This window comes from Manduca sexta, chromosome 23 (assembly GCF_014839805.1).
Source record: "Manduca sexta isolate Smith_Timp_Sample1 chromosome 23, JHU_Msex_v1.0, whole genome shotgun sequence".
Classification (NCBI taxonomy): Eukaryota; Metazoa; Arthropoda; class Insecta; order Lepidoptera; family Sphingidae; genus Manduca; species Manduca sexta.
Genome location: NC_051137.1, coordinates 15,003,642 through 15,075,730, shown reverse-complemented (window position 1 = coordinate 15,075,730; position 72,089 = coordinate 15,003,642). Strand labels below are relative to the sequence as shown.

Here is a 72,089-nt window from a genome sequence, read left to right as displayed (position 1 = left end):
ATTTCAATAAAAATTCGTATTCAATGATGAAATTCAAAAATCTTAAGTACAAGCGTAATGTTAGGCTCAAAACTTCATACACTACAATGCATCATCAAAATACTTGGCACAGAATATTTGATTATTTCCTTACTTAATGTAACGCCTAATGCCGAACATTGAATCTCTTAAAATAATTCGCAATGCGATTTACCCCTAGAAAATAACTTTCCCAAGCAAGCAGTCAGTCTATGCTTTGCAAAGACTAATTATTTACAACAAATTCCATTAAATATATACATCTTTAGGACGTAAATTAATCACAAGGAGAAATTACAGTCTCAGTGTAAATTATTTTATCTAAATCGATATCTACTAAATAGATCGATTATGAATTGACAGCGCGTGGATATCATGACATAACATTATGACACTCGCGGCCATCTTGGATTCGGAAAAATACCTCTAAAAAAAGATCTGGATATTTTGAAAATTAGCTGAATATCTTTTTTATCTTTATATATTAGTAACACATATTCGTAAGGTCTTTTTATTTTATGTGTATTTGTTTACGCTATCTACCACAGTACAATAATTTTCGTTGTTATGTTGCTATTTGTACCAGAAAATAATTGCTTTAGGTACTTATTTCGCTGAATATTCCTCTTACAATTCAATACATCATTTTGATTCCATTAGAAGCGATCGATCTATAAAGACGAAGCGACGCGAAAAAATATTGCATGATTAAACTTATGACAGATAAATATTTGACATCAAAATTGGCGCCAACGTTTGACGTTAGCAACAAAATGGCGGCCTAACCTCAATTGAAATACAAATGCAATAACGCTACTAGGAGGCATTGCAGCACGAGGACGACAGCCGTTGGGATGAAATTACCTATTTTATTCCCGTAATTTAATTCACATTTTTGTCAATCCGGAATTTTTATTTCGGCCCATATGGGGCAGAAGGGGGAGGCCGGACCGCCCCAGGACCAGCCCCGGGGTATAGCTAGGTGGCTAAGCCCGGTCTTGATTGCGCCGGCGCGGCCGTTGAGTAGGCTTTTGTCGATATCCCCCGGACAAAGTATACTGCTGAGCCCCGATGCGGTGGCGTCCACTGTCGTGTTCAATTCTTCGTCCAGCAGCGATTCGTATGTTGTTAATGCTGTGGAGATATACATGTAATAAGTTTTTTTTATAATTATAATAATTAGATTCCAAGGTATTTTTCAGTGTAAAATATATAGATTTTCGCCAAAATAAATTCTATCCAAACACACATCACGCTCTAATGTATGAAGGAGTGGGCAGTTAGCCACCAGAGCACCCACTTTTCGCCACGTTTATCATGACCTATTATGTGATAGGGGGAGAGCCTATCACCATATCCAAGCTCCCAGGTAGAAAAACCCAATATAGTGGATAATAGGCAGTGGCCCAACCCGAGATTCGAACCCGGCACCTCAGAGCGGTAGTCTCCGCACACGCAATACAACTATCACCGAGCCAGTTCTGTCTGACACTTTTTTTTATGTCATAAAGCAATCGTGTGGCGAAACGTCACTGTGACAATGACAACACCGTTTGTACACGCGGCGCGCGATATCATACCTAATTGCATATCTATTTAATCCCATTCAGCTGGATATTGCAGCGATACTAAAGGCTGTTGCTATGGCGCGATAAAAGTAATATAAAAATAATACTCTATCGGACACAGTACACAGATTCAATATAATTTTCGTCTGTTTTTGTGTTTTGTTTCTGCAAAATATTACTTAGTTTTTTTTTTTTTATCAAATATTAAAAATCACTGGGATATTACTTATTTGAGCTGAGATAAAAATGCTATACTTAGATTACGTAATAAAAAATTATAAATAATAATATTGAAACGCAATAATTCGTTGTTGGCACAATAGTTACATTAAATTTTGAGCTCAAATAAAGATAGCATAAAGTTGGTACTCACATTGCACATTGTCCCTATGGAACATCTCGCCCACGAGCGCCACTTGCATGCCGACAGATTCTGCCAGCTCGGAGACGACCCTGAACCCCACCAGGTCCTCGTCAGCAAGTCGCTCGCGGCACATCGCGTTCACCACTATTATAGGCCGACCGCATAGCAGGAACGCTGCAACAATATATACATACATAATTAAATGAAGAATGGAAAAAACGGAGGTGTAGAAATGAAATAATTTATTTGAATCCGTAAACTGTTTAATAAATAAAAAATGTATAATTGTAAAATGTAGGTAGATATTATCGCTTTGACTTTTCGGACAACCAAGGGAGGGAGAAGGGAGAAAATTATAATATTAATTAAAAACCGCGGTAAAATCCGGAAAGTAGTTTTATAAACATTCGCGTAAACATAAGAAATCATTATGTTAGACATTATTTAGATTCAATCAAATTTGTACTCTATCACTTTGGAATACATTCCACCAGAGAACGACCAGGAAACTAGAGTTGGTTTTTTAAACCAGTTCGAAGGTACTAACTTTATAAGTAAAAAAAAATACATATAGTATTATATTTCTTTACTTGCAAAATAGAAAAAAGGAACCACAGTACCAACGAAAAATAAGTGATATTGAATCATGTAGGCTTGTCTTACTAAATTTACAGGGGGGGGGGGGGGGGGGAACGCAAAATTGGAATCGGGCATTAGTAAGGTATAAAGCAGATTCGGCAAGTGGCTCGACATGTTTGAGTTTAGTTAATGATTCAACATACAATATATCTATATAATATGTATCTTTGTTTGTGCAAAACAAAATACCTCGTAGAATCTAAATAATAGAGAATGCACTCTGAATACAATCACAATTAACGCGCGCCGCGGTCGAATGCCGACGAAGTATGCCACTTCCACAAACCACTTGGATTATCGAAATATTTCACGCCCATACATTGCGAATGTCTTTATTTACAACTAGCCAATGCTCGCGACGCACAGTGGTAAAAACGCGGAAAAAATACCATTTTTTTCAGATCAGATATTGCCATAGTTTATATCGTAAACCTAAAGTAGACAAGTTGGATAACTTAAGCCTAGAAGGATATTTAATTTAGTGTATTCTTTATAGGAAAATTAAGGGCCCAAACTTGCAAGACTGGATGCGACGTAATATTGAGTTAAAAAAGACGTTTGTTTGAAGTGTCACACTGCTTATACAAGTTATACTTTAGTTTTATTTTTTATTTTATTTAAGGAAGCATATATTAAGGTATTTAAAAACGATAAAATAATTATTATTTGTACATTAATTTATGTATGGCTTGTATTCAAACAACATAACCTTTATTTCGCCATTTTTTGTTGTTTCATTGGCTGTAACTTTTTTGCGTCAACGAGCGTTAAAATAAAACATATCACAAATAATACCCTAATGATGTAGGTTAACTATCAGATAGGTTTCAGCTGCAATAATTTGCAAACTTTTGAAAAATGACCATTTGACTTGGGAGTTTCTTTGTTCTCGGAAAAACAAAAAACAAGGACAAACACTTTAATTACGGTAATTAACACGAAAATAACAGATTTTGACTATAAAATTCATAAATTATCATTTTCCTCTTTATTTACTAATACCCATTTGACAAAGTAATACAGTATTCGATAGTTATGGCAAGTTTTAGCAAATGTTTAAGTTGAGTTACTTAACATTGTATTGTCTAGTAACCGGGAAGTGCATAAGTGTATTAAAAGTAACTATCCAAATCTTTCAGAAAATATACTAAACTATAGCTAAATATACTATACTATATACTATAATATACTATAGCAAATACATAACAAATCAAGTAAAATATTTTTGCCTAATTTCACGAAAAGGTGGCATGCCGCATCAAGAATAAAGCAATATTTTTATTTGGCAAAAACAAAGAGTGGCTAAATAATACATTTTAAATTAATGTGATTCCTCCAGAACCCAATGCTATAGAAAGTGGCACAGGACCTTCAAAACGATATGGAGGTGATCATGTAGAAAAACCCAACTTTCTAAACTATACGTGAGTTTGTACATTTGGTATTATATGCCCGATACGGTTCACAAAGTTCTTGTTCATGGTAGTAAAATAACTTTCGCGGCTGGTCTATCTATAGTTATTTTAATAGAAGAAGCTCAAAGAGCATGCAACAAGGATTATCGACGTTATAGGTTATAGCTTCAAAATTGTGACCACATAAAAAAATGTCCTTAAATGATGAAGTTAAAGCGTTAGTTACTGAAAATAATTATTAAAAAGTAGTTGTGAATAATAGTAAGATATAATTAATAATTATAAAAATTGTCTAATTTCTATCATACAGAGTTGTAAGTAATAAGCCAAGTAATATTTGTTTCCTTTTTTATTTCATTATTTTTATGCTTTTTATATAAAGTTAATAACAACATTTTATTGTAAAAAGTGGCAAATTATTATGTATCTATATTTATTATAAATGCCCGTTGCATATGCATAGTTCCAGCATAAAATTTTTGAAATTTTTATTCATTTTTAACACTTTTATAAATTATACACTTATATTTCTTAATGTATGTTATATAATAATAAATATAATAAGTAAATCTAACCATAAAATACCGATTTCAATTCATATCTTCCTCAAAAATAGTTTTTTCCGCGGTCCCATACAAACTTTACCACTGTGCGACGTCGTGCGATATCGTCTTTTTCGAAATTTTAACTCTATAACATATACTATTTATATCTATTATCTATACAAGACTCTTGTATCCGTAAAGGACAAACCGATAAACCTTCTTTGGTACTACGTATATCAGGTTTATTAGATAGGTTCGTCCCTATCACGTCACAGGAAGGAACACATTGAAGAAAAGTGGGTACCCTAGTTGCACCTCTGCTATCCATTCTGCTAAAGGCGTGATATATGTTTAGTTAGGATAACACGAATATGCTTAAACCTACACCTATTTACGTAATTCTTAAGACGGAGCCGGATATCCGTTAAGTACCTTTTATTAATAGCCTCAAGGCTAATTAATGTCTAATACATTCGACATCCTATCATTAATTCAGCTCTTAACGTCCTTGTGCCCATAATCCAGGTCATTGAGCAGTATCTTTTTATGACAAACTGCAGTTTTGGGATTTTAAACAAGGAGTAGCTTGGGATTTCTTATATCAAACACTAGATGTCGCTCGTGTTACGCCTGCGTTAAGGGCCCTTCCTGCTTCCAAGGTACCTTAATTCCTGTGGCAATCCATAGCTCTATCTGTATGAAGACAGAATCATCTATTCAAAAAAAATACTTATATTCTACAGAAGCAAGTAAGGGTAAAAAGCCTATGTGTTAACCCAGGATATGAACCAAATCCTTTCAACTTTTTCTTAGCTTACTTCTAACAAACATCTAAACATAATTACATCCAAATATTTTCACACATCTTCACATTTATAATATTATTAAGATACAGTGGCGAAAGCTGACAATTAGCCAAATGGAACGCAACACAACATATAGGTACTGATATGTATAAATGCGGTCTGCATATAGTTTTGATGATAATTAGTTTCTACAGAAATTCTATATAAAGGAAAGCCGGCTGGGTTATATTGACCCTCCGCCACTGGTAAGATAAGAAATACAAAATTATGTGAATATTTATTACAAAACTAGCTGGCCCGACAGACGTTGTCCTGTCTTAACTATGAATTTGCAGCGCGCATTCTGTCAATCGCTGCAATTAACTTTTCTTAAATTTTCTAACGTTCCGCTCAACTTCCTTAATTTTTTCTTTCATAAGATCCTTCTCCTGACGATAACAAACACAACACAAAAAAAATTTGTGAAATCGGTCCAGCCGTTCACGCGTGATGGCGTGACCAAGGGAAGTAGGGATTCATTTTTATTTATTACAAAATTGTGATATGACGTAATTTGCTGGTATTTATTCTTTAAAAAACTACAAATTGTCATGGAGAATACAGATAAAAGACTTGCACGTGAGTATCTCGCGCACACTCATTCGAAAATCTTATTTACGAGGTCACATTCCGCGACTCTGGTTTCCACTTGTTCACACTCCACGCTGATTAACACACTCGAACAGTTAAAAACGAGCGTTTTCAATATCAGCCTATTTTTATTTTATTATTCAACTCGTCTTGAAAAAACGCGTAATAGCAGTAACTAAGCTTATAATATATCTATTTCAATAGACCTTGCATAATAAACAAATTTTCTTGTTAGAATATATAAAACGGATTAAAGCCGCTTTAGATTGTTGTTTGTTACGTATGCAGCAAAATTTTTGTGTAGTTTAAATAGGGTATTTTCCTATATTTTATTGTTTACATTAAGAATAATGTTTAGACAAACTATAGGTTACTATTTGCTGCTACATATAGAAATATGTATGTTACAGTAAATAGTACGAAAAAGGATTCCTGCTATGAAAATTTCATTAAAATCGGTTAAGAAATTTGCCAGTAATTCTTATTTCAAAAACTGCAATGCATGCAAGTAATGCAATGACCAAGGGAAATAGAAATTAATGCATCTATACATAAATATTTAAATCACGTAAATATCAAAAACACCTTATACCCTATTGGAATAAAACACCTCTACTTTACTCAGTCACTACCCAATATGTACTAGTAAACGTCAAAAAGTCGTAACAGGCCACAAACCCACTAACTCATGCGCGGACATAATTTGCGTTTATTATGCACAGCGTTTACCGATGCACGGTTTTGGTATCCCGACCAAAAGGTACAGAACGGTCTGCCCGTATTTAGTTACTACCGCTATTGTATACATCTATATATATACCTATACATCTTTACTAGAACGGTATTATTACGTGTTTTTATACTGACTTAGAGAGCAAAATGACGATATCAGTTAAGTTGTAAATGCAAATAAGTATAATCCCGGCATGGCTTAATACCAACGATCATTTTAAGCTACTCAAGTAATAACACAACAGATTGCTGGTAAATAAGTAAGTACTTAACACATAACGCTTATAGTCTGAAGGGGTTGGCATTGGTGCCACCAGAGCACTCACTATTCGCCATGTGCGTTGCGTGCCTCCCAAATGGCGAATCTATCACATTTGGTACAAATTTAAAACTCTTGGGCTGATACTGAGCAGAAAAACCCAATAACACTTTTCGATTCGGGATTCTAACCCGGGACCTCAGAGCAGTCACACCGCACACACAATACAACAACGCCACCGAGACAGTCCATACAGAGATTTTTATGGTAGCATGAAATCGAAATTCGACTATTGCCATACTATGCAGTTCTTTGTAATTTCAATTCAATAATCTAGGTGATGTTGCTAATATTTAAATGGCATTTATTAGCAGGTAGGAAAACTGCTCGTTAAATTCTATAAAAATACTAGCTTTTGCCCGCGGCTCCGCCCGCGTTATAAAGTTTTTCAGGCTAAAGATTTCCGTTATAAAAGTAGTAGTTTCCTGGGAGCCTATGTTCTTCCCAGGGTCTCAAACTGTCTCCATACCAAATTTCATCTTAATACGTTGGGTAGTTTTTTTACGGGGGACTTTGTTTTATAATATATTTTTTAGAACTTTTTAAGAGGAACAATCCCGTCATACATCATTGTTGCAAAACTTCAACCGTTTACGCAGCGCACGCAACGGACACTCTCAAAATTAATAAATTGTCCCCGTTTTTGCAACATGTTTCATTACTGCTCCGCTCCTATTGGTCATAGCGTGATGATATATAACTAAAAGCACTCCACAAACAAAGGGCTATCCAACGCAAAAATATTTTTTCAATTTGGACCGGTAGTTCCTGAGATTAGCTTTTACTGCTCCGCTCCTATTGGGTATAGCGTGATGATATATAGCCTATAGCACTTCACGAACAAAGGGCTATCCAATACAAAATGATTTTTTTAGTTCGAACCGGTAGTTCCTGAGATTAGCCATTACTGCTCTGCTCCTATTGGGTATAGCGTGATGATATATAGCCTGTAGCACTCCACGAACAAAAGGCTATCCAACGCAAAAAGAATTTTTCATTTTGGACCGGTAGTTCCTGAGATTAGCCATTACTGCTCCGCTCCTATTGGGTATAGCGTGATGATATATAGCCTATAGCACTCCACGAACAAAGGGCTATCCAACGCAAAAGAATTTTTCAGTTCGGACCGATAGTTCCTGAGATTAGGCATTACTGCTCCGCTCCTATTGGGTATAGCGTGATGATATATAGCCTATAGCACTCCACGAACATAGGGCTATCCAACGCAAAAAAAAATTTTCAGTTTGGACCAGTAGTTCCTGAGATTAGCGCGTTCAAACAAACAAACAAACTCTTCAGCTTTATATAATAGTATAGATTATGTAGTCGCTTTTTAGCTTCATATAACTTACGGCCTGTAGAGGCGAAATTCACCAACAGTTTACCCACAAATTAAATATTGAAACTGGCGGATCGATTGATTGACGATGAATTTTTTAGAACAGAACCAACGTGAAACGGAATAATTGAAACGCATTACGTGGAAGGGTAATGCGTTGCAGAACTAGTTTTTTATTCCGATATACTGAAATATTTTACACTGCAGCCGACACCGTATGGTAAGGATGGTGCTTCTTAATATAAAATCCACACTGGCTGAGGCAATTCTTAGTATTATTTGGGGAGTTTGCAAAGCCATTAGGAAGCATATAGTATATATTATAGGCAATTCGTCTCTGTTGCTATCTCGTCAAATTCAACATATAAAACCGGTAACGTATCAGTTTTATAATGATATTCCCATTACGCTGATGCGGTAAACGATTTAATTTGTTTCAACTGTCAGCAATTAATTAACCGTAGAAACCCTACAGCGACGCGGTGTGCACACTCGTGTGGTTTCAACGTCTCGCCTCTCCGTGATGCATGCGACGAGTTCGGATCGTTGGATCGCGACATGGTATTCAAATTCATTGTAGTTTTGGCGCATACGTTAAACATGAAAGTGAGCAGTCATGTGCTTATGTATAATAAACATAATTGTGAGAAAATTCGAATATTCTATAACAAAGACTAAAATATAAATCATGTTATCCAGCCATAATCCATTTAAATTAGCAACATTATTCAGATAATACAAATAGAGTCACGTGCCCATTAGGCGTTAGTTGAGGCGCAACACGTGAGGCTTAACGTATTTAAAATCTGTTTTAGTGCATGAAATTTTCATATATTACAGCTAGTATGGACGGGCCACTATACGAGACTACCCCGCCTTCTCACTCACGCATTTACTAAATGTAATATTAAATCATTAGTGGCATATTTAAGATTGAACAGTTTACAGATCACAAAGCAGCAGCATAATTCAAATCCAGGAGTCTGTGGGAATAAAGGTACATAAAAACACAAGCTGTATTTAACTTGTAATAAAATTAATCAAATCATCAATTTTTTCTACGAGTTTTGGAGGTCTATGAACCTGCACTAGTCTAGCGTGGTGGACTAAGACCTAACCATCTCAGTAGTAGAGGAGACGTATCACATTGAGATATACGGGGGTAATACTATTATATAAACAATTTGAAAGTGTGTCATATAACGCGTAATAGCAACCCAGTGGATGTACAAACACATTATGCAAAACTAATATCCATCACTCAACGATTCGACACGGAATTTTACCTGGCGAGTTGAAATCTACGTGACGGTCGTACAATGCCAAGCGGTTTTTGGCTACTTTCGTCAATTCCAAAACGGCACGTGGCAAACGTTGGCCACACAACTTGGCTATTACTCTCTTCAACATCGCCTTGAAAACAAATGTGATATGATAAAAATCTTTATAAAATGTATCAGATACGGTTTTTATTGTAGAGGTGTGGTCTGTGATAAAGGTCACACGTAAACGAAAAAAAATATTTTGTATTTAAACGTAAAGAAATTTGATAATAAAATGAATAATTTTTAAACGAAAAGCAATTAGAAACCAAGAGATCCTTCATAGTCAGCTTAATTTGCATACCAGAAGAACAACTGTAGAATTTTTTATTAAAAATAAATATTTTTTGGATTTAGAACAACTATTTTCTCTCAGTCTTATAACTAACATACAACATCCATATTAAATGACAATCCACATGAACTCTTTAAATAGTGTAAAGCAGGAAATAGGAAGAAAATTATCGCTCCAGAGGCCAAGATTGAAAGGTCGCTGAGTCATGGTAGACAGCAAAATAAAATTTAAATATCACACGTAGAGTTACAGATCTGCCAATTTTGTTTACAGCATGCATGAGTTCTCTGATCCGGAATTGTAATATGACTTTCATTGTAAGCGGCGATAGCGTAGCTGGCTGTGGAACGGACTGCCGAGACGAATGTCCGCGAGTTCAAAAACGCACACATCTCGGACTTTTGTTAAATTATGTGTGCATTCTTTGTGAATTATCGCTTGCTTTAATGTTGAAGGAAAACAGCTTGGAGAAACCTGCGTACTTGAAATTCTCTACAGGACTTTTGAGGGTGTGTGAAGTATACCAATACGCACTAGGCCAGCGTGGTGGACTAAGGCCCAATAATCAGTAGTAGAGGTGGCCCGTGCCCAGCAGTGGAACAGTATATAATACAGGGCTGATAATCTAGAATGTGGCACAGCAAACACGACACCAACATCCATGTCGTCAGATTACGCTCATTATGATTAGTCGAGAGTCCACCGCGTGATTCACATGATAGTCTCTCGACCAATCACGATCGAACAACACGGACGATCGTGTCATATTTTATGTCATTCTAAGGAGGCTGAAAAATTTTAATGTTATATTTTGTTCGGTCAACGATAGATTTTTAGGATGATGATGTTAATCGACATTCCGGCATAATTTCTGCAATCATCAAAAGGTAAGGACTTTCCTTGGTTCCATGGTCGACATTTTAGTCAATTGAGTCGAAAAGTGAAATCCTTGAAGGGCTCTCCTTAGTCGACATTTTAGTAAAATGGGTGAAAAAGTAGTTCTGACCCTTATTTCAACCATTCCTTTCCTTAACTCAATAGTATATGTATTCTTTCATAATTATCAGTTTTCATAACAACAGACACATTGGTTTTGTCGATCTAAAATTCCCCTCAAACGTGGTACAATAGCTATTAATAAAATTAACGCAACAACAGCGAAATCAAAGGCGAACGGGTGAAGTAATCAATTCACACAATGATACACGAATTGAGCCAATTATGCTAATTCGCGCCGATGTGGAATCGTTCATTGTTCATTCCACCGCCGCCGGTCAACGGGGGTTAGTTGGTTGAAAATTGTATGTCAACTTATTGGCACGGGTGACTGGAATATTTGGATGGACTGCTGCTAACGTCGATTTATGAAAAATAAAACAGGCAGGTCGCTTAATAAAGGATAGTGTGTCACGGAGGTGTACAGATATGACCATTTTTTATTACAAAAGACCTATGTAGTATTTCCAGGATTTATAGTATTTCCTTTATACCATTTTGAGGGTTTCCAAGAAAGCCTCTTCACTTAATGAGTATATTGAAAGTTAATATCGCATAAACAATTGCTCTTATATTGTTGACGTCATTGCGCTTTAATTATTTTTTATAAAATTAAACTCGAAAAGAAACCAGAGCATTCAATTTAATTCCGGTTTTGCAATTTTCACAATTTCACTCAAGTTAATGGCGTATTCCATTGCCTTCATTAGTTGAAAATGTTTGCAAAAAGGACGCCCGGGGGCTATCCATTAATTACGCCAAGCGTGGTTTATTTCGAAGACGTTGCTGTGTCACTTGACAGATGATACGTATAAATTGCTGCACCCTTATGTACATTTAATTAATCTAGCTAATTAAAATGAATATTGAATAGGCAATGATACTCTGAAACATTTGAAGTATTTTATGTGCCATGAATATGATTCTTTAAGGTATTTTGATCACTCGTTTTGAATCTCAGGGCCGTATCAATAAATCAATCTCTACTTTGAGTATCATCTCAAGTAGACAATTAATGTAGTTAAGCTTGTTCTCAGCTGACTCAACGCTGTTTTATAAATAAAACTCAGCTGTCAAAATCCGTCACATACTGTGACATAAGATACCATTTGAGCTGATGTTAATATGGTTTATTATATCGCGACTATCTTAAGATTCTAACCTTAATTTGACAATATCCCAGCTTATATCGTACAACAGGGGCCGTGACCAAGGTGCCTTTCTAGTATTGTACCTTTGGCCTCTGTATTTGAGCTATCGGTGTGTCAAAATTCACCAAAATCAATTAAGCAGTTTCTGCGTTAACTTTCGCATTAATAAAAGTTGGAGATCGGATTGACTAAACTATTACTGATTACATTAATACACATTTGACACTAACTTCGCACTATGGTGCTATTTTTGGACTTTAATCTCGATTCTCGGAGTTTCCAAGATATTTTTGCATCTCCGTTTGTTTTGTTTACACTATCTCTTGATTCAGATAAAAAAGACAAGCGTACCTCAAAATGTGATAGCATTCTAACTCAGATAAACTAATCTATAATTATATGATTATTGTATACGATGCTACCTGTAAAGTAGCTTTCTATGAAAACATATAATTAAATGATGTCTAACCGTCGTTTTCAATAAACGATTCCAATTCTCAATCCATCATGAAAATTAACCAATCAGAACAAAGTGTTTTTGACATGCTTATTAATGACTTATTTTGACTGGTTGAAAGCCGGGTTCGGATCGAAGATTAAGATTGAGATCGTTCATTAAATACAGCCGTGAGTGCGAGTCGGACTGGTGCACCGAATACTTCTCAACTCAAGGATTTTTTTTATGACTCGTTGATAAATTATCTATAGGTAATAAAATACATTGTTAGGCGAAGGTATGAATAAAAGAGTTATCTGTCTTATCTTTTTTATATCCTACAATTTTACTTCTTAAATGTAGAATAATAAAGCGATATTTTTGAGAATATTTGGATGTCTCTCAGAAGTAAATGCAAATACTGTTTAAATCCAAATAGATTTTTACATTTGGTATGCAAATAGAATTTCTTTTAATGGAAATTTTATTACAAGACAAATTGCTGGCCGACTAGTACCTGTGTTGATTTGTATTTGTTGAAAAATTAGATTAAAATTTTCATGTTAAAAGATTCATGGTTTCTTCAACTTTTTTTTTATTACCTTAGCGGGCAAACGGTACGATGGTAAGCCGCATCCGCCGCCCATGGATTAAAGCAACGTCAGAGGCACAGCCAAGCCGTTGCCTAGGGGGAGGTGAGTATTCTTTTCAAGTTTCGTTTAAAGAAGGTCAAGTCATAGCTCGGGGAACACCGATGCAAACAGTTCATTCCAAAATTCAAAATTTCAGGACTATTGTAATATTTTACTGAAAAAACCATAGAATTATTTGATATATATAATTCAATGGTGCAAAAAATATAACATAGAACTTTGTAATAGTGAGCCAGCGAAACGTATCACGCGGGAGTAAGCAAATAATGTATAGTATTTATAACGTACTAAATAGCGAGCCGCATCGGCGTCACACATACATTAGTTATTACTTATAATTACCTTTGAACTTTGTTCGCGTAATAATTATCAACGTGTGGTTATAATCACGACAGTCTTGCACAAAGAGCATGCGGAGACACACCTTGTTAGGGTTATAGTCATCGTGAAAATTGAGAATTATACGACTTCGGCGTCAGTGTGTAGAGTATATAGGTAATTAAATCACTTATCTAATTAACATGTCACTGAGGAGGTGAATACGCATTTTTATTATAACAATGTATGAAATAAATTAAATATTATAGATTCGCATATATAATGGCAATTTATAATTATGAAAAAAGGTTTTGTTGGAGTGTGTGCGGAGTGGACCCCATATTTTAAGGTTAAATGTGAATACAATTTTAAAGCCGGTGCCTACAGGGTCTTGTAGGTCAGTTCACTTGCTGGCGCCGACTTCGAAAAATTCATGCTCTAACCGGACGGAGTGCCACGTTTCTAGAGTAACAGTCAGTTACTGTCAATTATGTAAAAAATATGTTTGCGCAGCCCTTGCGGCTTTACTATGGCACGTTTGGCGTCGTGGCAAAACATGGCTTTGACTTTCATTTATTTCCATTTCATGTAGATTATGCAAAAAATGGACTATAACCCATTAAAGGTAAACACGCGTAGTTTGACACGCATAACCGCGTCACGTGCGTTGAACTCACGTGCCGAACTGTAATCAACGTTACAATGCTGCTATATCGCTTTATTAGGTCTCTGGACAACGTGAATGGCTGTTGCAAAAAATAAACATTGTATGTTGCAGAATTGGATAGGTTTGTGTTGTGAATTTTGCTGTAGAACTGAGTAAGTCGTGGCTGATAATAGGAAACAGTTATGTATACATTAATTTAGTATTTATAAAAATGATTACATATGGATTTATTAATGCATTCTTATGTTTACGCGAATGGAAGAGATTGAAATTGATTTGATGTCATCGCGGTTTTTTATATTATAACTTTGCAGCCTTCACGAGGGAAACTGTTCATGAGCAATTATCGTGGATATCATCAAGCAAGCAGTTCGCTCGTATTTTCATTCAATTGTAAAAAGATTAGATATAAATGTCTGATTTTTACACGTTAATCATTTTTCAGCCAAGAAAATAATACGAAGCGGCCGACGGACGTCAATTCGCGTCCTATTATTGTCAATCAAAAGGAATGCGACAGAATTCATGGCGCCAGCTATTTTTATTGATCGCAACTGGTGCATACACTGTTAGGTCTTAAGTCGCACAACTCTGTCTTGCAAAACTGAACATAACACAATTACATTAGTGTTTAGTTGCTTAATTACCATTTATTTGGAAGCACAGACAACGTGACTTTTAAAATTGGTGTTATTTTTGACATTTACAAGTAGTGGAACAGTCGCTACGGCTTCACTTAACGTTTTGTAAAGCCTATGTCTAACTACGAACCCCGATATTCCAAATCATGGATTATGTGTATCATTAACATTGTTTTCGATCGGGCCATCAAAACGAGTAGTTATGAGGGGCAAATTATGCGTATTGGGTGCCAGCCAGAGTCGAGTAAGCCTCGATGCACGCCAACAACACTTAGATGTTAACGATATTTCGCATCCAAATTGTCTATTTTCGAGATAAACACTGGTTACATTAAAAATACTATAAAGTACGTTTGTTACGAGGACATGCGGTTATTTATTGCCTTACTAGGTGTCACTCGCCGACTCGTCCGCGGTAGAGATCTTTTTATGAAAGTCTTATTATGTATTTTTCCGGGATATAAAAAAGTGTATATAGTCTCGATGTTTATCTAAAACAAGGATGGTGAATCAATGTCTCGCGTGCAAGTAGCATCCGAGGAGATAATTGAAGAACGCTAGTAACAATTGAGAATAAATGCAAAAATAACCAGAGAAAATGCGTTATTAAGCTCCCCTAAATAGCTAAGACCGGCCCTAGGTGGCACTTTACAGGCAAATTGTGATGATTTTTTCATAAATAATGGCACATTAAAAGATTCGCCATTTTTTATCTAGGACACCAGTGGCGAATCTAGGAATTCGTTTGGTTCATTAACTAATTATTACCTTGCATATAGGCATGTAAGGATAAGACAGGAAGGCTACAAAACGATTAACATCTAATTATAACAATTCCATATATTCCTGTGAGCAGCGGTACCTATCCCTTCGGCCGGTGTCCCACATGCCCAAACAAATGGCTTATTAATGCGCGCTACGTAGCTTCACGTAACGCAATTACCGCTGCGCTATCATATTTCCGTTTGTGTTACTGATGGCTCGGATTCATAACTAATCAACGTTCGATTCTGGGTAAGGAAGTTACTTGTTAGAAACGGGTTCGAGCAACTTTTTTAGTGCAACTAACCCTGTCCCATATGATCCTAAGACATTGAAGCATATTCTAAGACACAAACGTCCATATAAACTATTTGTTCAAAATCTGGAGTTACAACTAAAGTTCGCTGCAGCGCTAAAACGTCCAACATTGGTTAAGTAATTTTTTAAAACATACACCGCTAAAGCGTTTTAAATAGCTGTCAATTTTGACACCATACTAAAGTCAGTTTGAATGGATTGCAGTTAAATTCAGTTGAACACAGTGAGTCTTCGGAAGGCCACATCTAGTACGTAGTACATATATATCATGTCCTAAGAAGGCTACCGCGGGTTTTGGTTGGTATGTCGATGTATGGGGTTAGGGACTCGATCCAATGCTCGCTCATATGATGCTATAATCAAGAGTGTCGACATTGAACCGTGAGAATGTAACCAACATAACCGATACACTCACCCCCGGAGTGATGGTAGTGATGACTCGTATTTGCCTCGCGAAAAATCAAAAGAGAAGTTACGTATAACTATACGTAGAAAAAATTCACCCGTTGTTATAGTTTTTTCTGACTACGGTTATGGACCGATGCAGTATCATTTTCTCAGAAGTTAAAGTAGTTATACATTGGTGTTAAGTATGGAACGTTCAGGCGGTCAAAAATTGTAAAATATAGTTAGATATTATAACAGATTTTTCGGACTACCAACACCACAGCACCCCTCTCCCTCCTTTAAGGCTACAGTCTTCGAAACGTCAGAAGAAAATAATAATATAAAATACCGCGATAAAATCCGGAAAATAGTTTTTATTTCAACAAAAATACATTTGTATATCCGGAAATATCACTAGTTTAAACGGTTCGTACCGGTCGGCCAGACCTTGACCGTCCGACCTACAGTTTTTTTTACATTGAGAGCGCACAATCCACTTTGGAAGCGAGGGCGAGTGATTGAAAGCCAATCGTTCGCACTCATGCTTCCCTAGTAGGTTTATAAATGTATGAGTAGCATGCTTATAAGTGTGCTCGAGTTTCGAGAGTAACTAAATAACTAAAAAGCGCTTATTGACGATATTGTGCGATATTCGTAAGCCCAAATACTAATGTTTTTTCGTAATTCTTAATCCATTGATTTAAGGCCTATATTGCAAGTATGGAATTATAGAACTTAGATTAAAAAAGTATTGCGTGGCACTCCACTGCCCTTATCACACACATAAGATGTTAAGACTCATAATGCCCAAGCCTAATTACGTTAGCTTTAATATATCACTCACCGTCACGATTTTGCCGGCCGGACACTTGTTCATTCATCTACCTATAAACTAGTCAGCAGCGAAGTTCTTTACCGCGAATGTTTACAATTCACTCGCCAAAACAATCGATCGCGAATCCCACATGTTTCCTCCGCGCATCCACTACAAAGTCCGACCTCATTTTGTATAATTATGTTAAAGTTACGACATCGGATGTTGAGATATCGTGCCAAAAATAATGTTAGTTATGTAATTGTGCGATGGTCGACAGTTTTTTGGAACTGAATGACAAGATAAGACGTCCTTACCGCTATTCTGAAGGCGAAAAAAAATTTGAACTGTAAATCAATAGCTTTTGCGGCTGCGCCCGCGCGGCTCTCGGTTATTGACAAATATAAAAAAAAATGTCTATTATATCTTCCTGTTCAAGCTTCCTTTGCACCAAATAGCGCAATCAGTGAAGTGGTTCAGAAGTGAAGCCGTTGCCTATACTAAGTTATAAGCGATTATGACATTACGCGGCTGCGCGCGTGCAACAGTTTCCCGGAATAAAGTACCATTATATTTTCCTGGAATAAAAAGTAACGTATATCCATCCCAGGTTGTCAAGCTATCTACATATCAAATTTCATCGAAATCGGTTCAGCGGTTTAAGCATGAAAATTTAACAGACAGAGTTACTCACACATTTATAGAAAGTATGAATTGATTAAAGGATTTCCTATCACATTATCCATTGCACGTTCCACACACAACTATCACACCAACGTACCTTGCGGCGCGGCGATGTACCGCTCGCTCTTGAGCGCCGCCAGCTCGGAGATCAGCCGCCGCGCGTCGCTTGCTTCCGTCAGCATGCACACCTGGTCCAGGTCTATGTCTTCCACCGTGATGCCTTTGAACGTCGAGTCGTAGATGAAGCCTAGGTGTTGGCTATAACAACATATTGGATATTGTAGATAATGTTACTAGGTAAGACTTAAGATGTTATGATTTGGAGACGAGTGTCATATAAATATATGGATGGTGTTGCTATTATATTTAATGCACGGCAGTTTTCAACCAAGCACAATGTTATTCGATTCCGACGATAAACCAATAAAAACCAATCATTTGTAATTGTGTCAAAAAAAATGCTCTGATTGGTAAATTTTTGCGATGAACTTAATAAAGCGATCGGTATCGTTTATTCAAAACGACGGTTCGTCTTAGTTCGTACATCATAGCTGTTGGTAATACAAATGAACACTCAAGGAGATTGCTGGGGGTTTATGCTACTTATCATCTCATTAATTAACCCAAAAACCATGTCAATATACTACAAATTTGCAAATTGCTACCTTAAATGCTATAACATTAAGTTTGTTTATTGTAAACCTTTAGGAATTGAGTGCTACAACACCGCAAGTGATATCGATTCTAATCATAAAGTGCTCAGAAATATGCGGAATCCGATGTTACTTTGAGTAAGTACACAACGCAGTATTTCGCGTTAATTGAAGTGTAATACAATCGCGGTAGAAAACCACTTTAGATACATAATATAATTCTTTTACTACCCAAGGAACAGCGAAAAGCAACCTTAATATCCACCTTTACTGCCTAAATCCATCTAACACTAAAACAAAAACTATATTTGTCGAATAACGTAAACCCAAAACCGATAACCCGACAGACGCGGTATCAAAGGTTTTCTTTGTGCGAAGTTATTCCAAGTCGATTACTAAGCGTATGACTAAACAAAACTGCATATGGACAGATAGCGGTTGGCGGGTGCTCATTAGTCGCATTATCAAATCCACAGTTGGACTTGGCCGTAATCATGAGGAGCAAAGTACGGATTAACACGTCGCGAGCATCGGGCCGGTTTGGATTTAGTTTAGGGTTCCGTTGCAAAAAATATTTCTAAATTTATAAGGTTTATTTCTCTGTAGAGGAAGAAAGAGGCGAAGATTTTTCTCTGGAGGTTGCCGAAGGTCGAAAGGAGACAGAAATATACGAGTTTATTTTCAAAACCTTATAAGGAGGTTTCATATTATTTCTTGCGGATTCAACCGTATGGCATTTAGGTAGTTTAAAATAAATCTATGCCCTTTCTTAGGGTCTAAGTTCATTGTAAATTTCATAAAAATAGATTCTGTTGTTTAGCCATGAAGAAGTACTTAACAGACAGACTTTATCATTTATAATATTAACAATAATTTCGTCCCTAAAACTGTGCCGTGGCTTATACCAACGTTAAGGCTGACCGCACGCTTGTAAGTGGTAACTATCACATATCTGACTGGTTATTGAATTTCACTTCCATATCTCATGACGATATCGGTCTAAAGATTCGTACTGTCATGCGGCATCTGTACGAAACAATCGTGATGTGTGATACCAGTATTACTTGTTATTTTTTTTTTACTTTCAATAAAAATTTCCCAATAATATCCAAAGATAAATAAAGAGGTAACTACACATAGTTTTAAATTTTTTATAGTCAAGGGGCCCGTCAAGGTATTCCGTCTACGGGGGCTTGTCCGTCTTTTTGCAATTACGGGCGTTCTAATCGAAGGACAATTTTGATGAACATATAGGTAGAAGAGTCAAAAAATCCCCTACTTACCTATAGGGCTATCAAACCTGTTCTTCTATTAAAATGCTCGTAATTCCAAAAAGACGGATTAGCCTCCGTAGACGGCACCTATGCCGTCTACGGAGGCCCTAGCCCTAGCCCTCTGATATACCAAGAAAATTTTCAATCTAATTTCCAAGTATAAATTACATAAGACTTCGTATTAGTGAGCCATCGATATTTACATCAAATATACTGCGATAGCATCACAATATACATTGTAAGGTAGATAACAAAAATATCCATTTCAAGATGTTAATTACATTTCAATTTCGTGATAGGAGAAAGTGTTATCAACTCGGATACGCACGGTAAAATAACACTTATCAACACATTATGATGACTGATAACCACATGGAATGTTAGATCCATTTCAATAAAGCTCTAAAGGTAAATTTGAATGAATCCCTCCTAGCCGAATTTCGGCCACGGCGGCCAATCTCAACGGAGATCAGCCAGGTACGCAGGAGATATTATAGTGCACAAGTGTGTGCGCAATACACAGGTGCACTCTCTGTTCCTTCACTCTCATAGTTCGGTGAGACGGCAATCCGACATGACCGGAGAGAGATCAGGCGCAGGACCAACGGTTTTACCTGCTTTCCGAGGGGGTATCACACCGCCAACTTCCTGACTCCGAGCTGCGACTGAGTAATTTTTAAGATGGAAAAACCCAGTCACAATTATTTTGGCCCGACCCGGGATTCGAACCCAGGACCTCAGCGCGGCAGTCGTACTTGTACCGTGTACACTTACAACTACGCCACCGAGGCAGTTAAAGGTAAATTTATGCAAGTTTTAAGATAATAAACATAGTGTCACACCGTATATCCGGTATCAAACAGGCCGGCATAATTGTCTCAACTGGTGAGGGATAATCATCGCTCGTCAGTCCCCACTCCACTTACCATTAGGTGTAGTCATGTCTGTCGTGCCCTATATAAATATAGATAACCTTTGGAAGACTCAATAGATATTTCCTACAGAACGCTCAGCAAAATCCGAATCACAACTTGACATTTATAAACTAATATCAGCTTGCGTCGAATATTAAAAAAAACTGTTTCTCAAGTGCGCACTGGATATTGAAGTCATGATTTTTATTTTTTCGAATTATTGGAGTGTGAAATGTAATTCTTGATAACTGGTGAAACGTGTAACACCACTTATTATCGGGCGTTTTTAAACGGTTAAATCAATGGACGGTTTTAGACCTTAAGTGATAGTATTTAGGTTTAAGATCTTTTAGTTTTAAATTAGGTGCAAGAGTGCCGAGGTCAGGTTGAGGTACCGAAGACTGAAATAACCGCCCTTGAGGTTGAACTGTAATAATATGACACTTTCTCCACGAAAACAAAAAAGGCATATTTTTTTCAGACTTTTAATTTTGTGTTTCGTATACAAAGTTACCTATAGAATTATATCATTTAGCGTATATGACTATCTTTTGAAATCCGAAAGAATAGTTTTATTTAAATTTTTAACAAACATCAAACCATTCGCTTTTAATGATCAATAAAAAGTTAAAAGTATGAAGTAATTAAGGTAGCGTTATGCGATAAATTATGATAACGTATCATAGAAAACAAAATGACAAAGTTGGGCCTACGACACTCATGTCACTCGTCTGGCTCAGACATTACAGCTTATTTCATCCTAACTCGGCAGAATGTCTAAAGACCTTTTTTTTAACGCTAATGTTAGACATTGAAATAAAACTATTTTACAGATTTTGTTCCGTTTTTTTTATATTATAATATTCTCCCGACGTTTCGAAGACTTGAAGCCTTCGTCACGATAAAATCCGTAATATTATAATATCAGCTCTGTATTATATACTGTCCCACTGTTGGGCACGGGCCTCCTCTACTACTGAGAGGGATTAGGCCTTATTCCACCACGTCGGCCTAGTGCGGATTGGTAAGACTTCACACACCCCCGAAATTTCTATAGAGAACTCCTCAGGCATGCAGGTTTCCTCACGATCTTTTCCTTCACCGTTAAAGCAAGCGATATTTCACAAAGAAAACACACATAATTTTAGAAAAGGCAGAGGTATGTGCCCTTGGTATTTGAACCCGCGGACATTCGTCTCGGCAGTCCGTTCCACAACCAACTAGGCTATCGCCGCTTTTAAATCCGTAATATACTTTCAAAATGTCTACAATGCACCCGTGGAGCTGTCGCGTCGCTCTTGCTTACACTTAGCCAACAACAAAACAAAGTAAATATTAACAAACTTGTTCACTACTATAAATAGTGCAGAATACACCGACACAGGAAAATTGTGACAGATACATCTCATTTATAAACTGTGAGTCATCACAGTTATATTAGTATGTTTAGAAATAATAATAATAATAATAATATCAGCCCTGTATTATATACTTGCCCACTGCTGAGCACGGGCCTCCTTTACTACTGTTTAAAAATAATCAATCTCAATAATAGGTTATTTTATTTTACTCGTATTTTTTAAATTAATTTTACTGAACATTTTCGCTATATCATATAACTGAGTGTCTCAGTGGCGTAGTTGTTTTACGGTACGACTGCAGTACTCAGGTCTTGGGTTCGAATCCCGGATCCGACAGTAATACCGGAACCGGACACACATAAGCTGATCTCGGAACGCGACAGACTCACGCGGTCCACTATGGCGGGTTTTAATACCTTGTGTACGGTGATCGCTATACGGGCGGATATAAAATATATCCTACCACCAACAAAATTACTTATCTTATTACCTACCTAGCCACCTACTACTTACTCATTAAGTTTAGGGAATCTAATCTAAGTCATCACACTTTTTGCAACAACTACCCCAAAGGTCAATACCACTCTATGATATATTCGCTTGAAGTATGTCTTAAATCACAAGAAAGTAGGAGAAACCTTACATAAAACACAGTTTACATGACTGCACTTTCTAATTATACATGACATACCCGAGCAGTCTTGGCCGAATGAAAAAAAATGTCGACCACTTTTTTCCCATCGATCAGTTGCTATACTATTAGAGAAAGGATTATTTTTTGAATGGTAGTTTTTGTATCCTACCACAAATGTCAAAAAAAAATTGTCTTAAATTTTAAGAATCAAATATCGACTTCGACAACGTAACATCGACTACTAATGAAGATAATTTATAATTTCCTCAACTCCAACAAACATAAGGGTCCGTATTATCTATGACAGTGTAAACGCGTAACACGGCAGTCTTAATATCTTCTTGAAATTATCATGGAATGCTATTCAGTATGCCAATTTCTATTCTCTTAAACGTGACGCAGTGCGTTACATCCTTGCTACGTACTCTCAAAATAACATATGGCATAAGAATAAAGTCCTGGTAAAACTAAGTAAACCGTAAAATCCGAACATCAAACAATATTCAAACGTAAGCAAAATGTCTAGACCGAAACAAAAGAACAGGTAAAAGCGGCTGGAACGTTTCTAAAGCAGTTTCAGCTAGCATCGACGTGAATAGCTGTACGTACATTTCATGACCCAGTTAGTTTAGTGTTAAATAGATGCATTGGGCATGCGGAGTGATTGAACAGGATTTGAAGAAATATCAGTGTTTATGTGCCAAATATGAAGAGCTGAATTGCTGGTTTGTTAACATCCCTTCCATTCGATGAAAAAAAGTAAAAATGTAGCGAGAAAAAACTAAACTAAAACTAAAAATGCTAGATTTTGAGAATGACGAGACGAGCTTGCCTTTCGCCTGATGGTAAGCGATACGAGCGCCCATAAACATTAGAAACACCATTCAACACCTTGAATTACAAAGTATTGTTTGGTATTCCACTGCGCTCGCCATCCTGAGACATGAGATGTTAAGTCTTATTATGTTTAATAGTTACACTGGCTACGATGTCCTTCAAACTGGAGCACAACAGTGATGCTTGGCGGCAGAGATAGACATTGCGGTGATACCTACGCAGAAGGCCTTGCACATATGTGAGACCTACCACCAGTAAAATTTCGCAAATAAGAATAATCTGACACCAAAGAAGCCAATAATTCCTATACTACGATAGAGGTTTATGGCCGAACATATTTATTATTTCGTCATCATCATCAGCCCTGTATTATATACTCTCCCACTGTTGGGCACGGGCCTCCTTTACTACTGAGAGGGATTAGGCCTTAGTCCATCACGCTGGCCTAGTGCGGATTGGTAGACTTCACACACCATCGAAATTCCTATAGAGAACTTCTCAGGTATGCAGGTTTCCTCACGATGTTTTAATTCACCGTAATTTAACCTTCTTGTCTCATAACATTAGTGCCAACATGCATGACTGCATAAAATGCAAATGTGCTCAGTTATGACAAAGTATTCACAAGTAAAAAATCACAACAGTTTATGTATGCGAAGATAAAGATCTATTTACTGTCTACAAGTCTTAAATAAGTTTTACGATGGAAATATACCAAACGTCACTTTGTAGTTATGAAAAATGTTAAGACTTGTTTACCAAATATCAATTGTAAATGATCAAAAACCCGTCACAGTATAGTTTTCAAAACTTATTGTCTGACAATTCGTTTCGCTTTTTTGTTATTAAAGTGCATGTATAAGGCTTTTATACTTCCCCTTGACCTAGAATCATGAAATGGCAGAAAGCAATGTCTATCACCACACTTTAAGGAAAAAATTTAAAACTTTATATTTGCTGGTGGTAGGATATATTTTATATTCGCCCGGATAGAGACCCCCGTACACAAGATGTTAAAACCCGCCATATTGGTCCACGTAAGTGTGTCGCGTTCCGGGATCAGCTTGAGTATATCCGGTTCCAACAGGCCGGCATAATTGTGTCGACTGCCGATGAGTAATCATCTCTCGTCAGTCACTGTGGTGCAAGTATACAAAAAAAAACATAAATAAAAGGGGGAATTATTGTCTTTTAAAATTTTTAACAACACGATAATTTTTAATCTCCTTTTGGAACAGAAGTAAAAATTACCAAAAGACCTTATGAGCGAGCCAACGAAATACAAAAACACACATAACATCGCAAAATCACAGACAAAGAACTAAATATCTGCAATCCATTCCCGTTTTGCACATCGAAAAAATCATCATCCATTCAAAGGCGACACAAATCGACAAGTCCGAACAACAATAGCATACAATAACTCAGTCTAGACGAGCAATGACCATTATCAATTGATAGCGGTGGAAAATATTTTCATTATTACGTAACAAATCCAAAAAACCACGTGCAAATATCAGTGATAACATTGTTGCGATAAGGTAGTTAGGAAATTCCGTTTATGACATTTGCATAGTGTATTTTGTATTATCAGATTTCAACTTCGAATTAGTGACAGAAATTTGTAACCTTCTATTTAAATGTACTCGACACGTGTATAACTGTGTATTATATTAATGTATCATTGTATATTCATAATTATGGTTATTTGCTTTAAGAAATGTTGGGTAAAAATCTATACTAATATTATTAAGAAATTTGTGAGTTTGTATGCTAAACTCTGGAACTTCAGAACCGATTTTGAATATTCTTTCGCTAGTAGGAAGCTACATTACTCCTGAGTGCTAGTGCTTTTATCTCGGAAGACTTTTTCTACACGAGCGGAGCTAGGACAAAAACCAAGTGTATAATAATTTAACAATAATCAAACAAAAGTTCGAAAAAAATCACCGGATCTACTTAGCTTTTATTGCCACATTAAGGTCAATTTAAACTTTTCAATCGATGATTTATCGAATCCGAGTATAGAGTGACTCCCAAATTACTTTACATAGAGTAATATAGATACAATATTAAAGTTTTGGTCACTTTATTTCAAAGGGTTGCGAGCGCCTGGATATCCTACTAATGTTATAAATGCGAAAGTTTGTGAGGATGGATGTATGTATATTTGTTCCTCTTTCACGACAAAACTACTGAACGTATTTGTATGACACTTTACAGTAATATTAGTTACAAATCAGAATAACACACATGCTATAACTTATAATGATTTTGTGTAATTTGGTCATAATATCACGATACATATCAAGTAAGTCGGAAACAAAAATTATCCCGGAAAATCCTTCATGCGGGCGAAGCCGCGAGCAAAAGCTAGTTTATATAAGTCGACCTTTATCAGGCTAACAAACGTATGACACGTAATATTGAAGTGTCTATGTAAAGCAGTCCAATAGGTATTTAACCATAACCTTGTTAGCGTTAGACCACTTGTAACAAGCGCTGTTAGAGCTCTTATCTTATATTATCGATCAATTGAATCGAAACACACCTGGAATTACGATACAAAGTTCATATTACGAATTATACCGTAAAATATATTTTACCTGCAACATGTATTGTATAATGTAATTTACTGCATTGCAAATTGTTTACTAGAAGAGTTCGTCATATAATATTATTACAGAAGCATTTATTTTTTTATTAAAACATTTGGAAGTGAAGACGTAGGATTCTGTCTATCATTTCGTATACTTTAAGCTTAGTCTTAAATAACCAGATTTTTTTTCTGATTAGCCAGATAAATTTTTACAAATATAAACTTCTGGAATGCATCAACCCACAATTCAAAAGTACCCAGGATTTCTCTCTCATCCTTTCAAACTAATGATAATGATAAGACCGCCTATGTACAATTTTTGTATATGTAGTGCAAATAAATAAATAATTAAATAATGATTATTAGATCACTCTAATGTCAATACTTTAATTTATACCATTACTATATCATAAGTTCCAGTGTGAGTAGATCTAGCAAATCAAACTCAGTCGCCATTCTGGTTCATTTACTAAGAAAACCAAACACGAATATTTTCAAAGTATCAACATCATCAGCCACATAAAGTCCACAGCTAAACATAGGCCGCTCCTAAAGATTTCCAGACGGACCTGTCGAAAGCGGCCTGCATCCAGCGTGATTCTACAGTTTAATCGTATCATCATATCGAAGTATTACGAGTTTAAAAATGAAGATCCCGGCTGTCGCCACTTACGTTCCCCTCGGAGTGTGAAGCTATTAGCATACCAAGACACCCCACCGCTGCCTTGGCTAGATCATCTCTTGTATACACAGATAGCTTTAATAGTCCCGTGATGACCAAATTGGTCATTGAAACCGGTGGATTTGTTCCTAAGGTAGAAGAAACGTATATTTTCGATTTAGAAGTACTTTCGAATAATAATTTGAAATTTATCATGTGCTGTAAGTAAAAAAGAGACAGTAAACAACATATCAGTGGCGAGGGATGAAATTTTCCGAAAAGGAACCCTACACAATGTAATATAGAAACTAATAAGCATTAATGCGGTCTGCAAATTGTTTTAATGTTAATTAGATTTGCATAAATTACGAAAGGGAGGCCGGCAGGAATCGGGTTATATGGACCTTTCACAACTGCAACAAATATCGGAAGAATGGATTCTTTACCGGCTTGTAAGGAAGGGATGGATTCTAAGTTCTCCCCGTAACCCGATGTGGCGGATCGAGGATCGAAGCACGCAATACAATAACACCACCTTTAAGCGAAGCGTGAATAAGCAACGGGACGAATAAGCAGCCGACCGTCAAAGGATACTTTTGTCTCTTGCTAGTTTACATATTCCTTGGGTTTTAAATTCAATTTGCCGAGCCCCAAATAAAGTAAAAACCTATAAATACCACCCATCATTTGTACGTGCAGAAACATATGTCATAAATGCAAATCGTGGCAGCCCTAAGGATTTAAAGGTACGGTTCCGAAGTCGACCGCAGACAAACTACTGACAAACCGCAAGAGAAACTACTGTTCTACAGTGATGCAATAATGAGGTATACATAAACCATAAAATGCGGGGATAAATATTGAAATACGAAGTGATTAAACAATACAATGACACCGTCATCTATTGTTTCAGTATCCTTTCAAATAAATAATTTAACTCAATAAGTAATGCAAATTACAGAGTCACGCTGTAGTTAGTTTTGTCTTTATCGGATACAATGACATCATTATCTATTTTTGCATTTTCCGTTGAGCTGTGATTTAGGTCACAACAATATTTAATGCAAATTGCCATGCTTGGGTTAGTTTTGGAACACGAATATAGGGGTGTTACCTACCACATTGAAATATAAAACAGGCAAGAATTGGTAGCTCAGTTGTTCGCATTACGTATACTAATAAGTCCTATCTCTGCAATCTATGATGCTTTTAAAAATCGACAACGCATGAACGACTCCTTAATGATCGTCACGTATAATCACGTGTTACACTGGTTCATTTGCTTTTTTTATAAAATCATATCGTCGGCCTAATGTCATAATTAGATAATTTAATATTAAATTATTATTAATTATCAATGTTGTTTATAATTTTCATCGTAACTCTAATCTCGCGAAACAAAAAAGTCACCGAAATTGTAAGGATCTCGTAAAGATATGATTTCAAAAATGCAAAGTATGATAAAGTATATTGTAGTATACAACTTACCCGTCAATTCTTTCCCCTAGGCAGTACTCCCACCGGTTGCTGTTATTCCTCCACTCGCGCACGCGCCGTAACGTCGGCGTGTTCAACTCGTCACAGATCACCTTCAGCGCCGCCTCACTTAGCACCTCTTGTACGGCTATTATTGATAATCTGGTGGATAATTTCTTTCATGTAACATTTCCATTAACAGATTACTGGGCCTTATGACACGTAGCGTCATTTTTTTTTTTCAAATTAATAAAATGTGCCAGTTCTCTTCAAATACCCATTAAGGTGTTTTAATTTCTAAAAGTATAACAACATAGCAATCTGAGCATAAGTAAAACGATCGAGATATTAACAAATTTAAGTACATATTGTGCTTCGTAAAGATATATTTTCCTTATAAACATTCCCTTGAATTTATTCTTGCTAACAATTAAAACGCTGATCATTTTATCAAATTAGATTATAAATAAAGAAATGGATAAAGATTTTAAAATCTTTAGCTACAATTTAAAATACTTGTAAAGATGTTGTTTATGGAACAAACGTTGTGCTGTGAACCAGTGCCAAAAGGTGAAATTTCTCCAAAGGGAACCCGACACAACATATAGGTACTAATATGCATGAATGCGGTCTGCAAATCATTGAAATGAAATGATTTATTTGAACCTGTAAAATGTTATACATTATTTAGATTCCGTCAATATTAACTCTACCACCAGTTCGGAAAGCAGTTTTCACCAGAGAAGAACGGGCAAGAAACTCTGGTGTTGCTCTTTTCAATCAGTTTAGGGTAAAGACTACAGTACATGATAAAGTTAGAAGAGAAAAAATAAAAAAGTTTTTTTAAAGTTTGGAGCAGTTCATTTCATCCTTATCATGAGTTTATCTCAGTTCATTCTTATGATACTTAGATTCTAAATAAAGGGAAGTCGACAGGAATTGGGTTATATGGACCTTTCGCCACTGCTGTGAACGTCCGACCTTTACATGTAGAACCAAACGGCAAAGATACGTCACATCATCATCATCAGCCGCAGGGTATCCACTGCTGAACATGGGCCTCCCTCAAAGATTTCCAGATCGACCTATTGGAAGCGCTTCCAGCGACCTCTTGCGACTTATGAGGTCATCTGACGTCACATAATATTAATATCCTGATAATTATAGGAGATAAGCAGGATTGTAATTTCACGTATCAAATCTGTGATACACGAATCAATTGCATCATAATTGTTTTAGAATGATAAACTTATCAAACAGTAGCTTGACAACAAAAATTTAATCCGTTCTAATATTGTTCAAAATCGGTTTTTGATTGTCATCAACATATATCACGCGTGCTCTCTGAAGGAGTAGGCAGTGGTGTTAGCAGGGCACTAATTTTTTGTCGTGTGTGATTGATCCCATGAGTCAGTATTCGTACCCGGGAACTTAGCGTGGTGAACGTTCTGCGCATGCAACACACCAAGCCTAAGAAACATTTAGTTTGATTACTTTTATTTTATTCTCAAATTGCAACTCTACTAACAGTACAGAACATTCCTCATTCAATAATAAGGTTTCGACCCCATCGTGAGCGGTCACGATGTTTTTTTAACGGCGGGGTTTTCCCGATGTCGAACAAGGCCATATTTTATTAATACTTTTAAATACAGGAAAGACTATTACATGGGCAGTGTTGCGAACCATATCTTACGTAGGTTTCTAGATTCTAGATGAAATAAAACTATCGCATATTGTGACAGCCTTTATAATTATTGTTTGAGATCATATTTTAAATTCAGTGTGGAATCAAAATGTTATATAATTAATTCAGAGTTCGATAGGAAAAAAGCTTTTCTTATATTAAATGGAGTTCTTTAGGTATATTTTTACCACCTCACGTTAAAAATAATTACACTGAAAGAAAAACTGAGGCCCTACATTCGGAAATCTAGTCGCTCGCCGTGGGACAGAGGTTTTACTTATTTGCTTAATGAAAAACCCATATGCAAACGATCCCCAAGTGGTTTTATTTGAATTTTATGGTCGACCTTCCGATTCCGTATTTGCGGTTGTATCAGGTATATCTATATATCTATATCTCTATATCTCCATATATCTGGTTGCAACGAATTATTTACAATCCTTAAACAATTTATTATTACTTTTAGAACCATGTTTGAACATTGTTTTTATTGATTTTAATTATTTCATAAAATATGGTCTAGACACGATAAAACATTTCTAGATCCGGGTGAATTCCAAATGTCAAGTCATTTAATAGGCTTTTTATTTAGATTGTAATGAAAAAATACTTAAAGTTGCAAGTCCAAGCCACAATATAGACGATTGGTCTATAGCATAAAAAATGACCATTGCCTCATGAAGGAATTAATTACAAGAGAGCAACTTGTCCGCGGATTAAAAGTTTCCCTTTTCCTAGCTCCTGTTTACTCCTCTTAAAGTCATCAACATAAAAAGAGTGGTGAACGGAAGGCCATTAGTTCTTTTGACTTCTCATTGATCTATAATAATAATAAAATATACAACTTACTTGTTTTCTAAAATAGTCCTGCATATCACTTCTCTGACACCTGGATTCGTTATCTTGTCCATGCTGAGCTGATGGAGGTTCCACGAGGCAAGTCGACAGCACCGAACTCCGTCCCGCTCGTACGTGAACACCTCCTCGACCACGGGCCGGTGGGAGTACGCCGACAGCAAGTCCAGAATATCATTCACAGGCGCCGTCGCGAAACCATTCGGCAACGTCATCGGGAATTTTGTCGGCATGGACAAGCTCTTCCGATGCGGCGTTTTAGGAGACACGCCATTTGGCACCGTCACCTCGCTCCACCCGTTCACGTGTCCATTGGTCAAGTGTTGCACGCTCTCCGCCTTCCTCGGCTCCAGGCTCAAGTGCTGCTTCACAGTGCTCAGCCTGACGATATCCATGCCGCGCACTTTGATCAAATCATCCAGCGATTTGAACGGACCTTTCTTGTTCCTGTAGTCTACGATATTGGCAGCTATCTCCTGGTTCAGCCCGGGCACACATTGCAACTGGAACACACTCGAAGAGTTCACCGAACACAGCCTAGTCTCTGACGGTATACGGACACTTTCTAACGAGTGAGTGCAGGAGCTCGCCCTTGACAGTTGTTTTCTTGTGTGCGTACATATTTCTGGCCTTAGTAACTCTAGTTTTTCAGCACCGATTCCTAAAAAACAATTGCGTTTTTAATGTTGCGTGGGTGTGGATCGGTGCGGGTTAAGTGGCGTTGATAATGAATTCCAATTGCACATTGATAAACACTGAAGGTGTGATCATAGATGTGAATAAAACGGACTATAAATGAAAATATATATGTTTGTAATTAGCATTGTATTCCATTGTCATAGCTCTGAAAGGCCACGTATCGTTATTTTTAAGAAGTGAATTGAATTGAAACGCGAATTGATAAACTGTATTATACATTATGTAGTTTCGGAATTTCGATGGAGAAATCTTCGCGATATTATTTTTCATTGATAAATGAGTGACAATTATTATTAAAAATAAATACAAAATAATGTAACTTTAAAAATCAGAGCGGTGTGTGCCTAGAGTCTAGAATCGCAGTCAGACGCCTATATAATACAATAAGTATACATAGATAGAAATATAGATAATACTTTGTTAATGTGACATTTTCAAATGTGCCACGAATAGAATATGATTATAAAGTACGTTTAGTTCCGTCATATAATTGAACGAAAACAGTATACTTAGGTCATAAAAAGACTTACAAACATAAAAAACAAGCGAATATCATTAGAATAATTCCACTTTCTTCCATAAAGTTTACATCAAGTTAAAAAATATGTTGCTATTTTAATCATGTAGCTGCAAATAGTAAAACAATAGATATTCGCTTACTCACAACATTGTAACAAGCAATGGAAGTTATAACACATAATATTTTCTTTAAACTTTGTATAATAAAAACGATAGATAACGTAGCATAAAAATAAGGGTGGGTCTCACGCTGGGTGACGTCGCGGACGATCGCCGGCTGAACTAACATAAAACAGCACGCGGAAATTCATCCTACGCGATTGTGCAATTTAATTCAGGTGCCAGTTCGTACCACCTTTGAACTTATTGGCCTATCAAAGGGGGACAGATACATTGTTACGTATTTACGCTACAACCTACGCCTTCGTGTGATCTGTGATGAGTACGAGACGGGATTGTATGCATTTGCATATTTGCACATGTATTTGCATATTTAAGCCATTGTCATCGTTAATAGCATATTTTCTCTAAAATACATTTATGATGCATATTATCGATACATTTTCCATATTTTTGCCAGAAACTATAACTGCCAACATAGCACTGAAGTTCAAATTCTGCCCAGTTACCTCAGTGAATGTAGAGCGATCGATATCCGCTTATTAAAAAAAAATTGAATTATGGAAGACACAATCTTACCACAGAAAATTTGGACCAATACTTAATTGTTTATTTTTACAAAAATATCAAAAAATGTTACTGTACCTATTATCATATCAATGGATACTTTACTAATTAATTATAGAATGCTGATTTTGAAATAAAAAATTAAAACATAGTTTTCTTTTTTTTGTGTACCTAAAACTTAACATTTCATGTTGTATATTCTGCCAGTTTTCGTGCATATGTCATGCATTTTTATGCATATTTCAATGCATATGTCAAGCTTTTCACGTTAGCATTATTACGCAGCATGGAAGCCTACCTTAACATGCAATTATGTTTTAAGATTCTCTTTAGTGACTTTTACAAGGCTTATTCACTTCTATAAAATAATGATTATCTTCATGTTAAAAAATAAAATGGTTTGCATACACATGGAAAGTAACTGAGACAGACGGAAAACAAGTCAAACATTACTTCATACAAGATCATGTTCTGACAATGTAATCTTGTGTACATGATAATTAAAGTCTGCTACTTATGTTGGATCATGTGAATGTCTATTTTTGTGTGAAAAGTTATGTCATAGTTGATCCTTTGTGTTGTAATTTTATGTAATATAATTCAATTGCAACGACATAATACATATCTTGATCAAGATTTTGCAATTTTAATTTCAATTACAAAATCTTGATAAATATTTTTTTAAGTTGGTTGGGATATCCTAATATTGAAAGTAATAATGATAAGTGAAAATGGCTGGCTAGAAGTTGGATTAGATAAATGAAAGATTAGGCCCAATGATTTCATATTGCGGTTCAATTTTATGAAATTAGTATAGATATAACATAATTAAATAATGAAGAAAAGCAGCAAAAATTTATAACCATCAGCTCTGTATTATATACTCTTGCACTGCTAAGCACAGGCCTCCCCTACAATTGAGGGGGGTTAGGCCTTAGTCCACCACACCATCCTAGTGTGAATTGGCAGACTCCAAACACCCCCAAAATTCTTATAGAGCACATCACACATATGCAGATTTCCTTACAATGTTGTTCTTCATTGTTAAAATAAACTAGTATGTTGATGCTGCTGAAATATTTGTATTCAGCATGAATCAGCCAGTTTAAACAGGGTACTACTAGTGTATTAGATAAAATCATGCTTGTTTGCTTGCACATAATTTCTTAGTACTTATCTTACTTATATTTTAAATGTGAATATTTGGAGGGCATGGATTATGTACAACTTGCAAAATTAATAAATAATTTGAATGGAAATTTTATATAATCATAAAAAAATTACTGTCCTTTCATACTGTAGTTGATTCAAGTGAAATATTTACAAGTAATTTCCACCACATGGGTCCCCTAGAATGAAGATAATAAAAAATACACAACACACATATATGTTTAGTGGTAGTTAAAGTAGAGATAAAAATGAAACTAAAGGATATAACTGAATTGATAAAATCTATTTTTAATTTATTCACTCAATGTATAGATGGTATACAAATTTTGTAATATTTTCTTCAATATTATTATTAAACTAGGTGCTGCCTGTGGCGTTGCCCGTAAAAAGTCTTTCCTGCTACTAAGAAAAGACCCTGAAAGATAGTATGATGGCAGAGCAATTTATTCAAAAATTCAGAGTAACTAATTCCATTACTTTCGCCAAAGGAGTAAATTACCCGGATTAAAGTTCCGTATGTGTTAATCCAGGACAAGATCTACCCATGTGCCAAATTTTATCCAAATCAGTGTTGTTTCTGTGTTTACTACTAACAAACATACAAAAACGCAAAAAATTTTCAGAAACTCACATTTATTTAATAAGAAGTAAGATGTGAACTTCATGATTTTAATGTAATTGACTACCTGTTTCCCAATTCAGAGAAAACAAAACTTGATTTTGTGAATTAATTGAAATTTTAATTGTTTTGAGGTAAACTGAGCATTATTATGTGCTAAGCCCGTATGTACAATTATAGTTCTGAATTTTTTTATCGTAGGATAATGCTGCCATGATTTCAGATAATTATAAACCTTTGATACCAATTTATGACCCATAAAAAAATTCTCTCTGAACTGAAACTGGCAAACCTATCCTAGTAGTTATTGTGCTGGACTTGATGGTAACAAAGTGATGCAAATACAATGTCTGCCAATAAAAATGTCTCTAAATACTGTAACTTTATGCCAACTTGGCATTGTTTTTAAGTTGGCATATAATATAGATACATATCATATACATTTTACAATTATTTCAAATTGGATATTTATTCACATACCAACATGACAATGGCAATTAAGGTCATTATAATAGTTTTTAATCAAATAAAGTGCTACCGGATTTCTTTGTCAAGTTCCTGTGAAAGGCATAAAAAATGATAATTACTAACAACTATTTATAAAAACAAACCTGAAATAATTATCCAAGTTTAATTTTATAGTCACAAAAATTGTACATTTACATTTTATGTTTAATGTTGTGGAAATAGAGACCTAATTACATTGATCATGCATGTGTGGTACATACAGCCTATACTAGCCGTAGTCTGACTCACACATGCAGAAAAAGGCTGACAAAGCGTGTAATAATCGCGAAGGCTGGTGGGTACGTACCGGAGACGAGCGCGAGGTCGTCCACGCGCTTAAAGCGGCCTATCATCTGTCGGTGGCGCACGATCTCGCGGGCCAGCTGCCGGTTCACGCCGGGCAAAGTCATCAGTTGCTCCTCAGTCGCCGTGTTCACATTCATCAGCTCCGGATACTCCTCCGATGGCGGCAAATTGAACGTGTGACTTAAACTAGACTTGTTCAACTTGCTCCGACGCACGAAACTCCTGAATGATCGTTGCCGACCGCTCTTGCTCCTTACGGAGCTCGGACTTTGCCCCATGTTGGAAGCCACTTCAAAATTTAATATCGATCATAACACCACAATTTTCACTGTGCACATTTGATGTGGAAAAAACTATTAATAGATTGTAACACGGCTAACACAACTATTCGCGGGCACTTGACGAATGAAATCACTATTGCACTTATCACGTGAACAATTCCGGCGCACGTAATGAGCGAGGATTAAAATAATTACGTTGATCAAGTAAAACAGAAGGGACGGTAAAATGTACTCCTATCGTTAGCTATATCGCAACAATGAACTGAGTTGTAGTGCATGACAATGACAAAATATATGACAGTTCACCGAAATCGATCAATCGATTGCCAACGTAGCGATTATATCTTCGTACATCAATGTTTTAATTTTTGCACTTTTTCAGTACATAATTGGTGTGTTTCATTCTATTCTTGAAAACCGCTATACTAATTATATATATTTTTTGTAGGGTTCTAATATCGAATGGATATCGCTTTTATGTAGTATGTAGAAAAATTAAATTAATAGTAATGGTTACAATTTATGACTCAATATCTTATTGCGAAACAAATTATTGTTATTTATCAGCCACTAAAATATTATGTATTTAATAAATCGATTTTGTTAGTATTAATGGCACACCTATCGATATATATTATGTACCGGCACGACTCTAATGATAATGGAATGAAATGACGTATTTTGACGTTTCACATGGCTTATGGCACATAATAAAACGCAATCAGCGTTTTATTTTTGCATCCAATAATAATTGTAAATAAATCTGAATTGGATAAATTCCTAATTATTTTACTCAATTGTAATTTTACAGGGAATAATCTATTTTCTAAATATTAAAAAGTAGTGGGTTGTTATAGTAAATAAATTTGAGAAATAAAACCTTACATACAAATACTTCAGGCTTGAGAATGAAATAAATAAAGAATTTTCAATTTCCACTTCGAAGGAAAATGCAGCAGCTCTACATTTTAATTTGATAAATAATATTATCAGCTTCCTATTTACCATAATAATGTCGAACGAAAATGACTTCTTAAATAAGTCATGAAATTCTATTATATATGAACAACAAAAAAGCGTATCAGTTTTACTTTTTTAGAGTTTTATAGCAGTAGGTAAGTAAGTACATGAATAGTTGCTAACCTAACCGTTCAAAATAAATATCTAGCTTCGATAGTAATTTTGAGAATGTTACATATCACTGTACTTTGGATACCTAAAATAGTGATATTTAGTTATAAGCCTTATAAGAGCGGTGTGCAAATATTCTTATAGACCTATTTTATGAACAATATAATCTAGAAATTATTTCTGCTTAAAAGTAGACTCGAAATCTACTAATTGGTCGAGTAGCGTAGTACTGTATCATGTAAAATTTCCTAATTAAAGTTCTGGCTGGTATAGCTATTATTTATTTGTACAGAATGTGCAACATTTATCACCAGTCTAGACACATTACATCATTTATATGCCAAAGATAATAAGTCTCGCTAGGTCGGCGCCGGCGACTTCTTTCACGAAAAAATAAAAAACAAAATTGATCAGAACAGTTCCCGTGCTAGTTTATTTAAATTATTCTCTGTACAATATCGCCGTTAAACTTACTATCAAAATATTATAATCATTGGCTACAACAAACATAAATGTGCATATCACTTCATACGTTCTGTAAAACTGTTTACAGAGATGAGTGTGCGGCGATAGAACAAGGCGGCGGCCACGAATTACGTGACTACTGTCGGAAGCGTCTAGTCGGGGCCGACTAGGAGCGTCATGCACTAGTCACGAGACAGCGGCCGCTCACCAGAAGACATCCATACAGTTAGAATGGAAACATAACAAAAATGTGTCCCGTACATCATGGATGCTCACTGTCTGCTTTTTGATTATTTATTATTATTTTTTTATATTCAATATTAAATATTTTATTACACTCAATACAACTAAATCTTGCAACTTTAGTCTTTCGACAATAGCTTACAGATAAATTTTAGTATTATTAAATAACATAAGTATTATATTTAAACAACTAAAACGATCACTATTTAAATATTGGAATCTAACCTATTGCGAAGCGTAACGAAACTATCGTTTGAGAATCTAATATTATAATCACTAAGCCTTTACCAGCTTATATTATGTATTATTACAACCAAAATGGCATACTAGCAATTATATTATTAAACAAGTCAACCCTAGGTTTACATCACAAATAAATAATTTACTTGAAAAACACAATACCTGCGAGAAATATATATTTTCGTTAAAATTTTAGTCACGAATAAAAACCGTCTTTAATATTGAGCATAACAAAGGGTGTGACGTGTTCTATAACGCTTTATGCTTTGAGGATGTTATGTGGCTAATACATGAAGGTTACAACAAAGAAATACATTTTGTTCTACATAAAAAAAAATCATATCACAGAAAAAAGATAATTGTAGGTAATTAAAACATAAATTAATATGAATGTTTTGACTAGTTACGTAAACCTTTAAATATAGAAAATAAAATTTAACTGAGCAATATATTTAATCAGTGATCGATAGGTTTCCCCCTAATTTAGAAAGCGCCAAATTTCACAAGCTTCATACACAGATTATAATTATAGACGTAATTATATAAAAATAATTCATATTATTCATGAATAAATATTTATATTATCATACGTATATTAATAGTCCGTGTAGTATTAGAGAGTAAGTCGAAATATTATATTGAAAGACACAATACTTTGTCGTATTGTATAGTAATGTTTTTATTCTAAAGGAGCCTAACCACACTAGATGACTAGATATAGACAGAGTCGTATTACTAATAAAACGCGTGCGTTATGCTATAAGCAATACAGTAAGTGATACATGCCTTTCTTGATTAAAATATAATTATGCACAAACAGTTTTCAGTTGTAATTGATACGATTTTTCACTGACAAGATATCAGTAATATTTAGTCTTTTAATTGTAAAATTAATTTCGATTTTAATACTACAGCTGCACAATTGGTCCAAATGTTCAGCTTACAATTAAGATCATTCCTGACTAACTAATGTTAAAACTGACTTTCCTAACAACACTAGTCGTAACACTAACTCATCTAGTCACCTTGTATGTGGCTGCTCCCCGAAACCACACAACTACGCCTAAGGAATATGCATTTTAGCCACCTAACATTTAATCCCCCATTATAAAAAATAGACAATCAACCAGCCTTTTATATCTTCCATTTCATTCCTTGTACAAATATTTCATATAAAAATTTGCCAAACCGTCTTTATACAAAATGTATTAACATCTCTTATGATGTTTGTTGACAAACTTATTTTAGTCTTTATTGAACAATATGTAAAGCATTGCCGCTTATCAATATCATTGAGAGTTAAAAGATTAAGTATTACATTTAGAATCGAAGGTTACCAATTGCCAACGATTTATAACAATGAAATGATCTTTGATATGTTCCAATTAGTTAAGCAGTTTGTAATGATTTTGTTTTGATTGACTGATTTTTTAAATAATTGGTAAATTGCCTTGTTTAACTGATGTCAGTTGAAGCTGCATTTCTCATGTTCACAGGATTTAAAAAAATATTGTCTTTTATTAATACTTTTTTATCATTGCATTTTTTCAGTACTTTTTATTAAAAATTACATTTTTTTTCATAGAACATATTTTTTTTATAACTTCAATAGAATCGAAGCAACAACAGCTATATTTTCAGCCAACTAAACTAAGTTTGCCAGCCAACTTGCACCCGACGTTAATATAATATTTAAAATTATTTTACACTAACTAACCAAATTAATAAGTTACATTATAAATTCAAAGATTATTAATTGATATAAATACTTAAATTTATGAAAGCCAGCTTTTAGCGGTTCATTTTATATTTTTATTGGAAAGTCTAACGATTAAGTACTGTACTGCGAGTGTCGGGACTATAGTGACCTTTAGAGATAGAGCTGAAGGCAATGTAAATGAAACTCCATGATATAATTTAATAAATTTACTATAATAAAGCACCAAACCAGGTTTGGAATGTTCAGTATTGCACCACAAGAACATAATCCGATGTTAACAAACACAAACACCTACATGAACGGGTTGGGAATAAAAAAGAATAATCTCCGTGTAATATATATATTTTTCGAATAAATAAATTCGCTCGACACAATAAAGGTCACCATTACAGTCCAGTCGTGACGGAGGACGCGCATCACCACGCAGCCGTGAACGTCTGTTTGTACATTATAGTGACTTCATTGTGCATTAAACGTTGCTGTAGCGATGTGCCGAATCTAGCGACATATCGATTATCTCGAATAGTTCACGTATTCGAATGTTTGAATGAATTTTATCGTATTCGATTGGAAAAGTATTGCTCTCTGGCTAATGACTTTTATCGAATAAGACAAATATAAAATTTGGTTTGTAAATTGAGGTATAGCATACAAGTTTCGTGCGTTAAGTATAATATAATTCAAATTTAGTTTTGATGACAATAGACTAACCTCGAGTAAACAATGTCGATAATTCACTCGAATGAATTAAGTAACTCGGCACATCACTATTCCAGTTCAATCATTGCACTGCCAGTCTTCACAGAAGATCACACGGTACGAAAACCCTTTAATCTCAGATGACAATAACTTTCACAATGTATACAAATAATACACGTTTCGAATTCGACGCACTATCTAAATAAATACTTATTATAATATCATAAAAGATTGTTACAAATAAAATCATAGGAAAGTATACAAACACGTTTGTGTCGATCTTGTTATGGAAATGTATGAAAATTGTTCCTATGTGTTACGAGCATTTTTTTCTTGGCTGAAAATTGTACAACAGCTAATCAAAGAAGCTAATTCATAGCAGGGATAAGATGCATATAAAATTGTAATTTTATTTTATTTTTTTTGCTTACCACTTCATCGATTCAGGACATTGCTGACGCTATTTTAGATGTGCTCATACATTTTTAGCCAACGTGTAAAATGCCACTTAGCCCTTTCCTGTTAATTTTACAATTAATAGCTAACTTCCTCGATATATAACAATACAGGTTCTCATCGCCATATCGACTGTTACCAGAGGACCATCGAGCCGGAGCCGTACAACGCTCGGTTGTTATTATCTACTTAAGCTGCCAAGCTATTATTGTGTTAAATACTGTCACTTCACTTACAATATGCGAGTCAAAAAAGGAAATCGATGAAATCGCTCGATAAAATATCACGAAACATCATCGATAAATAACTCTATTCTCACTGGGAGACAATCTCTTCGAGATCCCGATTTTAAGTGTGCACAGCGCGCGCTTTTGCCGTCGCAGTTTAGAAGGTCGAAAGACTATCGATAGTTGACAACAAGTATCGATTAATTTAAAAGCAAACTAAAATAATGTTTGTTTGCACAGCGCACACCGTTAAGGCGTTTCGATAGATTAATTAAATCTACAAGCAACCGAGCGGTGTACGACAGCGTGGAGCTTGGAGATGTCGACTCGCGCCCGTCAGCCGCGAGCCGGCGCAGTCTGCGCCTGCACCGCAGCCAGGGCACAGTGCCGCGCGGGACCCACACTAGCCGCTCTACTACACCACCTGTGGGGAAAAAATATAATTATGTTCGTGTTTTTTTTTTGGACATTGGACATGATTTAGGTGTACGCATATTTTATGAGTACACCATCTTATCGATTAAATGAGAACATTTCTTATAGGAAATGCAGTGTTATGTTTGGTTCCGAATAAGTTGCCAGCCTGCTTTTAACAAAAGAAATGTCTTACTTCGTCGAGAGTAAAATATTTATTTATTTTATAATTTTTTATTGAGAATTGATGCGAGGTTTCAGTTAATCACAGCGCCCGGCGAGCCCGTCATCAGTAGTGGCAGCAGTACGTACCGTGTCGGCTAGCAGTCGGAGGAGGAGTTGAGGTCGATGGGCGGCGGCGGGCGCTTGGTGCGTGTGAGGCGGTCGAGCTCGGCGGCGGCGTCGGAGCGCGCGGCGGCGGCGCCCGCGCCCGCGTCCGGCCGCGCGCCCGGGAGCCCGTCATCAGTAGTGCAGCAGTACGTACCGTGTCGGCTAGCAGTCGGAGGAGGAGTTGAGGTCGATGGGCGGCGGCGGGCGCTTGGTGCGTGTGAGGCGGTCGAGCTCGGCGGCGGCGTCGGAGCGCGCGGCGGCGCCCGCGCCCGCGTCCGGCCGCGCGCCCGGGAGCCCGTCATCAGTAGTGCAGCAGTACGTACCGTGTCGGCTAGCAGTCGGAGGAGGAGTTGAGGTCGATGGGCGGCGGCGGGCGCTTGGTGCGTGTGAGGCGGTCGAGCTCGGCGGCGGCGTCGGAGCGCGCGGCGGCGGCGCCCGCGCCCGCGTCCGGCCGCGCGCCCGGGAGCCCGTCATCAGTAGTGCAGCAGTACGTACCGTGTCGGCTAGCAGTCGGAGGAGGAGTTGAGGTCGATGGGCGGCGGCGGGCGCTTGGTGCGTGTGAGGCGGTCGAGCTCGGCGGCGGCGTCGGAGCGCGCGGCGGCGGCGCCCGCGCCCGCGTCCGGCCGCGCGCCCGGGAGCCCGTCATCAGTAGTGCAGCAGTACGTACCGTGTCGGCTAGCAGTCGGAGGAGGAGTTGAGGTCGATGGGCGGCGGCGGGCGCTTGGTGCGTGTGAGGCGGTCGAGCTCGGCGGCGGCGTCGGAGCGCGCGGCGGCGGCGCCCGCGCCCGCGTCCGGCCGCGCGCCCGGGAGCCCGTCATCAGTAGTGCAGCAGTACGTACCGTGTCGGCTAGCAGTCGGAGGAGGAGTTGAGGTCGATGGGCGGCGGCGGGCGCTTGGTGCGTGTGAGGCGGTCGAGCTCGGCGGCGGCGTCGGAGCGCGCGGCGGCGGCGCCCGCGCCCGCGTCCGGCCGCGCGCCCGGGAGCCCGTCATCAGTAGTGCAGCAGTACGTACCGTGTCGGCTAGCAGTCGGAGGAGGAGTTGAGGTCGATGGGCGGCGGCGGGCGCTTGGTGCGTGTGAGGCGGTCGAGCTCGGCGGCGGCGTCGGAGCGCGCGGCGGCGGCGCCCGCGCCCGCGTCCGGCCGCGCGCCCGGGAGCCCGTCATCAGTAGTGCAGCAGTACGTACCGTGTCGGCTAGCAGTCGGAGGAGGAGTTGAGGTCGATGGGCGGCGGCGGGCGCTTGGTGCGTGTGAGGCGGTCGAGCTCGGCGGCGGCGTCGGAGCGCGCGGCGGCGGCGCCCGCGCCCGCGTCCGGCCGCGCGCCCGGGAGCCCGTCATCAGTAGTGCAGCAGTACGTACCGTGTCGGCTAGCAGTCGGAGGAGGAGTTGAGGTCGATGGGCGGCGGCGGGCGCTTGGTGCGTGTGAGGCGGTCGAGCTCGGCGGCGGCGTCGGAGCGCGCGGCGGCGGCGCCCGCGCCCGCGTCCGGCCGCGCGCCCGGGAGCCCGTCATCAGTAGTGCAGCAGTACGTACCGTGTCGGCTAGCAGTCGGAGGAGGAGTTGAGGTCGATGGGCGGCGGCGGGCGCTTGGTGCGTGTGAGGCGGTCGAGCTCGGCGGCGGCGTCGGAGCGCGCGGCGGCGGCGCCCGCGCCCGCGTCCGGCCGCGCGCCCGGGAGCCCGTCATCAGTAGTGCAGCAGTACGTACCGTGTCGGCTAGCAGTCGGAGGAGGAGTTGAGGTCGATGGGCGGCGGCGGGCGCTTGGTGCGTGTGAGGCGGTCGAGCTCGGCGGCGGCGTCGGAGCGCGCGGCGGCGGCGCCCGCGCCCGCGTCCGGCCGCGCGCCCGGGAGCCCGTCATCAGTAGTGCAGCAGTACGTACCGTGTCGGCTAGCAGTCGGAGGAGGAGTTGAGGTCGATGGGCGGCGGCGGGCGCTTGGTGCGTGTGAGGCGGTCGAGCTCGGCGGCGGCGTCGGAGCGCGCGGCGGCGGCGCCCGCGCCCGCGTCCGGCCGCGCGCCCGGCGAGCCCGTTTTCTTGTACAGCAGCGAGTTGAAGAAGTTCGCCAGCACGCCCTCGTTGCCCGGCGTGCCGGGGCCCATGCCGATTTTCGCACCGTCCAACTGTTCAACGATAAATAGGTTTAAGATTTCAATGCCTTAAATAACCGATCGTCATAACAATTTCAATCTAAATATTTATACAGGGTGTTAAAAACACAAGTTATAAAATTTATAAATGATGGTAAAAAAGGAAAAAACATGAGTCGGTAACTTGTGATACGTTTGAATGTAACAGATCGGGCAGGTGCGTGCGGTGGGGGTACCTGCTGCGTGGTGCGCTGCGCGGTGCGGAGCGGCGAGTCGGCGCGGGGCGCGGGCGCGCCGGCCTGCAGCGCGGCGAGCTGTCGCTGCAGGAACGCCTGCTCGTCCTCCGCCTGCACCTCCGCCTCGCGACTGCCGCCGCTCTGGGGAAACAGGGACATTTACTAAATGTTCAACATTCATTTAAGGTGGTAGCTCAAGGTCCATTTTCATACATTTTGTTTCGGCTTTAATCTGGGTAACTAAACAAGTATTGGCAAGTAAAGAATTTAAATTCACGTCTAGTTAGTGATTAGTTCTCGCAGTTGAAAGTAAAATTTTAATTTATAATCATGGATATTTCGGCCTTTAATATTTATTATGACGTAATTTTAAAGGCCGAAATATCCATGATTATTAATTATTTTTACGTTTTTCTTCAACTGCGAGAACTAATCACTAACTAGACGTGAATTTAAATTCTTTACTCTGCCAATACTCTGTTTAGTTACCCAGATTAAAGCCGAAACAAAATGTATGAAAATGGACCTTGAGCTACCACCTTAATCTCACACAGAACTAAACAAGTGAATGATCCTTAAAACGTCACATATACTTTTTAATATCTTGGTAGGCAGCGATAAAAAATTACTTTCATGATAATATAAAGAGGTATTTTTCTGCTTAAAATTTACCATTGGCTGCTATGAAACACAGAGAATATGAAATTTTGTTTGGAAACATCAAAATTGGTCAAAAATGTATTATAATACTGATATTGGAATAGTATGCTGCTCAATAGGAATAAGTGTCCAAACTACGCAAAGTAATTACTAACTAGAATACTTAACGTCACCCTAGATGTGTAAATACTCACTTTCCTCGTAGCAGGTTGCACAATGATATCTCTGTAGTAGTCGTCTGGCTTACAAGACTGCATGTTTTCATACAATATGCTAATTTTCTTCATGCTGTCCCAGCCTGCCGGACTGAAAACATACATACACGCAACATTAATCTACTATATTCAATAGGAGCTCACGGTTGTGGTATTTGAATAAGCCAAGATAATAGAAATCAGCTAAAAATAAGTCCTAATAGTACACGACTACGAGAAATATTACTAAAAAATTTACACCCGTCTAAACCCGCTTAATTAAGACAGGTTCACACAAACAGAAGAATTCAAATATGATAAAAAATTCTGGATTGCAAGCGACAAGGTAAGCAAGTTAATGGTGGTATGTGAAACAATTAAACCATCATATCTATAAAAATATTATGTAATCTAAAATATTCTAATCGCTCTGCCTCTTAAGACCATACCCCGAGCAAACGGCCTTGAGCATTCTTTTCATATATTTTCGCCGCACAATAATATACAAATATTTATGAATAATATATTCAAAAAAAATTTTTTAGGTGTTACTGGAAATTTTAAACTCCGAAAATATTCCTTATTCGATTAAATTGTCTAATTAATAGTGTTGGTTGCAAATTAAAATAATATGCAAATTTAGGAGGAATTGCAAAGACTCAAAAATTTTAGTGGCGTTTCATTGTGAAAATAATAATACAATATCGAAATTATAAAAAAAATAAAAGTACCAAAATTAAGAATAACATTTAAAAAATATGATGTATAATTTGATTACTATATGTTTAATAAATTTCGAGTGAATAGCTTAAAAAAAATACAGTTATCGCGCCGTTTTGCTGGGGACAGCATCTTAATTCCCTGCTGCCAGCCCAAGCTGGCTTCCTTGTTTACTTTTTAGACTTTCATTTATTTTATGTGCAATATAAATTGTATTAGTTATATAAGTGATTTTATCTAAGTAATAATTAAATATTTTCATGTACCGTGACTTATGATAAGTGCAACTATGTTCGCCTATGTGATGAATAAAGCATTTTATTTTTTAAATCCATTCCGTTAAGACTCACATTAGCACAGCGTCCTTCTCGACGATGAGCGCGGGCGTCCTGAAGGGCAGCGCGTATATCCTGTGCGTGAGGTACTTGTACAGCAGGTCGCAGTTCTTGTCCTCCTTGGCGCTGGTGTAGAAGAGCGCGGCGCCGTACTGCAGGCAGAAGCGGCGCACCCACTGCTGCATGAAGTCGAAGTGCTCGTCGCGGTAGTCTTGCTCCTTCTCCAGTGTGCTCATGTAGTCAGTCTGGTGACCAAAAAAATACCATTTTACAAGGATATAGAATAACTTTTGCCTGCAACTCTGCTCGCGTTTTTCCAGTATCCCAGAACGCAACACTTAACGTGGGCCACTATGGTTTTAACACATACCGTTTGTGTACGGTGATCGCTATCCGGGCGTATACAAAATATATCCAGCATTGTTGTTTAACAATTGTTCATTAATAATATTTTTTTTGATTTTACATTTTTTTTTTGTTATTGCTTTTTTATAAAAATAAAATTAGTAATTTACTATGGCCAGTATAAATAGCATTATAATGTACTTCACTTATTTTAAAAGGTCCAGAAAATGCATTATAAATTTAACTTGGTTGATTCAAAACTATTCGCATATTAATACGTATATCAAAAGAGAATATTCGTTACATCGCTTCTAAAGTGGCCGGCTGCCGCATGTAATCAAACTTTTTGCTGTCGGAGTAAGTCGGTCAACAACATTTGCTTATTTCCGTCTAAAGGTATATCCATCATCGCGCCTTCCTTCATTTTATCGTTTCCAGAGAACCTAGTAGCGCCATCACTATAATATATGCAATCGAGTTTGTGAGATTTTATCAACATTGATAGAAGACCAGTGGATGAAGTTTTGTACAAATTACTTCTCTATAGTCGGACAGATCTTATCTTTTCACCGGTCAAATCGACAATTATTCCAATAATTAAACACAAGTACGTACAAAACTACATAGTCATTAAGCCTATAGAATCCAATAAGACAGGGGGAACTGTCGTCCCCTGGGTAAGGCTCTACCACGTACTTTTCCCCTGCCAATAAACCCTCACCCTAATGACAACGGCGACTGTCCAGTCGTATACAGAATCTAATGAGGCAGGAGAAACTGGCCTCCCCTGGGTAAGACCACGTCATGTACTTTTCCCCTGCCAATAAACCTTCACCTTGGTTACTACTACGACTATGTCCAGTCGTATACAAAATCCAATGAGGCAGGGGAACTGTCTTCCCTTGGCCCATACCACGTACTTTCCCCTGCCAATAAACCCTCACCTTGGTAACAACGACGACTATGTCCAGTCCTAGGTTGGTGGTGAGCACGGCCTCCGGCAGGGGGCTGTCGTCGTCGTCGCCGTTCTCGAGGTCGTCCGACAGGTTCCGCGAGGACCTCTTCATCGGAGACGAGGCGGTCGGCTCCAGCTCGTCCCCCGGCTCCGTGTATCTCTGCCATTTCTGCACTTGCTGCTTTTTACTTTGTAACCTTTGTTCTGTGAATGGACAAATTAGTTGATTATGTGTCTTAATGCAGACAATCATAGGTATACGTTATCTTTTTTCCAGAAACGTAAATAAATAGCTTTTAATAACTGTGCACTGCGTTCAAGTATGGTTGTGACGCAAAATTATCATACAATGAACATATTTTTTTGTAAACACATTTCAATAAAAATAGCTGATGCATTTACATCAAATAAATTAGAGACCCAGACCCAGTACGTTCTGTTATTTTTAAACCATTATAACAATTAAACTGTTGATACACATTTATAATAGCACTATTATGAATGTAGTTATAATATGTAAAATTATTATTTCTGTATTTATTTGCGGACCTTGACTTTCCTAAGCAAATAAGTTGCCCAGATGCATACTATTATCGTGCATCAAGCACATTCTGATTTGAATAAGTACATAAATTACTGGCCATTCAAATCTTACTCATTCTCTAAGTATCAACCAGTTTGCCATCGGAAATTTCCTTTCTGGCTTTTTACATATTTAGGGGATCTATTTCATTTATAAAGGCGTATCCATCTTTTGCAATTACGGGCGTTCTAATTGAAGGATAGCTTTGATAGCCCTATAGGTAAGGACAGCTATGGTGGCTCTATATGGTACCTATAGAGGTAAGAACCAAAATACCTTATACCTATATAGCTATCAAAGGTGTCCTTCGAATAGAACGTTCGCAATTGCAAAAAGAAGTTTCGCCGCCGTAGCTGAAAAAATCCCCTGTGAAAATAATTTAATAATGGTATAGTGTAGATTTCTTAATAAACTATATATATTTTAGCTCCAACATGGATGAGCAGTCTCCATTGGCGTACTAAAGACAGCACAAGTCTCAGAAATAGGCCACCTTGCTGCAGCACTTCGAAGATTTTCGTAGTCTTAAAATGCCTCTCCCTTCCTAACATCCATCAGTTGACCTGACACCAATGGGCGAAAGGGAAACCGACATAACATATAGGTACTAATATGCATAACACATCGTTCTGATGACACTTAAATTCTACAGAAATTCTACCAAAGGGAAGCCGGTAGGAATCGGCTTACACGGACCCTTCGCCTCTCCCTGATACATTGTGATTGAGAATTGTAAAATGAGTTCTATGGGGATCACTTATAAGATTAATTTGTACTAAACAACAGTCTATCCTAGCTCGTAATCCTACAATTCTTATAGCTTAATCAGACCCTAGCGAGACGTAATGTTTATTTCTCGCCGGTGAGTCAACGATTACGTCAGACTGGCAGCGTAATATTTAATCAATGCCGATGATGAGAATACACAAGTAGTTCAACGGGTCGAGAACAGGTCTTTTGGTTATATTGGACCATGATAACAAAAATAACACGTGTTCATTATGATTTTTTTATCCCGGAATCTGTAATGTTTGAGTTATTTCTATAGAATTGTCATTTTGTTATAATATGGAATTTCATATTTATCTATAGCTAAAAGTGAGTCTACCAATCGATAGTACTTGCTGAATGGGAAAAATAAATAAAAAATATCCGGTTTCAATTGCGATAGTTAACTCATACCATCAATTTTGCTTGCGGCAAAATTTTAATGTTCATAATAGAGATGGCTCCTAAGTAAACTACCGTATCTGAGAAAATTGCGATTTACACTTTTATAGCGTTTAGTTATCTATGTACTGTAATAATATGCACCTTTCAGCTTTCTCTATTTACTAACTCAGTTTAAAATCCACAAAAAAAATGAAGATTTTTTAATAAAAAATCTTCATTTTTTTTGTGGTAGTAAAAAGTACGTAAATAACGAAACGTTGAAAAGTGAAAATCACAATTTTTTAGATACGATAGTTTACTTGGGAGCCATCGAATTATCTTATGCAAAAAATTTAAAATGCTCATAAACAAACGTTACATTAAGTATTTACTAAATATTTCATCACCTGTATTTATAGACCTCGGACCATACATTATAAATTTATACAAAAAGCAAACAATTGAACGTAGACGAGTTAAAAATTATGTTAATAAAATGTAAACGACCGATTATTTCGCCGATTAAGATACCGGAAATGTTAATCAGATTAATCTGTAAACCAAGCATTAAAACAAGAATTTATCATAAGAACAAATATGCCGACTTAAGAATAATTAATCACAATTTTCTCACATTTGAGCTGCGACGTGAACGGTGCATCTCGACGAATTATTTCGAGACGGACTAAATGTCATTGAACCCGCAAAGAAAGTGCAATAGTGCCACGCGAAAAATTGTAATCAACACTAAATGGGCAACAGAACGGCGGCATGCACGGAGAAATTGTAACAGTTTACGAAAATTGTTTCAATAATGTAATGTCGCTTTGTCCGTTCAGTAAGCAAACATTTTTTTTTTTTTGTATCTAAAACATAAACATTAAACCCAATACTAATAAACCTGAAGGCAACGGAAATTGAAATAAAAAGAATACAAGTTAATAACAAGAAACTCTTTTTACAGATTTAAATTTACTATGAATAAAATTATTTCATATTTTCGTACAATTTTTTTTAGTAAATACAGTTACATGGATATTGACCCAGTGGGGAAAGAGACGGCTAAACTAGCCCGCGAGTTTGATCAGCGTGCAGAGAGAAATGTTTGTAATTCGCAAATATTTGCCTTGGATCTGTATGTTTTAATAAGTACTTATAGATTCTAATCCTATTACTAATTACTGAAGACTTATGTCTTAATGCTGAATTGGACTATGTGTGCGATTATTCGGTTTATTTTTACTTCATTTACTAGGTGTAGTTCGCGGCTTCCCCGCTTGTAGTCTTTCCCGCTACTAAAGTCCATAAAACACGGTACGACGTCTACGCCATCTATTTTAAACATTAGATTAAAATCCATAGGAGCTAATTACCGGGATAAAAACTAGCCTATGTGTTAATCCAAGACATGGTCTACCTGTGTGTCAAATTTTATCTAAATTAGTTATTTTGTTTTTTCGTTTATTTCCAACAAACATCGAAATATTTTCACAAAGTCACATCTATAATATCAGTAAGACTAAATAAAATATCACGCAATTAAAAGTTACTCTTAAATTCACATTTCGTCGCCATAAAATCCATTACAAAAACTACACACACGAAACCGCAATGGTGTGAAAAAATGTATACAAAAACGCCATCCAGTCACGATATAGCGCCGGGAAATATATAATAATGATTTCAATCACTTCATTAGCGCTCCGACGGTGTTTTTACAACGTCATCCATTGATGCGCGAACCCGCGTTAAAGTATAATACATGGGTGGCAATTAAATGACATTAATGAGCCCCCTATAGAGTACTCGGCATTAAATATTACATCGAGGTGTGGAAAGAGAATTGACAAATTAGAGACTTATGTGCGAGACAGAGACGGCATTACACAAAGCCGAAACTTACATATTGTCTCTTTCTAAACCCCATACGAAGTATTCACAGTCGCGTATTGTCTTTTTTAATGTTTATTTTACTGTCGAGTACTATCTTTTATGGCTGAGGGTAATGAAAGGAGAGTCACCTAATTGTTATTGCTCTTCATCACTACGAACACCCACTATGCCAGCGTAATCGAAATTACATAGCTGTTGATTCATATCAGTTTTTGTGAGATCATAATACCACCTTGGTCGGGAACATTTATTGGTAAATGGTGACAACATTCCAGTATTAAAAACCCCCACGAAGTTATCCATAGTTTATGATACTTCGATTTTGATAAACATTTCCAATAGCTTTTTTCGATCAATGGACAGAAATATATATATTTTTTTGATATTTCACTTACATATTTTGATTGTTTTTTTAGTGATCAAACAGAATGCTAGGATTGGGATGGTATATTGAAAACGGCGGTATATCAAGTTATAGAAATGTATAATGTAAACATTTCCTAGTCAGAATAAACCACGATAAGAATATGAATAAAATTTCGCAGGTAATATAATTTTAAATACCAATCCACGATGGCACTTTTATTTTGGAAAAATTACGCTGGTTTTATTCATAAAGAGTCGTACTAGGAATCATAAATTATGAGGATATCAATTACAACCAGGCCTCGAACTGTTCTAATTTCAAACTACCAATTATAGTTGTCATTGGCCACATTGTCATTTAACGCTTTAATCGATGGGTTAATTCACCCTCTAATAACATAATTGTGTGCTAAACTTCCTCCTACCCTACGACCCTCGTCAAAAGCAACGGGTCGCGAGTCATCCCTCGTGACGTCACAAGTTTATTTTGGAACAAACATCCGAGTTCAGTCTAGACGCTGAGCGGTGGATCGATCGTGACGCCCTTCAATATTGAATGCAGAAACAGAAGGTTATGACTATTAAAATTGCAATTTAACATATTATGTCAGGCAGCAGTGTTCTCGCATTGTTGTGTTGTCGTTTGAAGGATTATTAGCTAGCTTAATTACTGGGCATTAAGAGACTTAAGATGTCATATCTCAGGGCGGTGAGCGCAGTGGAGTGCCACTCAGTACTTTCTCATCTAAAGTTTTATATACCTAGCAGTGGCGAAGATATAATTCTTCCGAAAGAGAATCTGACACAACATATACGTTTTAATATGCATAAATGCGATCGGCAAATCGTTCTAGTGATAATTAGATATAAATTACGAAAGGGAAGCCGGTAGGAATCGGGTTATATGGAGCCTTCGTCACTGTTATATAGTGTTCTGTTTATGGGTAATTGTATCGCTTACCAACAGGCGAGCGTAATGCTCGTCTAATCCTTTAACTACCATAAAAACGTAAATATCAAAAGACAATTGTATCGGTTTTTTATATGATAACTTTGACAGTTTCACGTAACAGTAAATTTATCGTTCTAGATTCCTGCGCCCTTGAGACCTCATCGTTGGCCCGCTGGGAACGGTTGCCGTACGTTGGAAAGTAACCACAGCTTAGAAATATATAACAGAAGATAGTAATGGAATATTTATCGCCACATTTTTTCTTATTGTCTCGGTAGTACAATAACAGCGGTACTTGAATCTTGGGTTCGCTGCCCTGGTTGGCGAGAAGTCGGAAATTTTGCCTTGTAAAAGTCAATAGGCTTGCCTCCTATTGGACCTAACATGTGTAATAACAGTCTGACTACTCCTGAAAAGGGGAAAAGCCGTGGTGTTAATTTTTTCATATTCTTATCTCACTCCAATTTTTCAAGTATGCTGCAGAATGAGGAGGAAGCCGGTATTTAAGATAATCCGCGACTAATCGTTTAAATTTAAAATGAAACCAATCAAAATATCGAAGTGGAGAAATGAATGTAATCGAACTTTTAATCTTGGATAAGAGTGTTATTGCTAATCGTAACTTCCTAACGGTATCAAAGGCCTCCGCAACTTGAGATTTGTTAGTTACTGTTATTTTAAGGTTACAGATTATTTGAGATTGGTAGACTTGTATTATTACGAATTTTGTCAGTGATATAAATATGTTTATGTTATTACGTCATTTTTAAGCAAATGAGGAATTAGCCATCGCTTAGGTAGCTAGTGAAAGGCTGGTAGGTTAGCAACGTGCAATATGCATTGCTTGCCAAGCTGCCAGGATAATAATTAATAAACTAATTTGTCCAATTTTTTGCTGCCTTCTATCGATCAATCTTTCCATCTTATCTATGTTGCTGAGCCACGCTTTCTTTTTTAGCATGTTCTGAATATGCAATAGGTGCGATTTTCCAAAACCTTTTACTTCCAAGACCTCATAAAACCTTTAGAAATATTAAAAATCCTTATCTTATTATTTTAATAAAAACCATAGCATCGCACTATTGATTAAATTTAAATAGCGATGATTCACAAATACAATAATTTTTGCCTACGTAATTCAACCAGTTTCTTCAATACTTTATGCTAGATATAAAAAAATAAAATAGGCTGCTGCCGTATAGGTTTTAGGGGTTTCCTAAACTAGAAGACTGCAAAGCCGAGTATTAATCAACAATGCCCATCAATTTCGATAATTTTTAACATAACCATCTATAGCGCCACTGTGTCACAACACGCTTATGACGTCATTACTCATATAAATATAAACGTGCCAGTTAAACACAAGTGCACGCATAATGTTAATTTCACTTGTCTTGGACAAATGCGGATGCACGTCGCCCGCGGTGACTCATTTGTTCTATGCGCGGTACGTACGCTGTGTGTCGTACGACCGTGAAAAATATATGCTTATTTCCCCATGTCAGTCAAGGAACATGTTTAGACAAGGTTTATGTCCTAGTTTTATTGACTACACTTAAATAATTAATATTAGCAATTTTGGGCCTGCAATCACAGCTGTGTTAAGCAAGTTAAGCGCCAAGGCGAGAATTTATGTTTGCAAAAGGGGCGTAGTCTCCGCCCTTTTACCAAACAAAAAATAAAATAAAAATATGTTCGGGGCCATGCGCCACTTGCACCCCCGTGTAAAGACGGCCCTGTCTACAACGATAGTGTATTGGGTTTTGATGGCTCTCTGTTATATAATGCTTAATCGGTATTGTGCATTTCAGCTTTGATGCATTGCATTTTTCTCATTTGGGCGCTGTCTCAAAATTCCTACTAAATAGAAGCAGACTGTAGACAATTTGTAGCGACTGATTCATTGACAACTAAAGCGAGGTTGCAGCTTTGCCGTATGTTTCATACCCTTTTTATTATTATTAGTGGGTGGATGCCCAAAAACCCGTATCCCTGTTCTTAATTTTTATAACCCATCTGCGCGAAAGCCTAATTTCAATATAAAATGGCATATCGTTGTATCAAGCTTTTGATAACGACTAAATCCTGATAGCTAATATTCAAAGCTTTGGATATATATGCAATGCTTAAAGCTTTGTCACAATAACGAGCTTCCGGCTAAGTTTGGACTATCTGACGTCAAAGATACCAGGCCAATCATAAAATCAATACGAAAGTTACTGCAACATAAGGATCGAGAGAGATTGTTACGTCATATAAAGCTTAATAGAAATTCGAAACCTTCACAATAAGAGCATCCAGCTTATTGAGTTGACCATAAGATAATATTCTATGTTTAATTTTGTATATTATTCTATACGTTGCGAATAATAAAAGTAAAAAAAGTACAAACCCGATTACGCAACGAAAGAAAAGTTACAATATACAATAATATTTTGCCTTTTCTACACCATTACAGCATGGTTGTAACAGAGTACAATTTGTTTATTTTAAGGAGTTTTTATAACCAATATCCCAAAACAATACATTTAATGGTCAGAATTCGGTCATTACGACTTCTGCGTAGCTTTACAATTGCGATAATCGAATCGCTGTAACCACGCGCCCACGACATCGGCTTCGTCGACCGGTGCAAAGAAATATAGCTTCCGCCTAATAGTATTAGACGTAGGTAACTGTACTATATACTAGCTTTTGTTCGCGGCTTCACCCGCATGAACAAGTTTATACGACAGATTTATCATTCGGATATGTTATTCCTACATTTTTTTTTGTTTTCTACCAGTGTTAATGATTGTAGAAAAGCGTCTGGGCTATTGTAAGATTGTAAATTGTAGGACCCTGGTGCTGATATAATCGTGAGTTAATGTTTTCAAATCTCATCAAATACATTACTTTGCCATATTCCCTTGCCATATTTACCTTGTTAATTTTATGTGCTGCAGCCAGATTTGTGAACATTTAATAAAAAAAAAAACAGAAAAATATTTTAACAAAAACTGACAACTGATTTATTTATACCGAATGACTCATTGTGCAATCTGCATTTGTCGTGAATGCAATAGTAATGTATTGATACTATTCATTTATTAGTTATGAAATTATGAAATAATATCCTTCTATTGCATGATGTTAGTTACGAGGTTGAAATGCATAATAGGACAAATATTTATGAAATCCCTGATATTTACAGTGGTGTTTTAAATGTTATTAATGTTGTAAGTAATGTTATGCTTAAAATAAAAATATTTTTCGAATTTTATCACGGTTTTTATATTATTATTTTCGTAATCATGGGGCGGACTGACATAATCAAAAGAAATCATAATATTGTGCTTCAAATATATTTGTATATTTCTCACGACACAAAGGCAAACACTGATAGATATAAGTACAAAAAAAATGGTATTTTAATTAGGCAATAATTAATTGTGATATTTTATCTCTTACTGCCAATTATAATCTCAATCATTCCTTTTTAATCCATTGTGAAAATGTACCAATTAGTGTAAAGGTCTTTTTAACATTCTTACAAAGGACTTATTTTGATTGGTTTATTCCCGGGATTGGATTGAAGATAAACTTCAAGATTAAATTCGGACTGTGTAATGAAAATGGCCGTTACCTAAATATCAATATTAAGTTTATGATTAGCATAAAGAACTTATTTACAAAAAATAGTCTACACTGGCCAAATATATTGTAGCTTTTCCGCAATTAAGAGTGTCCATCACACATCTTACACTACAATCATCAAACAATTAGAATGATGGGCGTGTCTAAACACACTTATAACAGTACTCATAATAAACTGCCAGCAACAACTTTTAATCATCAGTTTAAAATAAACCATGCTCTACTCACCAGGTGTGAGATCCAATTTGTCTATATGATCGCCGAGCACCGCCGCCCAGCTCTGCAGTTGATCCAACACGCCCCATGGTGTGGTCATCGCCACTGTGAAGATCACGAGCGTGTGGGGGAATGTGTCCTCACTGAGAGCGAACTTCAGTAGGTTTGTGTGTCCTGGGTCACCATCAAGCACCCATACACTTAAGCGTGTGTGATCTGACAAAAAATTATACAATTAATCATATTAATTAATACAAAGCAAAAAATTCTTTGATGTAATATTATTATGCCGTATGCAAGTAATTTGGCATCTCAGCAATGTTTGGTATCTCATTTTTCAATATATTGTAAATTATTGACATCAAAATAATAAAACTGAAATTTTAAATATTTTTGTCTTTATTATTCACCATAAATACCTACTGAAAACATAATTAATTTGCTTAATTTTTTTTTAGAAAACTCATTTTAGTAAACATTTTACATTAACAGAGATATATTCCGAGATCATTTGTATACAAAATATGCATTTATAGTTTTTGATGTTGTTTATACTTCTGTCAGGGAAATACATAAAATTAGAATTTCAAATAACATTAAACTTATTTTGGGAAAGGTCCAAGTTAATGAAACATTATTAATTTATTAAATATTAGTATCATTCTATAAGTATTATTGACAAACATGTCTTTTTTGTGTCAAATGTTTGTTAAGGCTAACCAACCCCTATCAGGCGACAAGTATAAGACAAGGATTGACTTATATGATTACACTGGACTTTAGGGTGAGCATTTTAGAAGCTCACAACCCTTAAAAGGCAACCTACTAACAAGTTTGAACGTCTGCTTAGAAGGTCCAATGGGCGAGGATGGAGACATCAGCGATTTTGTATCAAAGTGTGTAATAGAATAATACTGTATGGTGAAAGTGAATTCTCGATTAACAAATAGCTACTGGTGTTTCAAGATATTTGAAACATACATAAAACGGAACACATAAATCTGTAATATTCGATTAAGGCACATTATCTATACTGGTATAGCTAAAATCATTGAATGTATGCATTTACCTGAAATATTTTAAAATTTACATTTTATCAATGCATAGCCCTCTGTCAATAAAGATATTAAGTCAAGTTTCTTGTATTAAAATAACCAATTAAAATTATTAGTATGTTTAAATTTTCTGATAACGCTCATGACAATGACTCATAGAAAATCAGCTGTATTTGTTCAAACAATAACATTGTTAGCACTGTTTCTTGAAAGAGTATTATGTAGATGTATATTGACTGATGAATACTTGTCACATAGATGGGCTGCATAATCTTTAATTGTAATATTTAAGATGTTATAAACAGAAATAACTCGTTCACTGAAATTGGTCATGTCTTAAGTTCAAATCCAAAGTAGGACAACTATAATTTATGTAGTATTTTTTATTTGGGTATCCACTTGAATAGCTTTAACATACTAATTGGCTATCTTACTGTGGTTTAACAGAATGCATATAAGCTGTCAAAGGTTGTGTGCATTATCCACATCTTTCACTAACTCATTAAGAATACAGAAGTGACCTGTTATGTCAACCAAATTCACTTCCATATTAACACTTCTATAACAACTCTGAACTCACCATCTCGATATTCATCTCTAACATCTATGTAAGCGTATTCGAGAGCTGATCCTTTCTTAGGGTCTTCTACTCCTTGCAGTTTTGCAACTAATGTCGTTTTACCAGTCTCATTATCACCCAATACAAGAACATTTTTATTTGAAGGTAGTTTTGTGTTGCCTTGATTCTGCACTTCTTCTAATATAGCTGACCTGCAACACAAACAGAATTTGACCGAGCGATCATCAATCACTCGCGAGGTTGGCCTGGATGTGAAAACCTTGCAAAACCAACACAGTGACGTCGTGTGAGATTGTTACGCGTTTATTTTGCACACAAAGGTGTAACGTCGCCGCCAGGTCACATATTTCTCAGGTAAGCTTGCAATCACGTAGGTGTGACACATTGGTTCCCCCTATATGGGGATTGTATGTTACCCTTAAAACTAACTGTGGACCATTACCATAAGTTGTCCTTGCCGTCGCCATTTTCCTTCTTTTTTGATTTAAGCCCATTAGCCTGGCCGTTTGTCTCCATTCTTCAGGAATTTTAGAAGATAACAACGGCACAGAAAGGCTTTTTCGTTTTCGTTTCTTCTGCCGTTCATACGTCACTCACGATGATGTCGGTGTTGCTGTGACAGATATTCAGTCGTAAAACGTCGACAGACATTGATTTTATTATTTCTTATTGGAAATTATGTATCACCAAATGATTATAAAAATATTATAAAATTGAAATAATGTCCATGAAGGATCCTGCCACTGTAATTCAATTTTAATATCAGATATTTTATGTAGATTATTTTAGAAATAATATTTATCCTATTCATGTGAAATATAGCAACATTTTTACTTTTTTTTTGCACAGATTGTGAAAGAAATAAAGAGTATAAAGCAGATAAAGGTTTATTTTTTATTGTGTATGTGTGATTATTATAATACATCCTATTCATAATATTGGATTTAGTAATAAATAAATTGTTAAGCTGTAATGATTATCAATAATTCCAAGGTATACCAATAATAATGCGGGCCATAAGTATATAATATTTTTATTAAAGTAGGCTATTATTGTTACTAATTGTACATATCAATCTAAATTGACTAATAAAACGTTTATAATAGATTACTTCACTTGAGAGAAATGCCGCGTATTATTTGTGTCTTAAGCCATACATTTTGTGCATAAAAAACCTTAACTGTCATGCTGCGAAATCCGTATTTGACTGTCAACAAAATCACACGGTTCTGGAAAATTACAATAAAATCAATTAATTAGGAAATAAAGTAATAACATAAGTAGATACTATATAAGTGTATTTCTTGCGAACGAACTTGTTAAATAAAACAAGATGTTTAGGAAGCCCAAGCCAGTGAAAAAAGGAAATTTATCGCAGGTGAGTCATTTCATTATTTGTTTGGCATACACGCTCTAATCGTATTTATCGCTCTTTCTTATGATCCATTTTATTCATTAAGTCTCGTTACTATTGATAAAGCTTCATAAGGATACAGGATTTTATTAATAAATAAGGTTCAAATATCAGCTGATTTTATTTTGTAAACAAAAACTTCTTTGTCTTGATAAAAACTGCAAAAATTTCCGATTGTCGCAGTTATTATTTTATTCCGACAATTTATTATTTGGAATATCAATCCGGTTAGTCTATTGTATTGCATTTCGTATATTTATAATAGTAGATTCCCAATTTAGGATTTATTACATTGTTGTATACATATGAATGCTTGTATGAATGGATCGAAATGAGTTGTAGGTGTATAATGATACCCATTTCCAGGTCTAAGTACAAGAATCATACAGTAATGGGTTTGGAAATATACTTCCATGAGTAGGTGTATTTTAATCATGCTATTTTGTATGGTAGTGTACTTTATTCTGGGAATATTTAAAGCTTAAAGATAAATACTTGAAATTGGCCTAAATAGAACATAGTATAACAATATATAAGCTGAAACTAATTAGCATACTTTTTTTATGGGTATTTTAAAATTGTATTTCAAAAGCAGTGGGCAGATTGTTCATAGATAATTGTTTTCTTGGGATATGTAGATAAAAAAAAATATGTTCATAACATATAAGGTAATAATAGACATTGCATTAATAAATGAAACCATAAAATATGTGTCTCATTGTGTGAAAAATAATGATTTTTCACACAATGAGACACATTATTCATGAATGATGAATAACAAGTATTTCCCCAAAAATCCTGGTTTACTTTTCTGTTTTTCTAACATTTTGTAGTTGAGTCCAAATATATTGTTTCTGTGGGTGTATTTCTGACCGGAAGAGTGACATTGTCATTGCAATGAATTCTCTTGAATAGTAGGGGCAACATGAGAGCTTATAAATTTAAAATAACTTTTTATCAATATTTATTTCGTTTGAAATTTACACTTTTTTATTTTACCTACTACTGTTTGAGTAACTTATTGTTAAATGTTATTTTCAGGTAGATAATTGTGATTATTTAATAATGCAAAGTCAAAATGATCTTGTATGAGCCTCAGTTATTTTTTTTTCTCTAGTTCGGTCTGCTAGACATCCCAGATGTAGATGATGGTGATGATGAGCCACTAGACTTGTCTGATGATGACATGGATCTGGAGGCAGAGTTGGCAGCAATCAGTGGCGGTGGTGGCAGGAGGAAACCCAGGAAACCTGCACCAGTCCCAGCAGCTAACCTTGACGCTATGATAGCTGAGAGCTTAAAAGATATACCTTCGGATGAGGAGGTTTCTGGTGAGTATTTACATGAACAAGACATGTAAATATATGTATTGTTCATAATAATTGCTCATGTTTATGCGAATGTTAGTAATTAAAATTAAAATATTTATCAGATTTATTGCATTTTTTTATATTGTAATTTTCTCCCAATGTTTTGAAGACTTTGCCTCCTTCATGATCACCAGAGGGATTGACTGACTGACTGAGAGTCATAGTCGAACAATAGTTTAATTTTAATATGTAGTGTTCATTATAATTAATAAACTATATCCCCTGGATGCAGCTTTTCACAGAGACTCCAATAAGAGCAGTCAAATAGCTTCACATTTGATTTTACCTCACATCTTTCCAATACTCTTCACTTTTATAACTATGGTTTGTCACCTGGTTTATTGACAGTAGGTTAATAAACCTGGGTGCTTAAAAGTAGTATATATGTTAATTTTATAGTTATAGTGGATCTATGTTACAAATTTTATACAAATATAATTTTTTATGCATACATTTCTTATACACATATTTTATTAATCTAGGAGATGATGACGATCCCGACCTCCTCAGCGAGTTGAAAGAGCTGGCCATCAATGACGAGGCTCCTCCGGCGCCGCCGCCCCGCGCGACCCGCCCTGCGCCCGCGCCCCCCGGCGCTCCTAGTGCCGAGAACAGCACGGTCAGTCTGCTGCAGGACAGGATATCCAACTACACACTAGCAGAAAGGAAGGCGAAGGAGAATGGGGAGAGCAGTCGTGCGAGGAGGTCAGTTACACTGCTTTAAAAGTGAAATATTTGAAGAAAAAAAATGTGTGCTGTTTTTATGACAAACACATAAAGTAGCTTGTATATGTTTAATGAGGTATATAACTGTAAAATTAGAAAAGTTGTCCATATGCTCGACCATAAATTCCACTGGCCACAAATAGTAGCCTCAGTTACCAGAATTTGTATTAATAAAGACATTGACGAAACTCACATCACTAAGGTTTCATTTTTAGTCTAATAATGTCCAGTAATCACACAATGGTAACAATGTCTGTAATGGAACACAATATTTGAAACTTTTTTTTCGTGGGCAATATACGCGTTGTCACTGTGATCACTTGGGGGGTCAGTGGAACCCACTCATATAACGCTAGGATAATCACACAAATTATTATCTGAGCCAGTATTCGAATAGAGGCCTTCCTGTCTAACAGTTTGTACACTGCCACAGACCAAGGTGATGACAAAACACTTACTTAATCGAACACTATTTGTGCCATCTTTTTATGATTGTGTTAAGGATAATTGTATAATTCTGTTTCATTGACTGCCCATTATAATAAATTGAATCAAGGTAAACTGTTGTACTCAATGGACATTATTGTGTGTATTTTAGACATTTCGATATTGATACTAATGGGTTTATTAATAATTGAAGGCTTTTATGTTTTGCCTTGTAAAACTTTAAATATTTTTGTATAGTAGCAAATATATCCTCTTAAACAATAAATTTGTTACAAATGATCTAGTACAATATGATTTAAAATTTATTATTTGAATGGTAAATGCGAGGTACGGACCACATAGTACCTAAATATAGTGGTGTCGTCATTGCGGGAGTCTTAACTTTTTTAACTGTTATTTCATATTTCTTCTTTAGATATAAACTCTTTTCTTTTATTGTAGATTTCTAAAAATTTGTTTCAAATAATAAAGTTTATTGATTTAAAAAAACTTTAATTTGGGTAACGTAAATTTACAGGCAAAAATGTTGAGTCAACTATACTACACTTATCGAAGTGATTTTAATAATTCCGCATTACCCCATTCTTCTCTATTCACGTATAAATTATCCCCACAGATTCGCTCGCGGTTTGCGCACTCTCAACGATCTATTAAAACAAGCCAAAGCCGGAAAGCCGGTAAACGACGAAGACATTCCACCCCCAGTGCCTGTAGGCAAGCCGGCTGATGCACCAGCGCCGCCGCCAGTAGCCGAGCCTCCTCCAGAAGCGTCACTAATAGATTTAGGACCTCACGAGGATCCTCCAAGCCTGCCCGAGCCTAAGGAACCGCCGCCGCCGCCTCCGGCCGAACCAGAGCTTTCTCCGGAAAGGCAGCAGAAATTGGACGGGATATTGAGTAATTGTGACATTGTCTCCATAGATAATGACTATTCAGTTGTCATGTACTTACATAAATTATGTACCTATTGCAAATGCACACACTTTTTATCAGGCGGACATTACAAACAATTGTTTTTAATCTACCCTCATTTTGTACATAACAAAAAAAAAAATTAACCTCAAAGTTTATAAGTAATCCAAGGAAATAAAAAATCATATGCCACACTATGCATTATTGTTTAAAAAAAATGGTTAGATGATCATTTAGCGTATTTCCAATCATAATAAAAAATATATTTAAAATTTTTTACACAATAAATGTGGTCATATAGTAAACAAACCATGCTTTCCCAAGGGAGGCAAGCAGAGTTCAAAGCCGCAGCGCTCCACTGCAAGAGGTCCGGGGACAAGACCCTCGCCCTAGAATATCTGAAGACAGTGAAACAGTTCGACACGCTGGTCACGGCATTCAAAACTACTGAGGAAGGCATGGATTTTGATTTAGCCGACCTGCCGACCCTGGAGACGGTGGCCGCGGCGGTCAGGACGCCCAAGACTGAAGAGGTCACGCAGAAAGCTGAAGGTCAGTGGATTGGTAGGAAAAACCGGGTACCTGGATAAATGTTGAAGTTTGTATGATGATTTTCATGTTTCTTAGAAGTCACAGTTCGCGGGTAATGCTGATTACGCGACTAAAGTAGGTTTAGACTTTTCAAAGCCTTGATATAGATTACTTATAAGATAATCACAACCAATCCCCCCTCTTCCTTAAGTAATTACCCCTACTAAAATGTACGGCCTTAACTGAATACAGTTAAGGCCGTATATTTAATAATATGAAAATATAGATCTATTTAAGAATTTCAGCGACTATTTTTAAAGATGGTTAGTTAAATAGGATTATCGGAAAGTACACAGTGGGAATTTTATTGTAGATAGAGGTTTCTAGTAGTATAATTTAAGTTAATTGTTCTGTTGCAGAGCCTGCGCCGGCCGACCCCGCCCCGCTGGTCACGGCGTCGTCACTGGACGAGGCTCTTAGGCAGAGACTGGCTTACTTTCAGGTAAGTGTCTCAATCCAAAGTCATATAATGAGCTGTTTTTGTTTTTACTTCCACCCCCCCCCCCCTAGAGTAAAGATACAAGTTTTTTTTACAACTGAATAAAACTAACCAGTTAATATTTGTATTCTTTGATCATAATTCATAGTCATATATTCGTGCACGAATAGTCTAAATAAGATATCACAGTAATAAAAGGTGTTCGGTTTTCGATTATAATCATTTGACCCTTTTTTATAGCAACAAGAAGTGAGAGCGAAGGAGGATGGCAACTCGTCGAAAGCTCGTCGCATGGGCCGCATCGTGAAACAGTACGCTGACGCGGTGCGGGCGAACGCGGCCGGCAGAACGATAGCGACTGACGACCTGCCTACTCCCCCTGGATACGCCCCGTTGCCTACTGAAGGTGTAAGTGGACGTTGTGATTGTTGACTGCCGAACGTTTCTCTTAGGTTATTATTTTTTGTGCGATGGTGGTATTCTGGTCGACTGGGTGTTGCTGTGTGTATAATTGTAAAATGTGTGTAAGTTTCAACAGTTATTATTTTTTATATCATAAAATCACACATTTCAGTAGTAGGCACATAGTCGCCTAACAAGAAAATGGTATGCGAAAAAAAATCGCTATTCCTATAAAATCGACGAAATATATTATTGCATATGAGATTTTACGTAAATAGGTAGATAATTTCTGTATTACCGATTCTTAAATCTAGTGTATTACTGATCTGTTGGTTATAACGTCCCCCCAGGGCGAGCCGGCGGCCCCCGCGGCGGCACCGTCCCCCGCGTCCCCCGCGGCGGCGCCGGCCCCGCGCGCGGCCCCGCGAGCGAGCGGCGCGCCGGGGCGGTACGAGAAGCAGCTCGCGTTCCTGTTGCTGCGGCAGAAGCAGTTCAAAGAGGCCGCGTTGAAGGCCAAGCGGGAAGGTATGATTTTGAGGTCATCGGGGTCGAAGGACCAAAAATTTTAATTAAATAAATAATAATATGATAAGTCTAAAACGAAGAAACGAAGAAGCTATTATTTATTAAAGGTGAAAACAATGAACAATTAAAAAATATTTAATCTGACAGGTTAAAAAGGAATTTTTAATTTCTCCCATGGTTACATAGCACTGCCCTAGTTGCAAATATATCACTAGATTCACTAGAGACACTTTTATTGTTAGTTTAGAGTTAAAGTTGTAATTAAATAGGGTGAATTAACAAAGTTGTAAAATAAACGACAACAATATACTGTAGGTGACACACAGCAAGCTCTCGAATACCTGAAAGCGGCGAAAGGCTTTGATACAGTCATCGAAGCGGCGAAGGGCGGACTCGCTGTAGACCTCAAGTCTCTACCGCTCCCTCCCAAAGCGAAGGAGGATTTGGAACACACGTGAGTACTCATAAATAGCCAATCAAGTATTCAGTTGTGGAGGGACTAATGAAAGTTGAAACAGAGGTAAACAAAGCAATGTAAAAAATCTTTGGATATTAAGATATTAAATAGCATCGAAGTAAGTCATACTAAATTATATTTTCATTGCATATACCAAGTTTAACGGCAACTACCAAGTGAGTCACATGGTGATACGACGTCTCTACAATCGCCCTTCAGACTCCAAGGTGGTGGTGGTTAAGCTACCAAGTGAGTCACTTGATGATGAGAGGTCTCCACCATTATCCTCCAGGCCTCGAGGTGGTGGTACTTGGGAACATGGTGTTTTGTCTGGAATCTCGCACCTATCTCTTGATTCACTGCCATATGCTGTACTACTAGTAGATTAAGGAGGCGATATTTTTATTGCTACATTGGTAAGCGCCAACCGTGGACTTTAGCACTACTAGATGCACAACGAAGCTGTTGCCTATCGAGACTCCTACTACTAATGTTGTAATTCCATCAGTTTCGACGTGGTATCAGCGGAGGACTGCGGCCCGTCGGAGGAGATGCCGACGGTGTCCGCGGAGGACGAGGACGCGCTGTCCCGCCTGTGCAACCAGCTCACGTCGCAACTGAAGCTGTGCCTCTCCAACCGCGAGCACAACCGCGCCATCGGCAACATCGCCGAGGCCAACCGGTTTGAACACCTCGCTACGGCTGTCAAACAGGACCTGGACGTCGTGGCGGTCGCTAAGAGGTAGGTTACGAATGTACTAATTATCCCCCGAATTTTTAGTCAATAGGGTATTTGACTCTTTTGAATAACTTTTGAAAAGTATGTACGTCGTATAAATTCTAAAACAGAAGAATCTGATGAATTAAAATCTGATGTATAATCCACAAGTTATAAGACATTGAAATTTGGTAATAGGGGTATGTGTCAAAAAACAGAAAGAAGACGAAATACTTGCATGTGACGTCAGCGGGCATTACGAAGCGTGGGAAAGAAAGAGATGTAGCTATATCCCCATTCCACGGTCACTAGTGCATTTAGCAATATTTCAAATTTGAATTACTGCCTCATTTCTTATCGAATTTTAAAACTGTTTTCACAGAAGAAATTCCTTTTTGTACTAATGGCTGTTACACATTAAAAAATGCATAAAATCAAACATAGTCAAATACCCTATTGATGAAGGTGGAGGAAGCGAGAGGTATGCCAGAATCGTGCAAAGTGGAAATCCATAGTCTCTGTGTGCCCGTAAGGGATAGAGGCGTGATACTATATAGTATATATGTATTTGTCAACAGTCTTAAGGAGGCATTGCAGTAATAATAAAAGATACGTAAGAGGTAGGTTACAACTTGGTAAAGGGAATATAGTGGGTACAGTTTATATCACTACGGTTGAAATAATCACTGAGAGCTTGAAGCAAATGATTTCAGTCAGTATTGTCATTTTGTTATGTGGTAGCAAAGCGTACATTAGCTTGATGACTGATTAATTGGATCCTTGGAAGCCTAGGGCTTATAGACACTCCCACCTTTCAATACGATTCAATGCTCAGAGTCACTGCCGAAATATTCACTAAAACCGTTTTATTGAAACACACGGTCGTACGGTACGAAATTCTCGGTGACCAAATCCAACACTAATCAGAATTTTAGACAAAGCTGTGATATTTATCTATAAATACACAGACAAACTCATTCCTAGATTCGTCACTAACCCAATGTAAATTCCTAGTTTAGGCCAGAGCGTGCCCAAGTTCCACTACGAGTCGCGGCAGTTCGCCGTGGTGAAGTGCAACACGGACCTTAACGAGAACGATTTAGAGCTCACAATCGTGCGCGGCATCGCGTACAACGTTCCCAACCCGAAGGAGGTCGACACTTATGTCAAATTCGAATTCCCTTATCCGCAGGTAAGAATACATTTTATTTGACACAGCTTGTCTTTTTTTTTACTAATAAAAGCCAAAGTTTGTGTAGTTAAAACTAAACATATAAAGTAATGTTGGGAATAGTTAAATCCGAAAACTAGTTTTATTTCAATGTCTTTCACTCAGTCTCAGCTGTAAGTCTAGTATAGTAGTGTCACAACCTATGATACGATAGAAGTCTATCACATCATGGGACTAGACACACTTGTCGAAAAGCGTCTGTTCCGGATGCACTTATGCCTACTCCTTTTGAGATAGACATATAATGTGTTATACTATTAATTTCCAGGACGCTCCAGTATCTGACTCGACGTCCGTGGTGAAGGACACGAACAGTCCGGAGTACAACGCGGTGTTCCCGCTCGCGATCCACCGCGGCGCGCGCGCGTGCCAGCGAGTGTTCAAACGACACGCCATCAAACTCAACGTGTACTCCAGGGGGTGAGTAGTTATCATCTTTTTTTATTGCAGTTGAATAAAAAGACGAACAAGCCGCTCGCCTGGTGGTAAGCGATACGACCGCCCATAAACAGAACACCCTATAGAACTTAGAATTAGAATTACAAAGTACTGCGTGGCACTTCACTGCGCTCATGAGACATAAGATGTTAAGCCTCTAATGCCCGTCAAACCATAACACTATCCTCTTGTATATTATACATGGTGCTCTCATAAACTGAGTGTAGTTGCGGGTGTATATATTAGTAATCATTGTAAAACATTGGATCATGGCATCATCATTCCTCCCCGTGTATTTACTATGTATTGAATCATGAAAAAATTGGGCAGGTTAGATGTACAACATCTTCTCTATTGCCATTATAAGTACAGTCACTATTTGGGATTTGATATAATTATAGGCTCCGATTTGATACTGTAAATATGCGTTTTACCTTAGACGAAATACTCACCTCGTCAGTTGTATAAATACATATTTTATTATCATGCTTTGGTGGAAAGAGACTTGGCTTAAGACAGGCTTGGAAAGTATTTTACTATTGATTTAGAAAAAACTTAATAAAGAAAAGTGCGAAGACAGTACTAAAATCAGTTGACCAATGAGCTATAAGATAGTAAAATACCTTATGACAAGCTTAGAAAATTTGATAATTTGTAAATATCAAACACCCTATATAGAAAATATCGACTTGTGTAAAGTTATGTCCGTATAGTGTATGCGTTGCTTTGGTGGCGTAGTTACGTTTTAACTGCCGTGCTAAGATCTCGGGTTCGATACCCGGGTAGGATATTGGGTTTTTCTGCTCAATGTTCGCTTAGTCTAGATTTTATATCATGATTGGCTCAGGCCCTGTCAGAGAGGACGTGGTGTCATTGGCGAAGGGGGGGCACTGGTTACGCCTCCGTCTACCTGTTGGTGTGTGCATGTGTGGTAGTGGTAGCAGTAGTGGTGTGGTTGTAGCGGCGGGTGTGACGCGCTGGTGTGTTGCAGCGGCTGGTTCTCGCGCGACTCGCTGCTGGGCGCGGTGTCGGTGAAGCTGGCGCCTCTGGAAACACACGCCACGCTGCACGACGCCTACCCGGTGAGTTAGCAACACTATCATCTATTTATTTTAAAAACTTTATTGTACACCATAAGTATTAAAAAAAACAAAACAAATATGTATACCTATACATATGATGGACATTAAACATCGGTGGTACAAATGGCGGTCTTATCGCTCGAGGCGATCTCTACCAGACAACCATTGGACGGAGATGATAAAAATAATCGAACTATCTACCATTATAGAACAGTTTACAAGTAACAAGAAAAATTGCGGATTTTTTTAATACATGCACGACTAAATGACCGCACTGTACCTGATGGTAAGTGGTTACAGATAGTATCGATGGAGTAGATATGTTTACTCGCTAGTCGATATAATTATACCGACATGTTTGGTACGGTACCGTATTGCCGATCGAAGCCTGGAATCTGATATGTCTATCTCTTTTAATTAACTGTTTTTTCTCTAAATCCATCGTCTGTCAAATATAAACTTCCATTCATATCTACATTAAAAATAAAAAAACAGTAAACTCTCATACGTAAAGTTCACATCCACAATACGTAATAAGGGGCCGTTCAAGTATGACGTAACGCAATTTTTGTGTATAAAAAGTTACAGGGGCGAGAGAGGGGGGTTCGTACAACGCGCTATGTAGCATTGTTTTTTTATTTTTATTTTAAAACAATAACAAAGGTACTTTAGCGACTTTCTCGTATTTTGTGTAACATAATTGTGAATATTAGAAAAAAATTACACTTTAGAGTTACATAACTTTTGGACGGGAGGGGGCGTACAGGAAAACGTTACGGCGCGTTACATGGGAGGATCAAAAATATTAAAAAAATTGCGTTACGTAATACTTGAATGTTCCCTAAGTTAACTGATGCATATGTTTGATAGCTGATGGACGGCCGTCGACCTGCCGGCGGCTCGTTGGAAGTGAAGGTTCGTGTGCGAACACCGTTACTGCACCAAGAGGTCGAGAACACCACGCACCGCTGGCTGGTCATAGACAACTGACCGTTCCACGTTATTGACAATAGCTGACGATTGTCTATGCTTTATTACAAAACGCTGGAATTGTTTATGGTCTAATGTGAAAACATCGATAATTGATGACTCAGTTTTGGCTTATATCGATAAATGAATCGCTTGTATGAAATACAATATATCTGTTATGAAATTGAGGATAGTTATATTTTGTAAATTGGATAATGTTTAACATTAGCACTTGTCGCTTTCCAAATTAGAAATAATATCAATGTGTAAACAATGTATAGAGTTTTGTATGTGGTAATTTTTTTATCGATTGAGTAATTTATTAATAATTTAGCCTATATATTTCGTATGCGACCACAACTACTGCCAGAGGTCCGTTGTCTCAACAAGTTAACAGTAATAGTGACGTGATGAAAAATCGATTCAAATCGATTACTCATGTAATAGTAAGATTGTGTAATATAAGTTTATGTTAATCGAAATGTTACAATTTTCCTTTAGGAATTAAGTTTGTTGGTATTTTTCAAGATCTTAATTATATTTTTAGGTCACATGTTATAACTGTATATATTATTATTATTAATATTTATAAAATTGAAATAAAACTATTTTACGGATTTTATATTAATTTTCTCCCGACGTTTCGAAGACTGCATTCTTCGTGGTCACGGAGACGACTGAAGTATTGGTCATCCAATTAAAAATTAAATTATACAAAAACCGCATAATAGTTTTACTTCAATATCTTACATTAGTCTAAACATAAAAAATGATAATGTTTATGCAATTTTAAATTTTAATCAAATCATATAATATTGCTGCAAGTCTTTCGGATGCGAGGGTCCGACTGGTTAGGACACGACGGGTTTTTTCATTTTGATTGCATTTTAAACTTAAGGCTCTACCGCCTACAAAACGATGCGCTAATAGTATATTTCGAAGCTATCTTAAATTTAGTACATATAGAATAAAATTCAACATCGTATTTCTACAATATCTTATCTTTACTTGGGTTGTTTATTTTTTGTAATCTGCATATTATTTCTTAATAAAATTGCACATATTTAAATTTTCAACCAACGCTATTAGATGGACAATGAGGAACATTTTGGTGGATTAATTTTTTTAAAAGGAACAAATTGTTTTTTTAAGAAATTAATTATAGTCTATGCATATTCCTGCAACCTGTACGCTGAAAACGTATGGAACGAACGCTCAAGGTTATTTGCTCGGGGCCTTAATGCCTGTGTAATTAAACTTTTTGAATTATGAGACATATTTCGATATATTTCTTGCGTTGTGGATTACAAAGCCAATTTGTACCGTCCAAACATTTCTTTAAGGCGCAGTTCAAGTGGAATTTGTGTAATATAATTCACAAGGATTTTTAACGCTACAATACAATCTGATAATTATAAAGTATCGTAAAGATCCAATAACTAGAAATTATTACATTTATTGTAGTCATTCCTTGTTTTGAAACTTTGGTTAAACCACACTGTTTAGATAAAAACACCTTTAATAGCTTGTATGATATGCACATAGCTTTAATTGTAAATTTGTTAATAGAAGGGGTATATAAATGAATATGGTACTAAACCGGTGGATTGTAGATGTATTATGTTATTTTTATACAAATACAAGTGTTTGTCAACCATTTTTTGTTTTATTTAAATGTCCTTTTTCATAATGTTCAAGTAATCAGTCAGTTTAAGTTTGTATTCTGGCTGTGTGTGTGTTAATATTTTTTTTGTTTTTGTTTAGAAGCCTTGAGTCTCTTAGGAGACTAGCCAGCCCCATAGTAAAAATAGTAAAAATAATTGTCACATAATTTACAAGTTTTTAACCGACTTCAAAAAAATTAGGAGGTTATCAATTCGACGTGATTTTTTTTTTTTGTATGTGTGTTACCTCAGAGCTCGCTCCTTTATGAATCGATTAGGAAAATTCTTTTTTTATTCGAAAGAATTTCTCTCCAGATTGGTCCTATAAATTTTTTTTCAACATCGCTTCGGTAGTTTGCTTTTAATAATTAAAAAAACTAGAATAATTATGTCGTCCAAGAAAACGAAATCGCGAATTTAGCTTTCTTGTGACGTATTTAGTTATGTTTTTGCATTGAGTTTGGTTGACTATACTTCTCACATACTTATACATATAGCATAACACCTTTTCCCCGTGTCAGGGTTAGGCAGAGGCGTAACATTTCATCACGATAGTCGTACTGTGTGTGAAACATATCAGTTGTGTTTTTGGGTTGGGTTTAATTGACTCTACTTCTTACATACATACATATATGTATATAGCATCACACCTTTTTCCCTTTTTAGGGGTAGGCAGAGATGTAACACCACAGCGCGATAGTTGTAGTATGATCGAAATATATCAGTTGTGTTTTTGCGTTAGGTTTGCTTGAATCTACTTCTTACATACATATATATATAGCATCACACGTTTTCCCCTTTTCAGGGGTAGGCAGAGGTGTAACATTTCAGCGCGATAGTCGTACTGCGTGCGAAACACATTAGTTGTGTTTTTGTGTTGGGTTTAATGGACTCTACTTCTTACATACATACATATATATGTATAGCATCACACCTTTTCCCCTTTTCAGGGTTAGGCAGAGGTGTAACTCCTCAGCGCGATAGTCGTATGGTGAGCGAAACACAACTATGCCATTGAGACGGTCTATTTTTTACTAACACAAAAAAGCTAAAAATAAAAATAATTTTAACAAAAAATTTAACCGCCTTCAAAAACCACTCAAAACCAAAAAATAATTTCACTTAACAGTTATATATTGGATACCAATTTTGGAGTCGGTGCCTAATTACAATTGCTAGTTAAGCTAGATAAATACATTAACAAATATACGAAAACAATGTGCTGCCAGCGTACAAAGTCAGCAAGTCAGATCGTCACCGGAGATG

General features: G+C 37.0%; 3 protein-coding genes across 4 annotated transcripts in view; 1 reads left to right on the top strand and 2 right to left on the bottom strand.

Moving 5' to 3' along the window:
- The window catches only part of LOC115453128 (endonuclease/exonuclease/phosphatase family domain-containing protein 1), a 37,145-nt gene extending 1,319 nt beyond the window's left edge, over positions 1–35,826 (bottom strand). Inside the window, exons 1-6 of the mRNA XM_037441794.1 lie at positions 35,279–35,826; positions 30,765–31,431; positions 28,241–28,390; positions 17,917–18,077; positions 1,960–2,124; positions 1–1,152 (exon numbers count right to left, since the gene is read on the bottom strand). The exon at positions 1–1,152 is cut by the window's left edge and continues 1,319 nt beyond it. Coding sequence (XP_037297691.1) covers positions 917–1,152; positions 1,960–2,124; positions 17,917–18,077; positions 28,241–28,390; positions 30,765–31,431; positions 35,279–35,555 — 1,656 coding nt within the window. The 5' untranslated portion in view covers positions 35,556–35,826 and the 3' untranslated portion in view covers positions 1–916. The remainder of the gene's footprint in view (positions 1,153–1,959; positions 2,125–17,916; positions 18,078–28,240; positions 28,391–30,764; positions 31,432–35,278) is intronic.
- A 3,722-nt stretch (positions 35,827–39,548) lies between these two features.
- On the bottom strand, positions 39,549–58,097 carry LOC115455317 (cytoplasmic dynein 1 light intermediate chain 2). The gene is made up of 9 exons (XM_037441808.1): positions 57,881–58,097; positions 57,439–57,629; positions 55,816–56,019; positions 46,995–47,209; positions 45,721–45,950; positions 44,651–44,762; positions 43,797–43,937; positions 43,355–43,593; positions 39,549–41,163 (listed from the first exon to the last, which is right to left on the bottom strand). Exons 1-8 carry the CDS (start codon positions 57,952–57,954, stop codon positions 43,363–43,365), a joined length of 1,398 nt encoding a protein of 465 aa, XP_037297705.1. The 5' UTR covers positions 57,955–58,097; the 3' UTR covers positions 39,549–41,163; positions 43,355–43,362.
- A 497-nt stretch (positions 58,098–58,594) lies between these two features.
- LOC115453576 (coiled-coil and C2 domain-containing protein 1-like) lies at positions 58,595–70,816 on the top strand. 2 transcript variants are annotated; one of them, XM_037441937.1, is made up of 14 exons: positions 58,595–58,816; positions 59,970–60,183; positions 60,705–60,927; positions 62,012–62,292; positions 62,632–62,859; positions 63,258–63,340; positions 63,578–63,745; positions 64,090–64,264; positions 64,580–64,718; positions 65,230–65,463; positions 66,454–66,631; positions 66,939–67,090; positions 68,100–68,190; positions 69,061–70,816. In XM_037441937.1, the coding sequence occupies exons 1-14, from the start codon at positions 58,772–58,774 to the stop codon at positions 69,178–69,180; spliced, it is 2,331 nt and encodes a 776-aa protein (XP_037297834.1). In that variant the 5' UTR covers positions 58,595–58,771; the 3' UTR covers positions 69,181–70,816. The 2 variants fall into 2 exon arrangements, with proteins under 2 accessions (XP_037297834.1, XP_037297833.1); XM_037441936.1 differs by having other exon boundaries at positions 68,070–68,190.
- Positions 70,817–72,089: the final 1,273 nt, after the last annotated feature.

Bases quoted from the DNA above. Each gene is read 5' to 3' on its own strand.
- LOC115453576 (XM_037441936.1), top strand. From the start codon at position 58,772: ATGTTTAGGAAGCCCAAGCCAGTGAAAAAAGGAAATTTATCGCAG. The intron at 60,184-60,704 runs GTGAGTATTTAC...TTATTAATCTAG, and splicing joins TTCGGATGAGGAGGTTTCTG to GAGATGATGACGATCCCGAC. The intron at 63,746-64,089 runs GTAAGTGGACGT...ACGTCCCCCCAG, and splicing joins CCCCGTTGCCTACTGAAGGT to GGCGAGCCGGCGGCCCCCGC.
- LOC115455317 (XM_037441808.1), bottom strand. From the start codon at position 57,954: ATGGAGACAAACGGCCAGGCTAATGGGCTTAAATCAAAAAAGAAGGAA. The intron at 43,938-44,650 runs GTGAGTATTTAC...CTGTTTCCCCAG, and splicing joins TGCAACCTGCTACGAGGAAA to AGCGGCGGCAGTCGCGAGGC. The intron at 43,594-43,796 runs GTACCCCCACCG...ATCGTTGAACAG, and splicing joins CGCAGCGCACCACGCAGCAG to TTGGACGGTGCGAAAATCGG.